Source organism: Brachypodium distachyon, chromosome 4 (assembly GCF_000005505.3).
Source record: "Brachypodium distachyon strain Bd21 chromosome 4, Brachypodium_distachyon_v3.0, whole genome shotgun sequence".
NCBI classification, from domain to species: Eukaryota; Viridiplantae; Streptophyta; class Magnoliopsida; order Poales; family Poaceae; genus Brachypodium; species Brachypodium distachyon.
Genome location: NC_016134.3, coordinates 18,043,953 through 18,113,656, shown reverse-complemented (window position 1 = coordinate 18,113,656; position 69,704 = coordinate 18,043,953). Strand labels below are relative to the sequence as shown.

General features: G+C 46.6%; 6 protein-coding genes, 1 long non-coding RNA gene and 1 other non-coding gene across 10 annotated transcripts; 5 read left to right on the top strand and 3 right to left on the bottom strand.

Moving 5' to 3' along the window:
• Positions 1–25,122: 25,122 nt before the first annotated feature.
• LOC100843387 lies at positions 25,123–27,049 on the top strand. The gene is made up of 3 exons (XM_010240844.1): positions 25,123–25,489; positions 26,018–26,155; positions 26,385–27,049. The coding sequence occupies exons 1-3, from the start codon at positions 25,123–25,125 to the stop codon at positions 27,047–27,049; spliced, it is 1,170 nt and encodes a 389-aa protein (XP_010239146.1).
• Positions 27,050–28,750: 1,701 nt separating this feature from the next.
• LOC106866693 lies at positions 28,751–30,741 on the bottom strand. The gene is made up of 3 exons (XM_014902326.1): positions 30,446–30,741; positions 29,559–30,327; positions 28,751–29,452 (listed from the first exon to the last, which is right to left on the bottom strand). The coding sequence occupies exons 1-3, from the start codon at positions 30,739–30,741 to the stop codon at positions 28,751–28,753; spliced, it is 1,767 nt and encodes a 588-aa protein (XP_014757812.1).
• Positions 30,742–34,577: 3,836 nt separating this feature from the next.
• On the top strand, positions 34,578–43,948 carry LOC100843086. Its single transcript, XM_010240843.1, has 5 exons — positions 34,578–34,647; positions 38,073–38,171; positions 42,456–42,562; positions 42,790–43,638; positions 43,763–43,948. The coding sequence occupies exons 1-5, from the start codon at positions 34,578–34,580 to the stop codon at positions 43,946–43,948; spliced, it is 1,311 nt and encodes a 436-aa protein (XP_010239145.1).
• Positions 43,949–49,213: 5,265 nt separating this feature from the next.
• On the top strand, positions 49,214–49,366 carry MIR9482 (microRNA MIR9482). Its single transcript, NR_127083.1, has one exon. It is a non-coding gene; the product is annotated as a microRNA MIR9482 (primary transcript).
• Positions 49,367–54,244: 4,878 nt separating this feature from the next.
• On the bottom strand, positions 54,245–56,687 carry LOC100842164 (probable protein S-acyltransferase 6). The gene is made up of 4 exons (XM_014902495.2): positions 56,254–56,687; positions 55,975–56,157; positions 55,580–55,891; positions 54,245–55,484 (listed from the first exon to the last, which is right to left on the bottom strand). The coding sequence occupies exons 1-4, from the start codon at positions 56,380–56,382 to the stop codon at positions 54,744–54,746; spliced, it is 1,365 nt and encodes a 454-aa protein (XP_014757981.1). The 5' UTR covers positions 56,383–56,687; the 3' UTR covers positions 54,245–54,743.
• A 1,533-nt stretch (positions 56,688–58,220) lies between these two features.
• LOC112268968 lies at positions 58,221–58,777 on the bottom strand. The gene is made up of 2 exons (XR_002960570.1): positions 58,644–58,777; positions 58,221–58,504 (listed from the first exon to the last, which is right to left on the bottom strand). It is a non-coding gene; the product is annotated as an uncharacterized LOC112268968 (long non-coding RNA).
• On the top strand, positions 58,667–60,789 carry LOC100841872 (extensin). Its single transcript, XM_003575959.4, has 2 exons — positions 58,667–60,482; positions 60,570–60,789. Exon 1 carries the CDS (start codon positions 58,820–58,822, stop codon positions 60,029–60,031), a length of 1,212 nt encoding a protein of 403 aa, XP_003576007.1. The 5' UTR covers positions 58,667–58,819; the 3' UTR covers positions 60,032–60,482; positions 60,570–60,789.
• Positions 60,790–62,361: 1,572 nt separating this feature from the next.
• On the top strand, positions 62,362–69,369 carry LOC106866617. 3 transcript variants are annotated; one of them, XM_014902106.2, is made up of 7 exons: positions 62,362–62,481; positions 62,567–62,671; positions 62,754–62,870; positions 62,952–63,044; positions 68,361–68,534; positions 68,709–68,773; positions 69,169–69,369. In XM_014902106.2, exons 1-5 carry the CDS (start codon positions 62,406–62,408, stop codon positions 68,375–68,377), a joined length of 408 nt encoding a protein of 135 aa, XP_014757592.1. In that variant the 5' UTR covers positions 62,362–62,405; the 3' UTR covers positions 68,378–68,534; positions 68,709–68,773; positions 69,169–69,369. The 3 variants fall into 3 exon arrangements, with proteins under 3 accessions (XP_014757592.1, XP_024318644.1, XP_014757590.1); XM_024462876.1 differs by having other exon boundaries at positions 68,472–68,534; positions 69,169–69,366; XM_014902104.2 differs by lacking the exons at positions 68,361–68,534; positions 68,709–68,773; positions 69,169–69,369 and adding exons at positions 63,375–63,707; positions 63,749–63,897.
• The last annotated feature ends 335 nt before the right edge of the window (positions 69,370–69,704 follow it).

Below are 69,704 nucleotides of genomic sequence, written 5' to 3'. Positions count from 1 at the left end.
GTGAAACTCTGAGATACGCTCTATCTTCGGCTTCGTAGATGACTTCCCTACGTTTAGAATCTGCGTAGCTTTTCTACCTTGACTGGGCTACTTTCAGCCGGTCTCGGATGAGTCTAACCTTTTCTTCGGCATCCTTTATCATATCTGGGCCAAATAGACTACGATCTCCTACACCATCCCATAACAATGGTGTTCTGCACTTCCTTCCATACAAAGCTTCAAACGGTGACATTCCAATGCTGGCTTGGAAGCTGTTGTTGTATGAAAAATTCTGCATACGGTAGACTGTCATCCCAACTGGATCCATAATCTAGAGCGCAGGCTCTCAACATATCTTCAAGGATCTGATTTACTCTCTCGGTCTGTCCATCCGTCTGCGGATGAAAAGCTGTGCTGAACTCTAGTCTCGTTCCTAGAGACTCATGTAGTTGTCCCCAAAATCTTGAGGTAAATTGGGTACCTTTGTCTGAAACTATTTCCTTGGGTACCCCATGTAAACACACTATTCTGCATATGTAGCGTTTCACTAACTGTGCACTGGTGTAGGTGGTCTTTACCGGTATAAAGTGGGCAACCTTGGTCAAACGATCAACCACTACCCAAATAGAATCATATCCTGATCTAGTCCTTGGTAGACCGGTGATAAAATCCATACCAATTTTATCCCATTTCCAATCCGGTATAGGCAATGGTCTCAGCAACCCTGCTGGCTTCTGGTGTTCTGCCTTAACTCTGCTGCACACATCGCACAAGGCAATGAACTCTGCGATGTCACGCTTCAATCCAGACCACCAAAATGTTTCCTTGAGATCCATGTACATCTTTGTGTTTCTAGGGTGGATTGAGTACGGTGAATCGTGGGATTCTTGCAGAATCAACTTTCTGAGTCCTAGATCCTGCGGTACGCAAATGCGTTTTCCGAACCATATGGGACCCTGGTCGTCTTCTCGAAAATCTTTGGCCTTTCCAATAACCATATTTTCTTTTATTTCCTTAATTTCTGAGTCATCCTTCTGTGCTTCTATAATCTTATCCAGCAATGTGGGCTGTACTTCCAAGGTGGCTAAATAACCTTCCGGCATTATTTCCAGTCTGAGGTCCTTGAACTGTTCGCATGACTCTGGTGGTAATTCTCCAGCTGTTAGTGTATTTAAATAGCCCTTGCGGCTCAAAGCATCGGCTACGACGTTAGCCTTGCCTGGATGGTATTGTAAATTCAGGTTGTAATCTTTTATCAGTTCTAACCATCTTCTCTGCCTCAGATTCAACTCCTTCTGAGTGAAAATGTACTTCAGACTCTTGTGGTCAGTTAACAGCTCACAATGCTTTCCCATCAGATAGTGCCTCCAGGTCTTCAAAGCGTGCACTACTGATGCTAACTCCAAGTCATGAGTGGGATAGTTGCCTTCGTGGCTCTTTAGTTGCCGCGAAGCGTACGCTAGAACTCTTCCTCCTTGCATTAACACTCCTCCCAATCCTTGACGTGAGGCATCACAGTATACTTCAAAATCCTCTTGTAGGTCAGGCAAAACAAGGATAGGTGCGGACACTAGTCTTTTCTTCAATTCCTAGAAACTTTCTTCACAGTTCTCATTCCAGGTAAACTTCTTTTCCTTCTTTAAGAGCTCAGTCATGGGTTTCACTATTTTGGAGAAATTCTCAATGAACCTCCAGTAGAAACCAGCAAGTCCAAGGAAACTGCGGACTTTTCCGACATTCTTCGGTGCCTCCCATCCCGTAACTGCTGCAACCTTAGCTGGGTCAACGGCTACTCCGGCTCCTGACACTATGTGTCCAAGAAAGCTGACTTCTGATATCCAAAATTCACACTTGCTGAATTTGGCGTACAACTGGTGCGCTCTCAACTTTTCCAAAATCATGCGCAGATGCTGCTCATGCTCTTTCTTGCTCTTGGAATAGATCAAGATGTCATCTATGAATACTACGACAAACTTGTCCAAGAATTCCATGAACACCTTGTTCATCATGTTCATGAAGTATGCAGGTGCATTGGTCAAACCAAAAGGCATCACGGTGTACTCATACAGTCCATACCTAGTGGTGAATGCTGTCTTGGGTATATCCATCTCCCGAATTTTCAATTGAAAATATCCTGATCGCAGATCGATCTTTGAGAACACTTGAGCTCCCTTCAAATGGTCGAATAAATCATTGATTATGGGCAAGGAATACTTATTCTTTATCGTCACCTCGTTTAGTGAACGATAGTCAATGCACATCCGTTAGCTCTTGTCCTTCTTTTCTACAAACAGGACAGGTGCTCCCCATGGTGATGAACTGGGGAGGATGAAACCTTTCGCTAACTGTTCAGCTAGCTGCTTCTTCAATTCTTTTAACTCATCCACAGCCAACTTATATGGTCTCTTGGCTATGGGTCCACTTCCTGGCATTAACTCAATAAGGAACTCCACATCACGATCTGGTGGCATGCCTGGTAATTCCTCTGGAAATACGTCCGGGTATTCCTTCACTATTGGTACATCGTCCATGCTAACCCCCTTAAGAGCATTAACCTTGGGTCTCTTAAGCTCATTGGTTGACTTGTACCGGATGCGTCTCTTGTCTGGGTAGTGAGTGTGACAGTCCTCTGGGCACAATCTACTAATCCTTCATACAAGGTCAACCAGTCCATTCCCAGGATTAGGTTCAGTCCTCGGGAATCTATAACTATGAGATCAGAGGGAAAAATGTGTCTCCCAATACTTAGGGGTAGCTGGCGATAGTGTCGGGTTGCTAGCATTATTCCACCCGGTGAGTTTACTTTCATAGGTCTACTCATGGTCTCAGAGGGTAATATGCCTCTTTCTACCAATACTCTTGAAATGAATGAATGCGATGCTCCAGTGTCAAACAGAACTAGTACTTCAAAAGCATTAATGTGGAAGGTGCCAAGTATGATACCTGGTTCCTCAGTGATCTCTTCCACATCCACGTGATTCACGTGGCCCTTCTGGAATGGATTGGGCTTGTTCCCAGTGCCATCCTGGTTGTCCAGGCAGTTGGTGGCATAGTGTCCCATCTTGTGACACTTGTAGCACTCCACCTTGCTCATGTCCTTATTGGCATTGTGGTTCTGACCATTGTTGTTCTGGCCATTGCCGTTGTTCCTGCCGTTCCCGTTGCCATTGATGGGCCTTGGGCGAGCGAACTGGTGCTGTTGCTGATGCTGGTGCTGCTGATGGTGCCGGTTCACATTGCCACCCTGATGGTGGTGTCCTTGGTTTCCCTGGCGGTGGTGGTGACTATTTCCCCCACTGCGGTGGCTGTTCTGGTTCCCGTTCCTGCTCAAAGAGGAACTGCTACTTCCATCATAGGAGGTGCGCTGCTTCTGGTGCGGCCCAGTGTGAAAGCCTCCTTGGTGAAGTCTTTTCTTGCAGCTCTCCATTTGAGTGAGCTTCCTTTCCAAAATAATGGCCTTGTCGATCAAGCACTGGTAGGTAGGGGTGTAAGCAACGGCAAGTTGAACTGACAGCTCGTCGTTCAGACCATCCAAGAACTTCTCCCTGCGCTTGGCGTCGGTGTTCACATCGTCCGGTGCATAGCGGGACAGTTGGTTGAAAACCTCTATATATTCTGACACAGAGCGGCTTCCCTGTCGTAGCCTGTGAAATTCTTTCTTCTTCAAGCTGAGCACTCCCGCAGAGATGTGGGCGGTGCGAAAGGCTTCCTGGAACATGTCCCAGGTGACATCTTCGATGGGGGTGGTAATCTGAAAATTCTCCCATCAAGATGCTGCGGGTCCTTCTAGCAGATGAGCTGCAAACCGCACCTTCTCTTCCTCAGTGCAATTGATGGTGACCAAGTTCTTGTTGACTGACCGGAGCCAATCGTCAGCCATAATAGGTTCAGTGGAGCTGGAAAAAGTGGGCGGGCGCAAACGCAGAAATCTGGTCAGCATATCCACTTGGGTTGGGTGGTGTTGCTGGTTGTTGTTGTTGTTGTTGGCCAACTGTTGGGTGATCATCTGGAAGAATTAGGTCTGGGCGGCCAATAACTGTTGCATGGTGGCAGCATTCCCTTCTGCGTTGGCATTGTTAGCCTCGACGTTGTTGGCGGGGTTCCAGCGTCTCGGAGGCATCTGTTTAGGGTAGCATAGATGAGGAAACATATAGAATAGAGCTAAGGATAACTAAACCCCCAAATAGGATATAACTCAAGCATATATCAATCATACACTCATCAATCATAAAAGGTTTTGAAAAAAAACCCATAGCAAAACACACTTGTTTATGGTGGGACATTGCCCATAAAGAATAGAGTACGAGGAGAAAGCAATCGACCTACATTGCCATACACATAGATTGTATGGTCAATGACTAACTCGCAACACTGATAACGAAAAGAAAAGATAAGTCTGGTAGGCATCAACAGATCTAAGGGAGTGTGGCTGTCGGTGTGGTCCCGTTCGCCTTCATCTTGGAGCGGGTGTTGGTTGCAGGAGTGTCCATCTCGTGGACCTCCTGGGGCTCCTCCTCCTCAGTCGGCTCCTCCTCCTGAGGCTCCATCTCCTGATCCTGTGGTGGAGGTGGGACCTGGTCTGGTGCCGGTGCGGCAGCTGGTGCTGCTGTGGCTGCGGCTGCGATGAACGCCTGGAACTGCTCGCAGTAGTAGCGAGCCTGGTCCCTCTCATACTGCAGCTGCTCGATGGCGTCTCCCATGTTGAGGACAGTGTTCTCCAACACGGCCTTGTCCTCCAGCCACTGGGTCTTCTCTCCCAGTAGATTACCAACCTGCTCCTCGGCAAGGTCATCCCTGGTCATCTCGTGCTCGAGGCAAGACTCCAAGTCCACGGTGTTTATCTCCATGTTCTCGAAGTGGGTCGTCACTGGGGTTGCATCCTCGTCGTTGGTCGTAGCCACTGCCGAGCATGCATGATTCCGCCTCCCAAAGAGGAGGAAGGGGGAATCCTCGAGGAACTCGTGCCGATAGTCCCGGCACACCTGTGCGAAGGCACACTGCATGACGAACTCAAGGCCCTGCTCGAATCCTAAGGTTTGGTCTTTGGTCTTGTCTTATCCTAATCCAAACTAGGTTCACGTTCCTACAGGCAACACATTGCTCCGATACCATCTGAAGCAATCCTTCCCCTTACTAGGGTTCGACCTCTATGTTTACTGTGCTAGTCCCTGGATCGACTCACTAGCACACACAGTTTCATGATGAAATATACAGAAACAAAGGTCTAAGTACTTTATTACATCGCATCATCCAGAATTTAAATAGTGCTTACAACCTCGCATGACCTCTTGGGCCAGCATAAAACAAATACTGTTTCATCATCATAAAACAAGGTTTCAAAGCTGCAGCGGAAAAAGGGTAGATCATAAGGGCCACACTACTCCAAGGTGAGAGCATGTTGGAATGTAAGCACATGACCCACGACAAAACGACGAACCTCACTCATCGTCGGATCCACCTGCATTGTTAATTGCAGCCACTACGTGGTCAATACATTTGAATGTATTGGCAAGTTCACCAGAGATATAACAGATCCTATCAAGTATATGTAGTATTTGGCTAGGTGGGGTTTGCCTATTTGCATAAAAGCCTCATTGTTCAATCCTATCATTTTTAAACAAATAGTTTTGAATTCTATATGACATGAGTTTGGTTTATTTTATTTGGGTGATCTACTGATCCAAGGCCTTGAGAATTAAGCACATGCAATTAGGGTTTTTAAGCAAAAACAAAGGCTAGAGCTTAAACCCTAAAATGAGATTTTATTGGCATCAGCCAAATAGATTAATTCAAAATATTTATTTCTCTGTCCCATTGGACAGAGAACAATAAAACAAAATTTTGGGCACTAGTTCCATTCAAAAAGGTGTGAGCATCTTTACATTGATATCTTTTTCTGTTTTTCTATTTAAATACCCTTTTCTTTTTATGTTTTTCTTATTCCTTTGATATCCTTTGATTTTGAACTCCAAATTGGTCCAAATAAATCCCAGAAAATTTGTAAAATCATGTTCTACCATGATACAACTTTTGGAAGTAGTTTCTCTTCAAAATAAAATGTATAAAAATACATTTGCCCTATAAATGCCTTTAGGGCCATATATCTATTTAAATAGAATACTTTTTCAACTCCAAATAATTATCCAAAAATTATGGGATAGCTTATATATGCACTAAACCCTTTTATACATAAAACCTATTGGTTTGAAAATCCAAAACTCAAATGGGTGTAAACCCTAGGGTTCAAAATGAAACAAAGTCTTGTATAGTCCTTTTGAGATTCAAAATTTGAATTCAAATATGCAATTGTGGCATGATGCTCATGGGTGCAATGCATATGTAAAAGTTTGAAATTTTGGGATGTTACACCGTTGCTGGTGTTGCACTTGCTCCGGTCTTTAAATAGCGGAAGCGCTGCCCTTGCCTCCACACGCGCGGGACCACCGGTTGACGCGTGGAGGCACTGGCCCTGTCTCGGTTTCCTACATCAAGCCTCAAAGTAATTGCCATATATGTACAACTTACTCGCAAGATGACGACACCCGTGACCGCCCCATGAGCATCACCGTGTGCCTTCGTCCCCATCTTTACCCTGCAGGTCAGATTCTTGCAGTGTCCAAGGTGTATAGCAAAAAAAATTTCGAAATGCACGAAAAACAGCACAAACTGGATAACCTCCTGCCTCCCAGCCCCCGGGTACAGAAGAGTCGACCTCAGACTTGGGTGTGAGCATTCTCATACTTTCATGGTGGCTTGCCGGCACGTAGCTTGTTGCGGACGGGTCCGGCAACTGCTCGACCTCGTTCCGGGGCGTCCCGGCAACGACCTTGGTTTTCGGGGTTCCGGCAGCCCCCTCTTCACAGCCAAGGATGAGGAGGCAACTCTGTGCACCTAGAGCAGGAGACAGAAGCACACATTAATAGTAAAGCACGGTATTCATTGAAACAACACTTATCTTTATTCAACTTTGTGCCAGTGGATTAAAATCGGGCCTTACCCGGCTACACTAGCTTAAAGAGGCACGTTGCCGCAACGTCACCCGTGGGTAAGGCACCATCGTTTCACGGGTAGAACTTGCGCAGGTGCTCAATGTTCCAACTATTGGGCACCGGCAAGCCTTCTTCGGTTTCCAGCCGGACAGCCTCCGGTCTGGTCACCTGCACTACCCGGAAAAGGCCTTCCCAGATTGGAGTCAACTTGTTCCCGGCCTTCGTTCCTTGTATCCGGCGCAGGACGAGGTCTCCAACCTCGAGCCCCCGGGGACGGACCCTCATGTCATGATGACGACGGAGTCCCTACTGGTAGCCTGCAGCTCGCACAGCAGCCCGGCATCAAATCTCCTCGATGAAGGAAAGGCCATCAATCCTCTGCGCGTGTTGGCTCTTGTCGCCGTACACGCGTACCCGAGGTGATCCATGGTTGAGCTCGAGGGGCAGCACATCTTCTGCCCCGTAGACGAGGGCAAACGGAGTTTCACCCGTCGCCCAACTTGCTGTGGTCCATAGCGACCACAGCACGGGCTGGAGTTCTTCAACCCAGTGTTTCCCGTGGCCCTTGACCTTGTCAAAGGTTCTCGTCTTGAGCCCCCGCAGCACTTCCGCGTTGGCTCGCTCCACTTGCCCGTTGCTCCTCGGATGAGCGACGGAGGCGAAGTGAATCTTAGTGCCCATGTCCTTGCAGTAAGCTTGGAACACCGCACTAGTGAAATGTGTGCCATTATCGGTGATGATGCCGTTAGGCACACCAAACCGGCACACGATGCCCTTGAAAACTTGATGGCCGCCTGCACCATGACGGCTCGGACAGGCTCCACCTCGAACCACTTCGAGAACTTGTCGATGGCCACGAGCAAGTACTTGTAGCCGCTAATTTCCCGACGGTGTCCGGCCCCTAGGCCGCGATCGGCCATGAGGACGGGATGACTTGCAGGGCTTGCGCTGGCTAATTGCTCTTCTTGGCGTGAAACTGGCATGCTTCATAGGTCTTGACTAGTTGTTCAGCGTCAGCTAATGCTGTTGGCCAGTAGAAGCCGTGCCGAAATGCTTTCCCAGCTAGCGCCCTGGAGGCCACATGGTGCGAGCATGTGCCTCGATGAATATCCTCCAGCAACGTGCGCCCTTCTTCCTAGGGCACGCAGAGGAGCATAACTCCGTTAGGACGCCGCCAGTAGAGTTCCCCGTCCACCAGAGCGTACGTTTTGGCTTGCCGGGCTACTCGCTCCGCGGCAACGTCTTTCTCCGGGAGGGTCCCGTCCCTGAGGTAACGAATAAGATCTGCCCCCCATGGTGGCGGTTCCCGGCTCGTGCATGCCACAAGTTTGGTGGCACGGTGCCCCGCAGCTGCACGGTCTCCTTGAGTTGCCGGAGGGGCTTCCCTGGCAACCGTCTTGGGATCGACAGAGGGCTTTGACTGCTTCTGTACGAATACCCCAGGAGGCACCTTGCTGCGTTCCACTGCCCACTTGGACAGTTCATCAGCAACAAAGTTGTCCTTGCGCTTCACGTGCTCAAACCGAAGTCCCTTGAACTTGGACTCCAGTTTTCGCACTTCCTCCACATACGCTGCCATTTGGGGTCAGTCGTAGTCCTTGTTTACCCGGTCGAGGGCAATCGCCGCGCGTAGCCCGGCCAGCAGCCCGTACTCTGCTGTGTTGTTGGTGGAGTTGGCGAAGTCGAGCTGTATCACGAACTTGAGCTGATCTCCAGTGGGCAACTCGATCACCACTCCGGCACTGGCGCCCTGCAGGGAGAAGGCGTCGTCAAAGTACATGACCCAGTACCCTTCGTCCAATCTGCCGGGAAGGCTTGCTTCGGCTCTTCTTCTTCTATGCCTGTCGATGTCCACTCCGTGACGAAGTAGGCGAGAGCGGCGCTCTTGATGCTTTTGGTATTTGCGAAACGCGGCCCGAACTCCGCCAACTCCATTCTCCACTCGGCCACCCTCCCGGTGGCTTCACGGTTGACGAGGGCCCGCTCTAGGCAGAACCCCGACACCACCGTGATGCTGTGCACCTAAAAGTAACGGCACAGTTTCCGTGAAGCGAACAGGATCCCAAGCAGAAGCTTCTGGACCTGCGGGTACCGTACCCGAGCATCGCGCAACACCGTGCTGACGAAGTACACGGGATGCTGCACTAGCCGCTTGCGGGGGGCAGCCTGCGTGGGTTGTCCCTCGGGTCCAGGGGCAGAGGTGGTAGCCGGGGGTTTCTCCGGTTCGCCGGGAGCCCCCGGCCCTCCGGTCTCAGCCCCCGGGACTTGTTCTTCCCTCTAGGCAACGAGCACGGAGCTCACTACCTGGTCCGTCGCTGCCAAGTATAGCAGCAACGGCTCGCCCGGCTTGGGGGTGACGAGGACTGGCGGCGACTTCAGGTACTGCTTCAAGTCCTGGAACGCCACTTCCGCTTCAAGGCGCTGGACGTCTCTGACCTTGCAGGGTGCCTCCATCTTCTCGATCGCCTCGATCTTCTGTGGGTTTGCTTCGATTCCGCGATGAGACACCAGGAAGCCCAGCAAGTGCCCCGAGCCTACGCCGAACGTGCATTTCTCAGGGTTAAGCTGAGCTTGACCTGCGGAGGTTGTTAAATGTCTCTTGCAGGTCGCTGATGAGCGACTCCCTATGCCACGACTTGATGACGATATCGTCCATGTAGACCTCGATATTTTGGCCTAGCTGGGGTCTGAGACACTTGCGCAAGGCGCGTTGAAATGTCGAGCCCGCGTTCTTCAGCCCAAAAGGCATGCACGTATAACAAGAGCAGCCAACTAGGGTGATAAACGTTGTTTTCTCCTCATCTTTGACCGGCATCTTAATCTAATAGTAGCCGGAGAAGGCATCCAGAAAGCACAAAGACTGACAACCTACCGTAGAATCTACTATTTGATCGATTCGAGGTACAGGGAAGGGGTCCTTAGGACATGCACGATTGAGATCAGTGAAATCTACACACATGCGCAATTTCTTTCCAGCCTTAGGGACTAGAACATGATTTGCTAACCAAGTAGGGTACAACACTTCCCTGATGGCCCCGACGTTCTTGAGCTTCTCCACTTCTTGCTGGATGAAGTCCTTGCGTTCCTGTGCTTGCCGGCGAACCTTCTGCTTGACAGTTGCTCGATCACCTTCCTGGGGACTCCGGGAAGATCTGACGGCTCCCAAGCGAACACGTCAGAGTTCTCCCGAAGGAAGGCGATGAGGGCGCTTTCCTATTTGTCGCCGAGGCTCGCACCGACGGAGACGGTGCATGCCTCGTTTCGGCATGCAGGGGCACCTTCTTGACCTTGGTGCCCTCCTCCTTCAGCTTCGCGCCCTTGCTAACGCACGGGCTGGAGCAGGAACTGCCCCCGGTGTCCTATTCGGGAGTGGCTCGTGCCTTCTTCTGTGCGGGTTGTTCACCCGCAAGTGAATCTTCGTTCCCGGCAACGTCGTAGTCGCCGAGATGCGCCCCTGCGGAGGCCTTCACGACCACACCCACGCACCAAGCAGCGTCCTTCAGGTCGCACTTGATGGAGAGTACGTCGTACGTTGACGGTATCTTCATCACGCCGTAGGCGCAACGGGTTGCCGCCATGAACTTGATCAGCGCCGGCCGACCAATAATCCCGTTGTACGGCAACGGGGTGTGAGCTACATCGAAAATGGCGTGCTCGGTCCGAAACGCCTCCCGAGACCCGAAGGTCACCGGGAGCGTGATTCGCCCCATGGGCTGCACCACTCCGGGGTCGATTCCCCAGAACGGGTCGGTGGGCTTCATCTGTTCCAGAGGCAGCTGAAGCTTTTCCACCAGCTTGGCGGACAGGAGGTAAAACTGGCCCCGTTGTCCACCAGAACCTTGGGCACCGTCACATTGTTTATGATCGGTGACACCACGAGGGGGAGTACCACTGATCCACAGGGACGAATCGGGTGATCGTCCGAGTTGAAGATGATCGGCACATGCGACCACCTCAACGGCTGCTGAGCCTCCGCGCTAGGGAGGAGAGCGCAGACTTCACGCGTAAGCCGCTTCACGGCAGCGTGAGACGTGAGAGCGTATGCTCCCCCGTGGATGCAGCTGACGTCGCGGGGCTCCTGGAAGCCGGGCTCGTCGGCATCGTCACTGCAGTCGTCCTCGCGCTGCTCGGCGCGAGGCTTGTAGCGTCCCCGGGGAGGCCGGTCCTTGCTGCCGCGGGCTTGACCGTGACCCCCCGCGGGTTCTCCCTTGTCGCTGCCGGCTGCGCCCCGGCCCGCTCCGTTGAGGGGGTTGCTCGGGCAATCTCGGGAGAGGTGCCCGATATCCCCGCAGTTGAAGTAGGTCCCGGCAGCGCGGCGCTCCTCATGGCGCTGCTCGCGCTTCTCCTTGATGGTCTAGAGAGTGCGGCAGTCCTCGGCGTCGTGGGTGGCGTTGGTGTGGATGGGGCAGCGCGCGGCCGCCGCCGGCTTGCTACCCGATGCTCCCGCCGACGCCGCCTTCTTGGTGACCTTCGGGGAGCCCCCGGTTCCGTGGCAAGCACTTGCTTCCCGCCGCGCTTCCGGGAGCCCTTCTTCCCGTAGCCCTCGGGTGGGTTCGCCGCCGCCTTGGCGGCAAGCTCGGGCGCAAAGCGCCCTTCCTCGGCCATCTCGGCGTAAAGATCCCTTGTGGTCCGGATCCGGTGCGTGTTCAGCTTCTCACGCATCTTCGGGTCACGGACGTTGATGGCATGAGTGTTGATGATGGCGGCCTCTTCTGCCTCTGGGATGGAGTAGGAGAGGTTGGAGAACCTGTTGGTGAAGTCCTGCAACGTCTCCCCCGGTTTCTGCAATACCGTGTGTAGTTCCGTGATGGTTCCCGGGTGCTTGTAGCCGCCCTGGAACGCATTCACAAACTGCTCGTGCAGGTCAGCCCAGGAGGCAATGAACTCGGCAGGCAGGTTGAGCAACCAAGTCCTCGCTGATCCTTTGAGGACCATCAATAACCAGTTGGCCCTAACCTTGTCGTCGGCACCGAAAGCGTGCATGCTCAACATGTAGGTCAGGAGGAAGTCCTTGGGATTCACGGTCCCGTCGTACGTCCTGAGCGTTGGCGCTCAGAACTTGTGGGGCCATGTCACCCGGCGCAGCTCGCGAGTGAACGCGGCGTAGCCATCATCGGCGCCCATGTGAGCGTCTTCCTGCTCCTCTGGACGTTGGTGCTCTGCCTCGCGCCGGCGCCGGCACGGCAAGCGCTGGTGGAGATCCTCTTGCTGGCGGGCGTTCAGGACGCCTCGCGCGTCACCTGGTGTGACGGTCGGTGACGAGTCCGAGTAGTCCTCGGGATCCTCGTCTCCTTGTCCTCCCGATAGGGGAGGGTGCTCTGCATGCCCCGAGACGCGGGGCGCACCTCCCCGTCCTGGGTTCTGTCCCCGGCTCGAACAAGCCGGGCCGCCCTCACCTTGCAGCTGTTGGGCAGCGAGCGTGAGGAGCGCGTCCAGCTCCGCACTCCACACATCATGCGCTGGCGTGCCTTGCGGTGGCTCGTAGCGCACCATGACACGCGCGGCAATGATGGCTTCCGCCAGGGTTTGGGCGGGAGGCTAACGGTTCTCCGACCACCTGCCCTCCGCCCAGTCGCCCGGTGCCCTCAGATGTGAGGGCCGAGACTTCGTTGGCATCGCACGCGACGTGTTGTGGTTGTGGCGTAGCTGTCGCTGCGCGTCCTCAACTCGCGAGTGGGCTCACTGGCTGGCGCGTGCGACGTTGAGGTTGCTCGCGCGGCTGACTCTTGCGCTAGGCGCCGCAGGCCCCCTCGGACGGTTGTCCGTCGACGGCCGACGAGGTGGGGGTGGCAGCTGCAGTTGCTGCTGCTGCCGTGGAGCGGACCCCTGGTCCCCTTGACCTTGCGACACATGTGCGGTGTCGTGGGATCGAGTGCGCATGGCGAGGGTGTCACGCAAGTCGACCCAGGGCTCGTCTGCCTTCTTGGGTGGCATGGCGAGCTAGTCGTGGACAATGTCGCTGATGAAGAAGTCGGTGGTGAAGACGATAATGCCGGCGGTCACCCGAAGCTCTCGGCACGCCCCCTACCCTGCGCGCCAGATGTCGGAGCACGGGTCTCCGGCACCGGGGATGCCGAGCACCCCTTTTTTGGTTCAGTGGAGGGCGAGGCGATTGCTCTGGCGATCACCAGCGTGACGAAAGACACGAAGTGTCGACGCGTGAGTTTACCTAGGTTCGGACCACCCGAAGGTGTAACGTCCTACGTCATGCTTGGAGTTGTATTCACAAATTTGTGTGTGTTTTACAGAGTGTCCCGGGGGGTTCCTAGGGAGATACTTGCTCTCCTTAGAGAGTTTGCTACCTACAGGAGTGATACTCCTTGCTACTACTGTCTATGACTCCCAATAGGACTAGAACAGAACCATTTGACCGGTGGCATTGGTACTCCTTTTATAGACAAGGGGATACCACAGGTGCCGATGCATGCAGCGCGACACGTCTCCTACACGCGTGTCATCGCCACAGATATTACACTACTGTTGATCCACTCTGGTCGCCATGCAGCGCCCAGGCCACTATATACGGTAAAAAAATGTATTATAGGGCAGACGCTCGGCCTTTCCGAGCAAGACTAGCCCTGCCGATATGACTCTTGTCAGTGCATTAAATGCACTACATCCGTTGTCTCGTCATGTCTTCACTGTTCTGCGGGGCTCGCCTGCATGCGCGAGTGCGGGTTGCTGGGGAGCCCCTTCCCAGCTAGCGCACCCGGCCAGTTGCCGGGCCAGCGTTACCAGAGTTCCCGGGTACCCATAGAAGCGGGCGCTTCACCTGTCTCAGCCCTTGTCTTTGTTTTCACCAACGACCATCTCCTTGGGGCGGGCTTCCTAGGCCTATCGTTCCCGGGAGGCCAACCTGGCGGGGCTCTGTCACTAGCGACCCACGCGTCCCGTATCAGTGGGACCCTGTGGGCCACTGGTACGACAGGATCCAACTCCGAACTTCCCTCCACCGCAATCCCAACCGCCTCCGCCGCCACCCACTCCATTTCCGGTGAGTCGCGCAACGAAAATGCGGCCTCCGATCTCCTCCGCCGCCTCCCCCTGCACGCCGAGCCCGCTTGGCTGCTGCTCCTCACGCGCCGCTATTAACGAGGAGGAAGCCCGGCGATGTCGGCGAAGGGTGCCCGCAAGTGGCAGAAGTGGGCCGGCCTCAGCGGCCGCGCGGCCGAGCTCCACCCCGCTACATTGCCTCCGGGGAGGGTAGCTCGAGCGGCGTGCGTCGGTGAGGAGGATGGGCTGCGATTGGCTCAGCTGTCCTCTTCTTCCTCATCGAAGTCATGGGTGGAGCAACACAGTGGCGGAGGAGGAGGGGTTTGACCCTGAGGAGGACGACGGCAAGGTGGAGGGGAACGAGCACCGCAGCGGCGAGGCAGAGGACACGGGGTTCGATCCCGAAGAGATTGAGCGCGCGAAGGAGGCGTCGAAGCTCTCCATCGCTGAAGACGATGCACGCCGGCTCGCCACAGAGGCGAGGATGTTGGCGGAGGTCATCAACCGCTCCTCTGCAGCTTCCTCGCCTCCGGTGAGGGCCGATGCCTCGGAGATGACAAGTAAGCAAGATTCCGACGAGCGGACCGGAAGCAGGCGGGACCGGTGAGGAGCATTTTGTTGTTGGGTGATTGCTTCTCTAAATTAGTTAACTTTTAGTGAATAGTGAACTAGTAGATGTAGTAGGACTACGTATGTGGACGAATGACGAACTGCGATGATGGAATGCGAAAAACCAACCCTCTATTTATGAATTTCGTGCGAAATTTCAATTTTCTCTTTTGTTCGGTTTTGATTTTCAGTATGGGCCCGTTTGGTTTATGGCCAACCCTGGCCTTACCAAATTGTTGGCACGCTCGTAGTATTTGGTTGATGCTTGGATGGCGACCAGCAAATTGGCTAACCCAGCCCAGCCCCACGGGTGCCCGTTGTTTTTCCGCCAACTTGTGAGCGAGTCGATGGCGTTGGAATCCTGCGCCAAATAATTGGCAGCCAACTCCAGCCACAGCTAGGTCAGATTCTCCTGGCTTTGTCAGCGCATCGGCCGGCCGGCCGGCCGACGGAGGTGGTACTGGTGGCCCAAGGCTTGCACGGGGGGACTCGGGTTTCAAAACTCCAAATCAACTGAGGTTGTACTTCATCGGAGATGAGGAGATCTGATTATGTTGGGTGGAGATTAAGAAGAACCTGCAATTCAGGCGATGTGATCAATTGATTTCTGAATCGATCGAGGCGTCTTGTAATGGAGATGTGGAGATGATCCGGTGAGATGGAATTATGCAGATGTGCTTGAACTTGAGTCTACTTTGCTAGATGTGAACTCATTACAAAATTGTTGATTTATTGTGTTTACAGATCACATGCACGCGACTCGATTCTTCAAGTATGATACTAAGCTTGATTGATTATCCAAACAGTAGCCGATGTAAATTTGGCTATAAACCAAATGGAAGCCTATGACTTTTGTCAAAATTTTGGTAGATGCAATGGCTATAATCCAAACAACAACAACTTGCCAATGTTTTGGTTGTGCTCTCGTTTTGGTCATGCCAATATTTTGGTAGTGTAAATGGGAATGGGGCTGAATCCGTAGGCGGTGATGTCTAACCCCAACTCATCCGGAAGGAAGAATTGGTTATTTTGATCGCCGGGATTGTATTGATGATTTGGATTGGCCATGAGATTGAAGTGTGAGGTGAAGGAGAAAGGTGTGGTTTGAGAGTGGTCAAACGAGTGATGTGCAGCTTTATTTGTAGGGCAAAAATGAACCAAATTCAGAGCCCAAACGGGCCAAGAATTCGAAATTTCAAAATTTTCGGGCCATTTCGTGCCTTATGTGCCTGTGTGCCTATTTCCCGTGCCCTGGTACTTTTTCCTGTTTCCATGCCCAGCAACGACCACGAGCTTCTTCGTGCCCGCGCCCGATTGGGCCGGTTTTCTTTTCCTCGTGCGGAACGTTGCGCCTGCTCCCGTTAGATCAGGGCGCGGACCGCGGAATGTTGCGCGTGATTACTCCTCGCGCGGAAGGCTCCTCCCGCACCTGCGCCCGATTGGCCGGTTGCCCCGCGCGATTCAACGCTGCGCGCAATTGGCCCTCGCGCGGACGGCGTGCCTGCCTGGCCGCCAGGTTACTAGCGGCCAGGCACGGACGACCGAAGCCCGATTGGGTCGTGCGGTTGGCCCCGAAGCGGAAAATCAGGATCGTGCTTCTGTGCCGATCGTGCCTCTCGTTCTAAAAACCGTGCTTCGTGCCTCTCGTTACAGTTTTTTCGTGCCATGCCATGCCGGGCGATTTCATGCCAGTCGTGTCGGGCCGGACTCGTTCCCGTGCCGTGCTCGTCCCGCGATTTATCGTGCCGTGCTTGTGCCAGCCCACGGGCCACATCTAAGAAAAAAGCCTGACACGTGATGGGCTTTGTGCCTGGCCCGGCACGATTTGGCCCATGCCGTGCCGTTCTGTGGGCCCTGCTTTTTTTTTCCTCAGGCCGGCCTGAATAAACAAGGCCCGATGGCCAGGATTAGGCTGTCGTAATTAGAAACACAAAATCCGAAGTCTCTTTGGGCCCATTTGGTTTACGGCCAACCCTGGCCTTACCAAAATGTTGGCACGCCCGTAGCATTTGGTTGCTGCTTGGATGGCGACCAGCAAATTGGCTAGCCCAGCCCCACGGGTGCCCGTTGTTTTTCCGCCAACTTGTGGGCGAGTCGATGGCGTCGGAATCCTACGCCAAATAATTGGCAACCAACTCCAGCCACAGCTAGGTCAGATTCTCCCGGCATCGTCAGCGTATCGGCCGGCCGGCGGAGGTGGTACTGGTGGCCCAAGGCTTGCACGGGGGGACTCGGGTTTCAAAACTCCAAATCAACTGAGGTTGTACTTCATCGGAGATGAGGAGATCTGAGTATGTTGGATGGAGATTAAGAAGAACATGCAATTCAGGTGATGTGATCAATTGATTTCTGAATCAATCGAGGCGTCTTGTAATGGAGATGTGGAGATGATCCGGTGAGATGGAATTATGCAGATGTGCTTGAACTTGAGTCTGCTTTGCTAGATGTGAACTCATTACAAAATTGTTGATTTATTGTGTTTACAGATCACATGCACGCGACTCGATTCTTAAGTATGATACTAAGCTTGATTGATTATCCAAACAGTAGCCGAAGTAAATTTGGCTATAAACCAAATGAAAGTCTATTACTTTTGTCAAAATTTTGGTTGATGCAATGGCTATAATCCAAACAACTACAAGTTCCAATTTTTTTGTTTGTGCCCTAAGCTTTGGTCATGCCAATATTTTGGTAGGGTAAACGAGGCTCAATCCAAACAAACCCTTCAAGTCCATCGAATCCTGACCACGCCCCGTGGCCCCTGCGCATGCTCCTCCGCCGCACCTAGCCGTCCTAGGTCGACGCCGCTGGCGAGGCGCTGATCCAAATCCACAGCCGTTCGATTGAATCAGATGGACCAAATGCGTGAGCACCGGGTAATACCAGAGAGTGCGCAGGCAGTTAATAGATTGGATCTGGCTAGGGAGTGTGTGCGCACGATCTGGCGTACGCGGTGCGTTCCGACCAGGTGCCGCCACTACTACAAAACGGTGCATATGTGATGAGACATCAGTGACGGGCCTTGCACGCCCGTCACTGATGACCCACATCAGTGACGGTCGCGTCCACGCCAGTGACCCACATCAGTGACGGTCATGTCCACGCCCGTCACTGATGATGACCCCTCATCAGTGACGAGCAGGATAAACCCGTCACTGATGAAGCCTCATCAGTGACGGGTGTCGTACGCACGTTACTGATGATTGGCGTTACTGATGACCAATCATCAGTAACGGGCCTGGAAGACCCGTCACTAGTGGTTCAATGAGGAAAATAACAAAATTCAGAAAAGCACACATCAGTGGTGGGCTCTATCTAGGCCCGCCGATATCTAGGCCCGACACTGATGGTATTTTTAGTAAAAACCACAATCCACCGGAATCTATTTGCTTGTCTCTGATTGGCTAAGGGCTGGAGGATCGGATCGATGAGGTGGCAATGGGTTGCGGTCCGGTCCTTATCTTTTCTTTTCACCCCCTCTCTCACCCCTCCCTCTCTCTCGTCTGTGACCCAATCCCCTAGCAGCCCTCTCCTTCGCCTCTTTCTCTTCTCCACCGAGCCCTCCTCCTCTCCTCCTCCTCATACACGAGCTCGTCCTCCACCTCCTCTCCCTGCGCCATGGACGGGGCCGGATCCAGCGCCGGTCGCCGGGGATCCGGCCGCCCTCCTCCTCCCCGAGGCAGTCCTCCTCCCCTCCGGTCTCCCTGCTCCATGGACGGGGCCGGTCGCCGCGGATCCGGCCGCCCTCGGGCTCCTCCCCAGCCTCCGCCTCCGCCTCCGCATCTGCGGCTGCCGACCCGGCCGCCCCGTCCTGGTGGGAGTCCGTGTCCCAGGCGTGGTCCCGCATCCTGGTGCTGGCCTCCATCCTCCCGCCGGAGTCCTCCCCGCCCGTGGCGGCGCTGGCGGACACGGACCGCCCGGCGCGCGCGCTCCTCCACCTACGAGGCCCTCCATCGAAGCCGCCGCCGCCGGATCCATCCTCCTCGACCCTACAGACGCTGGTACATGCCCTCTCCCTCTCTCAGTTTGCTCTTCCTCTCTCCCTCTCTCAGTTTGCTCTTCCTCTCTCCCTCTCCCTCTCCCTCTCTCACAGTGGACCAGATCGCCGCAGACATGGAGACGAGGCCGGCGCTGTCATCACTCTCGTCGAAGCGCTGACGAGGGTCGGCCATCGACTTCCTCACGGCGGCAGTGTCCACTGGGCTCATTTTGTGATTTTTTTTTGTGATTTGTTGTATGGAATTCATGTATCAATTTGTGATTTGATATAAATTACCGATTTGCAATTTGTGATATGTTAATTCATCTGATTTGATGTAAATTACCGATTTGTGATTTGCAGGGCCGTGGCCAGCTTTTTTTTTAAATAACGAAAAAATCATCACTGTCGGACGTCCCTACACTGATGGATCAGTAACGGGAAGTTAGTGACCGTTTCTGTAGTAGTGCGCCAGCCACCCCCGAAAAGGAAATACCGCGCGGCCCACCCAAAGAGACCGGGTCCCGGGCGCGCTTTTTCCCCTCCCGCTACCTCGCGCTGCCGCGCGTGCCCGTAACCTAACCAGGGTTCACATAACTGCACACACCAATTTTAAAGCTGACCAGGGTTTCAACAAAAAAAGCAGCGTTCTTCTTCCTTTCTCCTTTCCCCATCGCCGCCACGAACCCTGCAAGCTTTGTTGCGTCCTTTGCCATGGTTGTTCCTCTCGTGTTGGTGTTGGTGCCTATGGGCATTGTCTCCTTGATGGCCGTGTCCATTTCCATGATAGTGTTCATGGTGGCCATTTCCTCCATGGTTGTGGTGGTGGTGGCTTCCATGCTTGATCATTGATGAACTACCACTACCCTCATAAGAGGTGCACGGCTTCTGGTGCGGTCCAGTGTTAGTGCTTCCATGGCGATGCCTTCTCTTACGGTTCTCTATCTGATTTATCTTGTTTTCCAGGATAATGGCTTTGTCTAGCAGGGACTGATAGGTGGGGACGTAAGCAACTGTTAGCTGAACGGCAAGCCTGTTGTTTAGTCCATCCAAAACTTCTCACGACGCTTGGCATCAGTATCAACATCATCAGGTGCATAGCGGGACAGCCTGTTCAATACCTCAATGTATTCCGACACAGTGCGAGTTCCTTGCTTCAGTTGTGGAACTCCTTCGTCTTCAGGCTTAATACTCTCGTAGAGATGTGCGCGGTGCGGAATGCATCATGGAATATCGCCCAAGTAACCTCCTCGATCGGGGTGGTGATCAGGTAATTCTCTCACCATACTGCTGCTGGTCTCTCCAACAAGTGCGCTGCAAACTTAACTTTCTCAGCATCTGTGCAGTCCACAGTCAATAAGTTCTTGTTCACCGAACACAGCTAGTCATCTGCCACTATGGGTTCGGTGGAGCTGGTGAAAGTAGGTGGATACAAGCATAGTTCTGGTTGTTGGTGAAAGTAGGTGGATGCAAACACAGCTGATGAAACCTTGTAAACATATCCACTTGAGGTGGTGGGTTGTGGTGTTGGTTATTCTGATTGATGTTCTGGTTGTTGTTTATCTGCCAGGTAACCAATTGGAAAAATTGAGTCTGAGCTGCCAACAGAGTCTACATGGTCACTGCATTGTTGTTCTCTCCCTCATGGTTGTCACTGTTGTTGGTGGCATGGCTATTGTTGTTGGGGACACGTCTTGAAGACATCTGTTTAGGATAGCATAGATGAGAAATAGATAGATGGGGTCTAAAAGAACCTTAACCCAACAACAAGCAAGCAAGGCATAGCAATCACCAAACAAGTAAGATCCAACAAGCAAATAACTTGGTTCAGGCATCCAAGCCCAAGAAAAGAAGTTCAAAAAGGAAACAAACAAAGTTTTGTTATCTAAAATAATTTACTACTATTATTTGTGGCCATCAATAAAACCAAAAGTGACAATTCACATATTACGTCTACCGCGACTAACTATGATGGTTCCGATGCTTTGAAAAACCTTCAAAACGGATGAGAGAGTGAAAGAAGTGGATGAGGATAGAATATGAGAGTTTTCGAAAATAATTTAGTTGGGCAAATAGATACCTAATAAGGTAATTCCAATCTAAGGGTCACGAACCTACAGGCAACACAATGCTCTGATACCATCTGAAGTGACCGCCCCCGTACACGGGTTCGATCTCTGTGCTTTAGTGCTAGTCCCTGCATCGACTCACTAGCACACACAGTTTCAAGATGTAATATCATAGAACAAAGGTCTCAATATTACAACGTATCATCCAGAATTTAAAAGTACTTACAACTCGCATAACCCCACGGGTTAGATGGAAATAAAACAACTGTTTAGCAACGAAAAGCGAAAGATACAAGGGCACATCAACACCACGGTGAGAGCGTGTTGGAATATAGGCCCGTAACCCAAATGCAAGCAGAACGTACATCTTACTCGTCGTCGGAGCTTCCTACATCATTAAATGATGCAGCCACTAGGGTCAATACATTGAATGTATTGGCAAGATTCACCAGGAGTTATATCAGAACCTACCAAGTATATGCATAATGTGGTAAAGTGGGGTTCAAAGCTATTTGCATAAAAGCTTAGTTGTTTAATCCTATCTTTTAATCAAATGGAATTTTTATCACTATTGGACATGAGGTAGACAAACCCATGCTCCTATTAAACTAAGGACATTGAGTAGACACATCAATGCTCCTAACCCAAGTTCAAACCATTCATTTTATTAAGAAATTAGAATGAGTGAGACTTTCCTTACAGCTCCACATCTAGTTGCTCAAATTGTCCATTGCCAGGGACACGGCTATAGTTTTGACGCTCTCGAGAGTTTGTACACATTCCCCACAAGAAACCGACGGGTTAATCCCTTGCTGTCCTCAGGGTAGAGTAGCAACGGCATCGATTACGAGATTTTCAGAGGTAATTCCCTAAACCACGAGAGAATCACGCTCCCCCGACACATTCTACCTCAGTACAATTTCTCGGGTCTAGGTTCATACAACTTACTCTTGTCTCACCAGAGCCCATATAGCATTGTGGTTGTACTGGAAGCTGCTAAATAGGAAACTAGTCCGGTTTCGGTTATCCCAGGTGGCATTCCACATTTGCAACGCAGGCGCTCCCACAGACATGGGGAGACGACTCATAGAAATTGGACCTATAGAAATGGACCTGACGTCGCATAATTCTCAAAATCCTCAAAGCAGCCCACCCAGGACGGTTCATTGAATTAATTGTTTTCCCTTAATCTAACAAAACATTTCATATCGCCAAAGGCATAACAATTTCATAATATAGTAATGTCCCCCACAATACTACCATAGCCTAGCATTCAACTACAAACGATGGCAATTTGGTAGCAAGGTAATGGCAAGGGTAAACTATACTACCTGCGATTTATAGCTAGCATAGAGGTACGAGTAATATTCCTAATGCATCTAATAAAACAACTAGTGCATAGTAAAAATATTTGGGAAATGATCAAAGTGAACTTGCCTTGTCCAAGGTTGTGGTAGTTCTCGCACTCTTCGCAACAACAAGGTTCACAATCCACACAATCTAAAATCAAAGAAAGCATACACACAATAAACCCAACATTCAATACAAAAACATGCTATGATGCATATGGCATGATGATGCACACTAGGTTGTTTCTAAATGTAACTTGTTTAGTTTCTGTTTTGAAAGGCTTCTCAAAAGATTTGGACAAATTACACAATAACAAAGAGGTAATTATTATGCATGAAACAAGATAGACTTTAATTAAAAGATTATATGGTTTTTGCAAAACATAGAGCAAGATTAAATTTGTGTGGCCACCTCATTTACAAAATAATTTATCCTCTGGTCCTAATGGACAGAGAGCATACTTAAATAATTTTACAGCAAGCTAACATGCTCAGAACTATTTTGGAATAATTCATTTGAAATTTAAACCATATTCAATCATTCTGTAATTTGCTTCTGGCAAAGTTGTTCAAAATTGAAATTGGACTGTGCCAAAATATTCTACAGGTTGTGAGGATTCCAGAAAGGTGTGGATCATAATTTTTGGACAAACGGTTTATGATGGTTTGAATAATCGGTGGCTTTTCTGCAAAATCACAGTTTAATTCGGCCGAAAGAAAAAGATTAAATTTGCTTTGCCATGTGTCAAGATTTCATTGGACGGTACCGGAATTAGGGTTTCGCTATGGCCTTTGGATTGAGATCCAACGGTGGAGATTAGGGGGAGGGGTTCACCGGGCGGCGCGGCTGCCAGCGTTGGAGGAGAAGACGGCGGCGGTGGCTGGCGACGGCGGCATGGGGTCTTCGGGCGGCGGTTCGGCTCGGGGACAGGCGGGCCGGACGCGGCTCAGGGAGGCGGTTCCGGCGGCGGCTTCGGGCTTCGCTTGTGGGAGCTCAAGCGGCTCAGGCGCGCGGAGATAGGCGGACGGCAGCGAGCACGGGGTTTCGCTGCGGCGCCCAAAATCAAAAACAAACCGCGTCACGAGGTGCGCACGGAAGAGAGGAGTGAGGAGAGGAGGTCGGCAACGCGGGGACTTCACCGGAGCAGTTGCAACGGCGCGAAAACGGCGGCGACAGTGAAGAACTCCGACGAGAAATCGTGGTGAAACGAGAGCGAAATCGAGCGGGGAAGTTGGGGGAAAGAGAGGAACTTGGGGGCTTCGATATGACGCGCTCAGTTTCGGATTTGGGGTCGTGGACACGAAGGACTCGGAGTGGAGGCACGGGCGCGTGTGTGCGGGTCGTGGCCAGGAATCTCGCCTGGGGCGGTTGAAGCTTGAGGGAGAAACTGACATGTGGGCCCGGCTCCGGCGCGCGGCGGAACCGGGACGGCTCGGCCCGGTTGGGCCCATTAGGCCGGCCTCGGTTCTTCTTCTTTTTTTTTTCTTCTTTCCTTTTTCTTTTTTCCATTTTCTGTTTTTGAACACCAAAATTGATTCAAAGCTCCAATCACTCCAAATAAAGTGCAACAAAATTTGTAAAATCATATTTTCATGTGATCTAACTTTTGGGACAAGAATTCCCTCAAAATAAAATATTTAAAAATACTTTTGCCTATAAATTAGCCTTTAAGGCCTTTTAAACTATCAAAATAATTTGTTTTTTCAAAACAAACTCAAAAGCCAAATTATGGGATAGTTTTATATATGCATTAACTCCCTTTTTATGCCAAAACCCTTATGGGTTAAAATGCAATTAATCCAAAGCAAAAACAAAGCCCAAATTCAAATAAGGGTACTTTTGTAAAAGGGTTTTCTAGGTTAAGTTTGAGGTTTTAAATGTGATTAAATGCAAGAGTGGCATGATGCTTATGAAATGCAATGCATATGATGATTTTGAAAATTGGGATGTTACATTTGTACTGACAAAGTTCCAAAAATTACAACCTAGATCTACCATGACATCAACTGTGTGTAGGTGTACGATTTCAAAGCAAACTTCTGATCTTCATCCAATAGAAAGTCGTAGGGGCAATTAGGAGGTCACAACTTCATTATAACTACCATTGCAAGTTCTCATCAAAACTTACAGATTTTGAACTCCAAGTAGGCCTTTAGTACAGTCATTGCACATTGATATATACAGCTTCAGATTCTGAACAAAAGGACACTTTACCCCCTGTTAAAAAAAACAAGATATTAGAAACCAGAGCATAACTTGATGTAACTTTTATTAAACATGCAGATATGGATTTGAATCTTCCTCCAGATGGTTTTGATGAAGAACAAGTGGAATTTTGGAAACCAACTAGACCAAGTTTGCAGCAAGAACAGTTAAATATGGCTAATGCAGGTACTGCTAATGCACAACCCAGTGGAGCAATTTTGCATGAAGTTCAGTTGAACATGAAAGCAACGGCTAATGCACAACCAAGAGAAGCAAGTTTGGAAGAAGTTCAGTTAAACATGGAAGCAAATGCCACTGCTAGTGGTACTTCTAATGCACAACCAAGTGGAGGAACTTTGCATAAAGTTCAGTTGAACATGAAAGCTACAACTACTGCACAACCAAGACAAGCAAGTTTGGAAGAAGTTCATTTAAACATGGAAGCTACTGCTACTGCTAATGCACAACCCAGTGGGCCAATTTTGCATGAAGTCCAGATGAACATGGAAGCTACTGCTACTGCACAACCGAGTGGTCCAAGTTTGCATGAAGTTCATTTTAACATGGAAGCTACTGCTAGTGCACAACCAAGTGGTCCAAGTTTGGATGCAGATGGACCAACACACATCAGTAACAACACAAATTCAGTGGCTCAAACAAACTCATGGAAAACAAACTCAAGCAATGAGCCTTCAAGTGATGAGGAAGTGAATTCGACTCCAAGCATCCAGAAATCCCCACAAACTCCTTTCCCTTCAATAAGTTTTGATTCTTGGCAGGAGGCAAAGTTACATTACAACAAGTACGCCAAACATGTTGGGTTCTCAATAAAATGCAGCACTTCTAGGAAATCAACACTGAAAAGATGGAAGAAGCCCCCTTGGTGAAGAAGAGAAACCGCAGTATAACGATACGAACAGATTGCAAGGCCAGGCTATGAGTAAAAAGGATGGGTGCCAAGTGGGAAGTAACTTTCTTTGAAGAACAGCAGACACACGAGCTGATAAAGAAGTTTTCTCTGAAGAAATTCCTGAGGTCACATCGGAACATCTCTAAAGAAGAGAGAGATTTCATTAAGTTTCTCCATGAAGTTAACCTATCTTCTAGAAAAATAATGCATTTCATGGCAGAGATATATGGATCGCAGAAGAATGTGCCATACAAGATTAAAGATGTTTCTAACCTGAAGGCAACATTCAACGAGCTCCAGCAAGTTGGGGATATGGGGCAGCAGCTAACTTACTTTAATGAATTGAGAGAAGAAGATCCAGGCTTTTTCTACAAAATACAACTTGATCATCACCACAGAGTTGAAGGTTTGTTTTGGGTTGACGGTGCAGCTAGAAAAGCCTACAAAGTGTACAATGATTGTTTGTCCTTCGACACCACATACTTAACAAACATGTATAGCATGCCATGTGCACCCTTTATTGGCATCAATAGATATGCGCAATCTATTCAACTAGGCTGTGGATTCCTTCGAAACGAGCGCATTGACAACTTTATTTGGTTGTTCCAAGCGTTCTTGGAAGCAATGGAATTTGTGCAGCCGAAAAACATCATCACAGATCAAGATATAGCTATGAAAAGTGCAATTGCAGAAGTGTTCCCAACAACAGTGCACAGAAACTGTAGATGGCACATCATGAAGAAAGCCCAGGAAAAGTTGGGGAATTTCATGAACAAGAGGGAACAACTTCGTAAAGAATTTAACAATGTTATAAACTGCAGCATGACACCAAATGAATTTGAATAGAGGTGGGCAGAAATGACAGCAAAGTATGATGTTGGAGAAAACACTCATTTGGTGGAACTCTATAATATGAGAGAATGCTTTGTTCCAGCCTACTTCAAAGACCACTTCTTCCCATTCCTCCAAACAACTGCCCGCAGTGAAGGCTTCAATGTTGTTCTTAAGAAGAACGTGAATCCTCACAACAGCATCTTCCAATTCTTTCTTCAGTACAAGAAACTACAGGAAAGTATAGAGGTTGCAGAAGATGAACAAGAATTTGAAACAGAGGATAAGATTCTAAGACCTTGGTCAGACTATCCAATGGAGGAACAAGCTTTGGCTGTGTATACTAGACCCATTTACTTGCGATTCAGAGCAGAGTTGAGGAAAATTACATCCTACAACATGTAGCAAGTAGGTGGATATATGTATGAGGTTGTGCCAATAAGAGGGTATGTTTTTGGGTATGGTGACAGATCATACAGTGGAAGCAAACATGGTTGAGAAGACATACAACTGCGAGTGCTCGAAAATAAAAAGAGACGGGATGCTATGCTACCATGTGTACAAAGTTCTAACGTACATGGGTCAGACGGATGAAATACCAAAACAATACATCCTAGCTAGATGGTGTAACCCAGCAGAAGAGCTAGAACCAATCAAGTTTGAGAAACCAACAAACATAACAGGCAAGTTGTCCAGAAAAGACATGAGACTGATTAGATATGGCAATATGTGTCAAGATTTCACAAAGATAGCAGCAATTGCATCAACTTCAGACAAGATAATAGCTATCGCTAAGAAACACATGGCTGCCATGGAGTTAGATGTAAATGCTGCAAGAAAAGTTGCTGCTACTGCAAGCAAGAAAAAGAAGGAGACACCAAAATCTGCTCCTACAAGTGCTGAAAATCAAGCTGCAGAAGGTGCTGATGAACAACAAACACAAGATGAGAAGGTTCTAGACCCACCAAGCACGGTAACAAAAGGAAGACCAGTTTCAAGAACAAAAAAGTCAGACCTAGGGATAAAACGCACATGCCCTAATGAATGCAACTTGTGTGGTTCAAGAGAACATACTTCAGCAAAGTGCCCACTCAAGCTACTTCAAGAGACAAAGAATCTACCTCATGTTCTCTAGAATGGAAAGGAATTTTAATCATGTGACATGCTTAGTTGTAATTGCTACCTTCAGTTACAGTTACTTAATACGCTGGATATGGTGTTCAAGTTTATGTAGTTCTGTGGAATAATACATGACTTATCGAGATCAAACTTACCTTTTATGCGTTTCTGATCAGCTTGGCATCAGGATTTTCTGCCACTCTATCTCGTTCTCAGGCCACTCTAGCCATTTCTTCATGAAAAGCATCCTTATATTGTATATGTTACCATGGTTGAAATCCAGCATTCGTCTACCGTCCCAGCTTTCGATGTATTTGAGCATAAAGAACCCACAATCATGCCTGTGTTGTTTGAGAAATAAAAATGATGGTACTTAATTAGCTAAATACATAACAGATCCAACATGTTAGCGACAACGAATTGTACAAGAGAGTACTTACAGGTTCCCTTGCTTTGGGGCAGGAACATATTCAATGGATTCTTTGTATTGTTGCCACCAAAGGAACTTAACGGCCGACACTAGTTGTTGTACAGCTTCCATCATCTGCGTATTTTCTTTTTCCCTCAAAGAATCCATGATTTCAAATCTCTCAGCCTTCAGATTGAGGTTAATGAGAAAGTAATGTGCAACCTTGCTTCTTCTATCTTCTGATAAAACTTGTAGTGTAGGGAACATTATCTGTTTAAAAAAGGTTTGTTCAGGGGGATGTAAAAGCAAGGATATATGCAGGGGGATGTAAAAAACAGGAAAGAATGCAACTAACTAAAAAACTGGTTCTTCCTTGTGATCAACATAACTTACATGCTCCGTGTGATCAAGCCGATTAGATGACGAAAAACTGAAAAGTCTTTGGATTTCCTTGTTGAGAAACTGATTCTTCCTTAGATAATACTGCAATTTAAAAATAAAGGAAAGTTATAAGTGCTTGCCAAGTACTTTTTTTTACGAAACCATATTTGTCAAGCCATAATAGTGGTCACAAATTATACAAGGAACCTAGACAGCTAGCTATGATGGATGAAAGTAAATCTGAAAATTACATGTAAGCATAGTAAAAAGTAATTTTAAAATTAAAGTTACTTCTAAATAACTAGAGAAAGTATCTTCTGTAATCAAAATTACATACATGTTTAGGTATAAAGTAACTTTCACCAACAAAACTACATTTAACAAAATGATAATGTAACTCTGAACAAAAGGACTGACACCTTCATGCAAGAAACAAAACAGAACTGTAATTTGCAGCATTAAAAGCCATAATCCACAATTAACTAAGAACTAGAGTTTCTTTGCTCCAACAGAAAAACAGAAAATTGAAAGCAAGTAGAGTACTTACGGAGACACGCAATGGGAAGACAAGTTTCTTCTCCGACAACATTTCTTTTGCAAGTATCTGAAGTGCTATCTCACAAACTGAGTTGCTTAACTCATGCATGGGCCTTATAGAGTCAGCAAGATCATAAAGATAGATGAAGTTGTTATCAATCTCAATAATTTTCACTTCTTCTGGTTTCTTGCCTTTTTTGAACCATGCTTGAACAGCTTGCTGTACACTGCTATAGTGGCCCTGGGCAAAATAAACCGCTTTTCATTTTCTAAATCTGTAAACGGCGTTCTCTTAGCTTTGGCAGCCCTCAAAACTCTTTTTTGATGGGCTAAAGGGACTGGGGTTATACTTTGTACTTTGAATCTTTCCGCATCATTCCGATGAACTTGCTATTCTGAAATGACATCAACAGGAACTTGAACAGCAACCTCATGTTCATTACTTGATATAACAACTACTTCTATTTCCTTGGCATCAGAAGTACTAGCTTCCACTAATTCTGTTTCCTTGGCCTCTATAAGACATGAAGCAACCGGGGCCACATTTTGGAGAATGATGTTGTCATTAATTTCATCTATCCCTAAGTCAAACGAAGGAGCAGAAGGTGCACAATCAAGCACTGCTTTCCTATTTCTGGCCATGTGACTTGATTCAGCATTGTCAAAGTTCAGCTCCCTGCACATGCTGTTCTTCAAAATTGAATCAGCTAGTTTGTCATCAACAATACAAGGATCAGTGAAAGTACCATGAATGGATCTGTTACGTGCAGTCTCTGGAGCATTGGTAGGTGTCGCCTCTTGAATGTTTCTGATTGGAATGAATGGCTTAGTGACAGAAACTACACCTTCTTTCTCCTTAAGCACACTATCCAATTCATCCTTCAAATGCTTGTCGTCAGTTTCAGATGCAACATTATTTGACTTCAGTACAAATGCTTGCTGCTCTTTAACATCAAGATTAACAACTGATCTTGCTTCAGCAAGATCATTGCTTGCCTTTGAAACTTCCTTCTTCTTTGATTCAGAAGGAGCTTCCAGGATGATTTGTGCATCCTTCTTAGCAATAGCATTTTCAGTAGCACCAGATGCTTCCTGTTTGGCAACAGACACTATGGTTGACCCCAAAACAGATTGCTTATTTTCCTTGGGGACAAAATCAGGTTTAAATGCAGAAGATTTCTTCTTTGCCCACACACGCCGGATCCAACACTGCTTGAGGTCCTTCCTTGTGCTCCAAATCAGCAGATTTGTGGACATCAATAGGCACACTGTTCGAAACATCTCCTGTATGAAGAGATTCAGCATTCTTGAAATCACCACTACATGCAGAATCGGTGTCATAAATGCACAAATTTCCTAATGCAGAACTAATCAATTTTGGCGCTTCTCCATTGACTTTGCTAGTAACTTCCAAATCTGGATCACAAGTTGATTGCAAAAATTCATTAGTGCCCAATTGGGTTGCTAATACATCACCCTGTGGTACAAAATCCTTCTTCAAACGATCAATTATGTCCGGAAGCGCTACCCTTGATGACTTTCCACGGGGTCTCCTCAAAAGGTTTTCATTAGGTCCTGAAAACATGTGACAATCATTGACAGCAACATATACAATCTGATCAAAGCAAACCTTACTAGATCCTGCAACACTCTCTTTGAGATCCATTGAATTCTCTCTACTTGTAACATTAGTTGTCTCTTTATTTGCAGCTTGCTTTCTCTTAGATTTAACTTGCTCATCAACATCCAACTCTAAATCAACAACAGTTTGCTGGCACTCAACAATCTTCCTCTTTTTGGATTCACTATCTGACACTTTGCTTGCGTTCTTCAGATCCAAAGCTTTAGCAGTCTGCTTGGCCTCAACATTCTTCTGCTTCTTTGCTTCCTTAACTAGCACTTTTTTTTCCTTGTTCAATTCCAAAGGTTGCTTGGCCTGGACAGTCTTCTTCTTTCTTATTTGCTTCCTTAACTAATACTTCCTTTTCCAAGTTCAATTCCAAAGGTTGCTTGGCCTCAACAACCTTCTGCTTCTTCGTATCCTTAACTGACTGTTTCCTTACCTTGTTCATTCCCAAAGGTTACTTGGCCTGAACAATCTTCCTCTTTTTGGATTCACTATCTGACAATTTGCTTGCGTTCTTTAGATCCAAAGCTTTAGCAGTCTGCTTGGCCTCAACATTCTTCTGCTTCTTTGCTTCCTTAATTGGCACTTCTTTTTCCTCGTTCAATTCCAAAGGTTGCTTGGCCTGGACAGTCTTCTTCTTATTTGCTTCCTTAACTGCAACTTCCTTTTCCAAGTTCAATTCCAAAGGTTGCTTGTCCTCAACAACCTTCTGCTTCTTCATATCCTTAACTGACTGTTTCCTTACCTTGTTCATTCCCAAAGGTTGCTTGGCCTGAACAATCTTTTCCTTCTTTGCTTCCTTTACAGAAATTTGCTTGCCCTTCAACCGTTCTGAAATTCCTTGCCAGAACTAGTCTTCTTATTAATTTCCTTGGAATTTCTCCTCTTGTTTGCTTCAGGAGCTCTGTCCATGAAGTCATCTTCATCATCAACGTCAGTCCAATCATTTTCACCAACAAGATCATTGCCACGATCAGAACCCGACAAGTCAGAATCAACAGCTTCAGCAGCATAGTCCTCATCTGACGCATCTTCTGCAGAATCAGAATCTTCTGGAGAAGCAATATACTTCCCCTTAAGAGCTGCACCCTTCTTGTTCCCTCTAGTACGACGTGCACGAGATGCTTCTGGTTTTGAATATGACACATCATTGACTTTCTGGCCTTTGTTAGAAAATGTATCCAAAACCTTCCCAAGTGACTTCTCAAAATCTTTGATCATCTCATGTGCTGCTACTCTGTACCTTGACCTTTCCTACAAATTATACAGTGAAACAAAAATTAAAACACATTCGGTTCACTTAAGATTAAACAGTTAAGAACTATAACATTATGACAACTGATATAGAAAATAAAAGGACAACATCTACTAGCAAAAACGTACTAGGCTATCAGATTCATGGAAGTAACAAAAACACACTAGGCTATCAGAATTAGTAACTATAGATATAGTAACTACATCTAGAAACAAGAGAATGTAACTATAGATATAGTAACCTACATCTAAAAACAAGAGAATGTAACTATACATATAGTAACTACATCTAGAAACAAGAGAATGTAACTCCCAACATAATATTTACTTTACTTTTACATTGGATGTAACTGTAAGATACTTGGGTTCTTCAGTTTGCAGATACAGAACAGGAAATAAGTCCTTACTTGACTATTGCAATCTGGTGGTGTGTGAGCTGCTAAAAAAACTTCAAGTCTCGTTGGGTCAACAAAATAAAAACCACTAGATGTAGATGCACTTGCTGTCACATTAGACCGAGTCCTGAACATTGGTTTGAACTGCAAGATATAGAGATGTCAGCATCTGTAAAAGTGAAAAACTGAGAAGGCTAAATATATCGTACACAAGAAAAAAAGAACATACAGGTAATTTTCCAAAGGTGCCATCACTGTTTGTATCTTGAGAAATTGCTGCCCTAACCATTTGGTTAGTCCACACACAAATTCGAGGACCCTCTGCTTCAACATGTATGCCTTTGGTAACCAAAGAATCCACATACTTGAGCTAAGAAGAAAGAAAACGAAAGGGATGTATACGTCCCCGGACGTATAAGTTACTATTAGCAAGCACGAAATAGAAACTTCATGAAAAGAAATAGAAATTAAATAACCTCGGGCTATTACCATTAACAATGGCATGCATGCCTTAAAACAGTTCTTATTCTTGGCCTTTGCAGTCTGAATAAGGATGTTGATTGTAAAGCGACACCAATCCAACTTGTTGATTTGAGATACATTGACCAGTGATGGATAGCACTTCGGACTAACTCTAACACCAGTTGTTGGAGCAAGAAAACAAACTACGTATAGCATCCAGAGCAAAAGAAAAGGGTCTTCAGCAGTACCCATTTTTGTCAATCGGGTCTCAATATCTGATATTTTCGGCTGTCTACCATCTTCCACTTCAAGCAAGTCAAGAACATATTTAACTGAAACACTGTCATACTGATAAATGACAGGTAAAGCCCCTTTAGGTATACCAAGCACCTCAAAAACTGTATCCACAGTAATGGGAAGGATTCCCCTTTCATCTTCAGGAAACTCAAGTGCAGAAGTATCCGGATTGAAGTGATCCATCAGATACTTGCACAATTCTAAGAATAACTTTGAACACTTGATGTCCAGAAAACTTCCAAAACCAGCCTTCATTATCTTCTTCCGCTGTTTCCAATCCAAGAGCTTGCACACCTTGATAACCTTCATCGGGGATGCCCTATTGAAAAGTATCTGCAGCACGAAGATACAAATGTAGTTACTACAAGAAGATTAAGATTATGCAAACACCATGGAAAATGAGAAAAGTACAGTTTATAACCTGTTTTTAGCTTCAACATTGTTTGCATACTCAACATCCTCCTGTACTTCATTCTCCATTACATTCTGTGTTTTTTAGCACCTGACTTCAAAGCAGATCTTGGAGAACGCATTTATCCTAAAAATGGAAACAAAGAACAATGGCAGTGCAACAAAATTAGGAAACTAATTAGGAACAACATTAAGAACATGCAAGAAGCAAACTAAGAGCACACTGCATCAAATATGCATGATGTAGGAAACTAGCAATATACCAAGGATACGATATACCAAACTGGATCAAATATCTACTAGAAGGAAATTAAAATAGCCCAGCAGAATATATGAACCTAAACAACATAACACTTAAGAACGAAGCTTAAGATGAATTTAAACATCCTCTTGTACATAAAACAGAGTTACATTTACGCCAACCTGAGTTAAACATGGTTACAAATAAAAAGGCACGGCACATGAATTTGTAACTAGTTTAGTGTTCTTGCATACTCTGGTTACAAATAACTGAACAATAGCCTCAAATCACACTGCATAGGCCGCAAATTGCTACTGAACTACTACATAATGAACCATGGGCACAAATCCACAACTTATAGAACAGAACCATACATCAATGACACTTGATCTGGCGATCTCCAATGCATGACAATTTCAAGGGGGCGCAAGTACAAACAACTAACCTGACGCTATCAGATCCAATGGAACGTGAGGAGGACAGCGTCAGAATCCGGGAAGTAGGAGCAGCACCTCGATCCTGCAAAAGATTCTACAACCTCAAAAATGGGAACACATACACATGCACAGCGATTTGGGAAGGGATGGGGGTGGAATCGACGGGCAGGACATACCTCACAGCACGCAAGCGTGAGCAACACCGGAAGGGCCGGAATCCATTTCCTAGGTTTTGCCGCCGGTAGGGGACAGGCGACGATGACCACGACGGTCCTAGGTTACGAATCGCCGACGCGGTAGGGGAGAGGCGTCGACGACAACGACGGAGAAATGGAGAAGGCAACAGCGATTTTGGGGCAAGGGAGGAAGAAGAAGAGGTCAAGAGGAGGGAGGAAGGTGCGGCCGGAGTGAGTCGCCGACGAAGCAACGGCTCCGACAGCGGCGATTTGGGGGTTCAGCGCTCGGGGAGGAGGAGAAAGCGGTGGCGAAATTGGGGGAGAAGCGACGGCGATTTGGGGGAAAGGGGCGAAGAAGAAGAGGTCGAGACGACGGAGGAAGGTGCGGCCGGACAGCGGCCGGAGTGAGTCGCCGACGATGGCGACGAGAGCGGTGATTTGGGGATTCGGCGGTCCGGGAGGAGGAGAGAGCGGTGAGAAATTTTGGGGTGTGTTTTTTTTCAGACCGCGCGACTCCCGAAATTCAAAATATCAGACATGAGCCACACCTCAAACAGAAACGCACAAACGCAGCTGTCAAGGAGGGGGGATACACGATGAATCGGACGCACGAGGGGAGTGCGCACCGCGCGCGACAAGGGAGGGCGCGCACGAAAGAGAAAGCACGTAATAGATTTAGCGTTTTTAAGATCCAAGGCACCGGCCCCATGACCTCCAATGCCCATGAAGAGAACTGTTCGATTTCGAGACGGTGACGGGCTCCTCTCGGAAGAGGAAAAAGGAACGGAAGAGGCTGCAAAAGTAGGAAAAAGATGCTCCTCGTACCACACATCTTGCTATCCCTTTTCAGAATTCGGTGAGAGGAATCAGTGAAAAAATAGGCGGACGGAGCCGTCGATTTTGGCGGCTCCGCGACCATGGAGATGCTGGACCTGAGGAAGGTGCCGTCCATGAAGGGCCAGCCGCCCCGGTTCAACCGGAAAACACGTATGTCTCCTACCCGACTTGGTACTTGTTGGAATTTTGGGTTAGGCCCAAGGCCCAATCTGAAATTAATTCCCGGAAAAAATCAAAAGCCCATTCATGTAGTGGGATGAGGAAGTGGGAATAGTCCCACATTGCTAGTTTAGGGGGAGTTGGACCAATATATAAGGTATGTTGGTTCTCACCTCTTGAGCAAGTGAGCAAGGGAAATCCCTACGCGCGCTCCTCCTCCGCTCGCCGCGCCGCGCCGCGCCGCGCCACGGAATCCGTTGCGGACGCGTAACAAATCCCGATAATTGCGGAGTCGGTTTTGGTTTCCTAAACCGAACCGAACCCTAGCCGTCACGCCCACGATCCAATCTCGTTGTTCACTGCCAATTGCTACTCCATCCCGTCGACTGCGTGCACAGATTGCCGGGAGAGCAGGCCTCCGGAACCCCGACCTTCGAGATCCTGCCCGGGAGACGGTCGATAAGGTTTTTGGGGAGCGTTCTCACGCGACTGCTCGCTTCTTCACGTCTCTGTTTCGTCGGCATCTTCATCACCAATGGCCGACGACCTCGGAGATCCCGCGGCTCAGACTGCCGCTCTAGCCCAGCAGCAGCAGGCTGCACAACTCCAAGCATAGCAGCACGCTGCCCAACTCCAAGCCCAGGCAACTGCTGCTGCACAGGCGCAAGCGCAGGCACTGGCCGCTGCTCAGGAGGTAGTCAAGGCTGCAGCTGCTGCCGGCGTGAACATCGACGCCACCGGACTCGTCACCGACCTCAACAAACAAACACAAGAAAAGAGCACAGCACCGTACGTAATCTGCTCTTTCTTGTTGATTTTGATTAGTAGTTCTATTATTCATGCAGTGAAATTAGATGAGTTTTATTGATGTGCGTTGCTATTTAATTTGTCTAGTTTGCATGATATAATGTGCTACATGTTTTACACACTGTCCTTCTGGATTAAATATTCATCGAAATTACCTAATTATTCAACAATCCAAATACCTTATGCGTGTAGGCAATTTTCGATGTCTCAATTTGCTGTCGCATTGAAACCACCTATGTTTACTGGACTGCACTTTAAGAGGTGGCAGTATAAATGTCATATGTGGCTCGTGGCTATGGGCGCATGGTGGGCGGTACAACACGGGAAGACTCAAACAATTGCTTCTCAGCAGTTGTATGTTGAGGCTTGTGTTGTAGTCGTCGGTGCGATCTGTAGTGTGCTGGGAGATAAGCTCGTTGATGCTTATCTGCACTATCAGGATGCCAAAGAGTTGTGAGATGCGCTCGATGCCAAGTTTGGCGCATCTGACGCTGGCAGTGAGCTGTACGTCATGGAGCAGTTCTTTGACTATAAGATGGTTGCAAACCGATCTGTAGTGGAACAAGCTCATGAGTTACTGACTATGGCTAAGAAACTTGAGCAATTCAAGTGTCCACTACCCGACAAGTTTGTCGCCGGGGGCATCATCGCCAAGCTTCCTCCCTCGTGGAGGAACTTTGCTACTTCACTAAAACACAAGAGACAAGAAATCTCTGTGGAGAACCTGACTGGGACTCTTGATGTTGAGGAGAATGCGAGAGCAAAAGATGCTGGCCCCAAAGGCAACACACAAGAGGGTACGTCCACTGCCAACATGGTTCAGAGGAACAACCACAACAACAGTAATAACAAGGGAAAGGGAAAGGCATTCAATAATGCTGGTCCAAAGAACACTACCACTTTCAAGAAGAAAAAGAAAGGAGGCAACAAGGACAAGGATCCTTGCTTTGTGTGCAGAGGACTTGGCCATTGGGCGAGTAACTGCAAGGAGCGCAAAGGAGGACAGATTCGGCAAAAGTTTGCTAATTTGACCATTGGCAACAATGAAGATACAGGCAGGTGTGGTAATTTATTTACTGTATTTTCTGTATGTCAGTCCACCGATTGGTGGGTCGATACAGGCGCAACTATTCATGTGTGTGCTGATATTTCCTTGTTTTCTTCATATCAAGCCATAAGCTCCTCAGTGATAATGGGGAACGGCGCCCATGCTTCTGTTCATGGTGTTGGCACGGTGGATCTGAAGTTTACTTCGGGAAAGATCGTGCAGCTGAGGAACGTGCAGCATGTGCCCTCCATTCAGAAGAATCTTGTTAGTGGATCCCTCCTTTGCAAGGACGGATTTAAGTTAGTGTTTGAGTCCAATAAAGTTATCGTGTCTAAGTGTGGACAATTTATTAGTAAAGGTTATGAGTGCGGAGGTTTGTTCCGCTTATCCTTTTCGGATTTTTGTAATAAGGTCGTGAACAGCGTCAATTCTATTAATAATGAGTCTAATGTTTGGCATTCACGACTTTGTCACATTAATTTTGGTTGCATGACGCGATTAGCAAATCTGAGTTTAATACCTAAAATCATTGTGGCTAAAAGTTCGAAGTGCCAAGCTTGTGTGCAAGCGAAGCAGCCTTGCAAGCCTCACAAGACTGCTGAGGAGAGGAACCTAGCACCGTTAGAGCTCATACATTCTGATCTTTGTGAGATGAACGGTGTATTAACCAAAGGTGGAAAACGTTACTTTATGTCTTTCATTGATGATGCGACTAGATTCTGTTATGTGTATTTATTAAAATCAAAAGATGAAGCATTGCATTATTTTAAGATCTATAAAGCTAAAGTAGAGAATCAACTTGAGAAGAAAATTAAACGTTTGCGGTCTGACCGCGGTGGAGAATATTTCTCCAGTGAGTTTAATTCATTTTGTGAGGAACATGGCATAGTCCATGAGAGGACGCCTCCCTATTCGCCCCAGTCAAACGGGGTTGCTGAGAGGAAAAACCGCACGCTGACTGACTTGGTCAACGCCATCTTAGACACTGCTGATTTAGCCAAGGCATTGTGGGGGGAGGCGCTATTGACTTCGTGTCATGTCCTAAATCGTGTTCCCACAAAAGATAAAGAAGTCACCTCATACGAGCTATGGGAAAAGAAGAGACTCACACTTTCTTACTTACGGACTTGGGGCTGTTTGGCGAAAGTCAATGTGCCAATCACCAAGAAACGTAAACTTGGACCAAAGACGGTTAATTGTGTCTTTCTTGGCTACGCATTTCGAAGTGTTGGCTATAGATTCTTGATTGTAAATTCTGGAGTACCTGACATGAGCGTCGGTACAATTATGGAGTCCGGAGATACTACATTTTTTGAGGACATATTTCCCATGAGAGATATGCATAGCACATCTAGAGAGGATCATGATGTACCTACTGAACCCGTCAGTTCAGAGGAACATCAGGATCATGGTGTAGCTCCTGAACCCGCCATCCCAGTGGAAAATCTTGAACAAACACGTGATGAGATTCCTGAGGAGTATGACAATGAAGCCCCTATTAGGGGTAAGCGACAAAGGATTATTAAATCCTTTGGTGATGATTTCATTGTGTATCTTGTAGATGACACCCCTAAAATCATTGATGAGGCCTTTGCATCTCCGGATGCAGACTATTGGAAGGAAGCCATTCGTAGTGAAATGGATTCTATCATGGCTAATGGTACGTGGGAGGTCGCTGACCGTCCGTACGGGTGCAAACCTGTAGGATGCAACTGGATATTCAAGAAAAAGCTTAGGCCTGATGGTACTATTGAGAAGTACAAGGCGCACCTTGTGGCCAAGGGTTTTACCCAGAAAGAAGGTGAAGATTTCTTTGATACTTACTCACCTGTAGCTCGATTGACCACAATCAGAGTATTACTATCACTGGCTGCCTCATATGGTCTGATCGTCCATCAAATGGACGTTAAGACAGCTTTCCTTAACGGAGAGTTGGACGAGGAAATTTACATGAACCAGCCAGATGGATTTGTAATAAAGGGTCATGAAGGCAAAGTGTGTAAGTTATTAAAGTCTCTGTATGGCCTGAAACAAGCTCCTAAGCAATGGCATAAGAAGTTTGACAAAACTTTAACATCTGCCGGCTTTGTTGTAAACGAAGCTGACAAATGTGTATACTACCGCCATGGTGGGGGTGAGGGAGTTATACTTTGCTTGTATGTCGATGACATACTAATATTTGGGACTAACCTCAAAGTGATTGAAGAGGTTAAGACTTTCTTGTCGAAGTGCTTTGACATGAAAGACCTTGGTGTAGCTGATATTATTCTGAACATCAAGCTCGTGAGAGGCGACAATGGTGAGATCACATTGGTGCAATCTCACTATGTGGAGAAGATCTTGAGTCGTTTCGGCTATGCTGATTGTAAACCTTCTCCAACTCCTTATGATCCAAGCGTTCTGCTTCGAAAGAATCACAGAATTAGAAGATACCAACTGAGATATTCTCAGATTATTGGTTCACTCATGTATTTGGCTAGCGCAACTAGACCTGACATCTCTTTTGCTGTGAGCAAACTGAGTCGGTTCAATAAGAATCCGGGAGATGATCATTGGAGTGCACTCGAGAGGGTCATGCGCTATCTAAAGGGCACAATGGGCTATGGTATACACTATACTGGGTACCCCAAGGTACTTGAGGGTTATAGTGATTCAAACTGGATATCTAATGTTGACGAGCTAAAGGCCACGAGTGGATATGTGTTCACACTCGGAGGGGGCGCTGTTTCATGGAAGTCTTGCAAGCAAACGATCTTAACCAGATCAACAATGGAAGCAGAACTTTCAGCATTAGATACATCCACAGTTGAAGCCGACTGGCTTCGTGAGCTCTTGATGGACTTGCCGATTGTTGAAAAACCAATACCGGCGATTCTTATGAACTGTGACAATCAAACTGTGATAGTCAAAGTGAACAGTTCTAAAGATAACATGAAGTCATCAAGACACGTCAGGAGACGTCTGAAATCTGTCAGAGCAATGAGAAACTCCGGAATAATAGCATTGGGATATATCCCAACGGCTAAAAATCTAGATCCTTTTACAAAGGGTCTATCAAGGAATGTGATAGAATCTGCATCAAGGAAGATGGGATTGCGACCCACGTGAGTTACCATGGCGGTAAACCAATATATGTGATCGGAGATCCCGTGAATTAGGACCTGGGAAACAAGTCATTGGATAACTGAGGAGAGTGTACATTCTTGATCCCACTTCGTTGACGATGCATTACTCTCGTGTATTGTATGGTAGGTTGTTTAACTTAATGTGTTCTAACGCGTTGCATTAATTTGCAAGGGAGATACTGTCCTACAGAATAGTCTCTAAATAACACACCTATATGAGCCTGATTGTTGGTCGCAGTCTATGAGATTTGGGTGGTCTCTAGTAAGCTCATGAAAAGGCCTGGAGAATGACTTATATGCTCCACACCGCGGGGTAGCATTCAGCAGCCCAGTACCAGACAACAATTTAGTGAAGCTCTAACACAGAAAACTGACAATTCAAGGTTTGTCCATTGTTCAGTTGTGCGTGAGTGAAGCAATTTGTTTAGGTGGATGTTCAACCTTAACCGGTCTCCACTGAAACGCTGGTATATCAAAAACAGAGTTTTGGATCAACGGCAATTTTATGTGCTTATGAGATATTGTGGGGGATTGTTGAAATTTTGGGTTAGGCCCAAGGCCCAATCTGAAATTAATTCCCGGAAAATCTCAAAAGCCCATTCATGTAGTGGGATGAGGAAGTGGGAATAGTCCCACATTGATAGTTTAGGGGGAGTTGGACCAATATATAAGGTATGTTGGTTTTTACCTCTTAAGCAAGTGAGCAAGGGAAATCCCTACGCGCGCTCCTCCTCCTCCTCCTCCTCTGCTCGCCCCGCCCCGCCCCGCCCCGCCACGACACGCGCGCCGCGTTTCGTGGATCGAGTTCGAGCCGTGTCGGGTCGTGCTTATCTTTTTGGCAGTCGAAATCCGTTGCGGACGCGTAACAAATCCCGATAATTGCGGAGTCGGTTTTGGTTTCCTAAACCGAACCGAAGTATAATAAGACTACCCCGGCCTCCGGACGGACGACGCCAAAACCCTAGCCGTCACGCTCACGATCCAATCTCGTTGTTCGCCGCCAACTGCTACTCCATCCCGTCGACTGCGTGCACAGATCGCCAGGAGAGCATGCCTCCGGAACCCCGACCTTCGAGATCCTGCCCGGGAGACGGTCGATAAGGTTTTTGGGGAGCGTTCTCACGCGACTGCTCGCTTCTTCACGTCTCTGTTTCGTCGGCATCTTCATCACCAATGGCCGACGACCTCGGAGATCCCGCGGCTCAGACTGCCGCTCTAGCCCAGCAGCAGCAGGCTGCACAACTCCAAGCACAGCAGCAGGCTGCCCAACTCCAAGCCCAGGCAACTGCTGCTGTACAGGCGCAAGTGCAGGCACTGGCCGCTGCTCAGGAGGTAGTCAAGGCTGCAGCTGCTGCCGGCGTGAACATCGACACCACCGGACTCGTCACCGACCTCAACAAACAAACACAAGAAAAGAGCACAACACCGTACGCAATCTGCTCTTTCTTGTTGATTTTGATTAGTAGTTCTATTATTCATGCCGTGAAATTAGATGAGTTTTATTGCTGTGCGTTGCTATTTAATTTGTCTAGTTTGCATGATATAATGTGTTACATGTTTTACACACTGTCCTTCTGGATTAAATATTCATCGAAATTACCTAATTATTCAACAGTACTTCGTGTTTTACGAGATCTACTCTGGAACTTTCTGATTTACTCTGATTTGTTCATGGCTAACTCACATCATGTGCATATAGAGTTTTTTGTGACCAAACTGGACGCATGAAGCAAATTTATCTGCCTCCCTCCTATGCTGATCCTGCACATAACGTTTTTTTTTTATCTATAAGTGAGTTTGGGCATAAAGTACTGATCTTGGGGTTTCCTTCGGCTAAGTTGTTTGATGTTCTGCTGGCCACCGTTGCCCATGGTAAAGCAGCTCGGCTTGTCTAATTGTGCCTATTTTTCAGGATTTCTGTTCATGAGGGCTTCATTTAGGCTGCGTTTGGCATTGCGGTGGATTCTTGTAATCCCGTTTTTCTTACCCGCTTTTCACTATTTTCGTGTTAACAAACTTTTTTCCTACTTTTGTGTGTATTTTTTAAAGCAGATTATAAAATAAGTCTAGCGCAGCACAGTTCAGCAATGCCAAACTGAACCTTAGGCGGTGAAGGTTTGCATAAAAGATAGATTTTGCTTCGATTTTTTGCGCAAAGGATTGATATAGCGTTTTTGTACCGGGCTGGTTTTGCATATAAGTCTTAATTTTGGGATGACTCTGTTCAAGGACTAGGCTTATGGGTAGATGAATTTAAATTTTTGAGAAACTATGGAGCTTTCATTCATTCAGGGCCGAGTTAAAAAGGTATCCTTGGAGAAACATAGGTGCCTCAGAACGCCACGTGCACCCCTGCAAGGAACCAGACATTTGTTTCGCACACATGTGTGCATCAAATTGGTCCCTCTATTAGCCTGTTTGATTTTGTTCAGTCCGTAGGGAATGGGAATACTCTCTCCCCGGTCAGAGTTGATTTTGTTCCAGCAGTCCACCACTGCTTGGCAATCAGTCTCCAAAATAAGCCTTTGAATACCAACTCAATTGCCAGCAAAGTCGCATCCTGGCATGCCTAATTGTGTGAAAGGATACTCTCTTCCCTATTCTTTTTTTTCTTTGTTTTTGCGAGCAATTTGTGGTTACTGAAAACACTTAGTGCCTGTTTTGGCAAAGCGATATCTGTTCTTAAGAAAAGATGAATGATTTGAACTATTTTGATCTTTGGTGTGTGCAAATATGCCCCAGAAGATTTTGGTACTTTTATGACATTATTCTCCTGCATAATGAGTTTATGAATTCTGACCATACTAGCAAAATTGTAGATGATGGACCTACTTCTTTGGCCCCCCAAATAAATGGTTCACCCTGTGAAGAAGATGAAGATTCTCAATGTGCTGAAGCAATGGGGTCATGGGTCCAGCTTCCAGTGGTATGAATGTATGATATCCTGATAAACAGTTCAACTGTAAGCAAAAAAATAAAATTGAACATCCTCACAGCAAGCACTGGATGCATTCAGACAGTATGAATCAGTGGTGCATCTATACAATCTTTTATTAACCAATTAGATGTTAATTTGCCATACTGTTCATATCATGGAAGCATTATTGCTGCAATTATTATCTAATGTTTTTTCCTTCGATGCTTGTTTTGCAGGACATCCTTCATCAGATACATGCTCACATGCTTTTGCAAGATGCTGCTCGTGCTGCTTGTGTATCTCGTGGTTTTCTGAATTCTTGGAGATGCTATCCCAAACTTGTCCTTAATGTTAGTACACTAGGAATAAACGAAGATGCATCTAAAGGTGTAATGACAAGGGAATTTATCAGTAGAGTTGACAACATTATGCACAATCGCACTTGCCAAGGTTTGAAGATATTTAAACTTTCAACCTATCCTTGTTCGAATCTACACCCTAGTTATGTTGACCGCTGGCTTCAAGTTGCTATTAGAACCGGAGTTAAAAAATTGGCACTACAAATGACCCGAGGCGACAAGTTTGAGTACAACTTCCCATGTTCCCTTTTATCTAGCGAGACCGGAAGCTCAATTCAGTCTATTTTCCTTGGGGGTTGTTCCTTTCACTCGGTGGTGCAAGTTGGTTCCATGAGTAGTAGCTTGACAAGGGTGGATTTGAATTCAGTTCACATTACTGGGGAGGAACTATCTTGTTTCATGTCCAACTCTTGTTCTTTGGAGCAATTGTGCCTTTCGGGTTGTGATGATATGATTTTCTTGAAGGCACCCTGTCTGCTTTTGCGGCTTAATCTCCTGGACGTGATGAGTTGCATGATGCTAGAGGTGATTGACATCAATGCACCAAATCTCTCAACTTTCAACTTTAATGGGCGTGCAATACATATCTCACTTGGAGCTTCGTTGCAAGTGAGAGAAATACAAATTGGTTCTTTCAGTGAGTCTGGTATGTTATACCATGCCATTACGAGGGTTCCATCCATTGCACCAAATATCCAAACCCTGTATCTGTCAACTCGTGACGAGGTTAGTCTGAGCCTTCCATATTGACTTGTTGTTTTTATACTTGAGAAGTGCCATATAGTAATTCTATTCTTGTATGATTCACTCATTGGTGCTCGTTATTTTCTGGGGACATCTCTTTCTACAGACGGTTAATACACCAATGGTGCTTCGTAGATTCCTCCAGCTCAAGTACTTGGAGATAGAGCTTTTTACACCAAATTATTCCCCGGACTATGATTTTTATTCTCTGGTTTCCTTTCTTGATGCTTCTCCTGCCCTAGAGACTTTTATCTTGCGTGTAAGTACTCATTTATCCCTGTATAAGCTATGATGGACACATTGTGTCAGCAAATAAAAATTGTTTTTCCACATCAGGAAATTGCTTGCAGTGAAGTATCACTCATATTCTTATTCTTTATAAAATCATTTTTTTTACTCTCTGTATTCTGCAAAATTGTTGCGATTGATTATTTCACAAGAATAAGATGCTTTGCCTGGTGAACTCTTTCCAGAAACAATTTACTTGTTCTTGGTGTTGACATCACTATGTTTTTCATTATGAATGGCATCTGTTGGAATTCTTTCAGCCAGTGGATTTGCTATAATAGTTAAGGATATGCGAAGGTGGTTAATATAACTGATTTAGTCTGAAAACCTTGTTCTGTTTGTGTTGGGCAGGTCTCTCTGCCTGCAATAAGGCACGATTCGATCCTTGATGATTCGAATGGTGATTCACTGCATGCACGATGTCTTTCAAATTACCATCATGACAAGCTCAAGTACGTGATGGTAACTGGTTTTTGCTCGGCAAAAAGCATGGTTGAGCTTACGAGACATATCATCGAGAAAACATCGTCACTGGAGTGTCTTACATTGGACACTACCCGTGGCCATGACAAGAGGTTTGTCAAGTCTAAAAAATGTTTGTCAATGAATAAGGAGGCTCTCATGGAAGCTGAAAAGGCTTGCCTCGCTATTAGAACATATGTTGAGGGAATGGTGCCCTCAACTGTTAATTTGAAGATTGTCGAGCCATGCCACAAGTGCCACACCAAAACCCTAGATGTTTGTCAATGAGTAATGAGGCTCCCATGGAAGCTGAAAAGGCTTTGCCTTGCTATCTGAAGATATGTCGAGGGAATATTCCCTCAACTACTATTGAGCAATGCAGCAAGTGGCGCACAATAAACCCCAGATGTTCTCAAGTTATAATATAGCTTTCCTGTGTACAATCATGTATGTCATGTAGTACCAAACTCTGCACCTTATCTCTGTCAGACGGCAGTATATACCCTCCAAAATCTCAAGTATTCGTATCTCTACAATGTTTTTTTTATATTCAGATGTCATTTTGGCACTGAAAAAAGTTGTGACATAGTTTGGGGAGAATTTATGGATGGACATCACATGTGCCGTTCCAATGTTTGGTGAATAAATATGGATGGTTTGTTTTCCTTCAAATCTTTTGAAGTTACAACCCCCATTTAAAGTTTTTGGAGGTCTCAGTTCACAATAAAATGCAAATCACTAATGTGATTATACACCTTCCATCTAGTTTTAATTTAGAGGGTGTGCGTGTAGGTTTAACTTTGATTATCAATTAGGGTTACATGGCACAAAACTATCTCTGTTCGGGCTGAGGCTGATTTAGGGGCCAGCTTGCCTCACCACCTTGTGTTGACAGGAGTTTTCTGTGTATTCGTGGCGTAGTCTCTCTCGGCTAGGGTGCTCCAAATTGGTTGGCGACGCTTTTGTCGGTTCAGATTCGAGAAGGTGGCGTTCAAGCGGACCCCTGACGAAATCATCCCTGTTTCTCGCACTGGTATGTGAAACCCTTCGCTTCCTCCACCACGATGTCTTGCTCGGAATCGTCAATGTCGTTGAAGATACTTCTTGGTATCTTTCGACTTTGATGAATGGTTCAAGTTACGGATTTTAGCCACAAGGGGCAATCGAATTTGAAGACACTTCTTGGTCTCATTCGACTTTGATTTTTTTTTCCTACAAGGGAAATATTTTTTTTCTACAAGGGAAGTAAGAAAATAACTTGAAGCCTACTGTGCAGTATCAAGCTGAACTTGTTGCACAACTTCCTCACAATTCATGATTTGCATGCATCATATTGATTACTTATCATAGCAGTTAATGACAAATAATATATTAACACAACCACTGGACAAGCACAGCTACAAAGTATAAGGGCATACATTCTTTTCTGTAGAATATAACAGCTAAAAAGGAGAAACCCTTAAATTTTGGTTAACTTCAGCCGTTTGCAATTTGGCCGGTTAGTTAATAAGCATTCCAAATCATAGGCTAGCTGAAATAGTAAAATTATCAAAGTGTGCTAAAAGCGGAGAGAAAACCAAAAAGATGATGACTGCAGATTCCCCGACCGTGATCTACATAACGAGCACATATATTCGTCTAGCCATGCTGCAAGCAAACATATTTTGCCCTGGTAAAAAAATTATCTGGGCAGACAAACCCTCACTGTAATAAACAGCACCCAAAAAATAGACTTGAGAATTTCGTCAGTAAAATGATTTTCAGTCAGCTGTACAGCTTCGTCAACCTCAGGGTGAAACACAAATCTGGCAAATGATGATTATTTCTCTCAAATGTCAACAGAAATTTATATTAGTATAAGAACTCCAATTGATTCAAACCAAATGTTCATGGAAAGAACCAAAGAATGTTTCTAGATCGGCATGTAATAGAACTATAGAAGTCAAGACTGACATAGAACTCTTGAGTGGTGCCGCAGCTCATGGTGTCGTGTGCTGCATCATCCGCAGCCATGTAGATAATTTTTCACCAGTGCCAAAGTATTCATAAAGAGAACAAACTAAAGTATGCTACAACAAAGAAGTTAAGACCCCGAATCTACATGCCCAAATATGTCGATAACTTGTCATCAGTGCCAACAAAAGGGATGGTGTGCACTTGAGATTGGCCCGCGTCGTACAGAGGCTTGACATCAAAACTGGATGCAGACTTCCCATGAGACAGCATTTGTAGCCTTTTCGCGGTCAGAAAACAAAGCCATTAAAAGAGGCAGGAATACATGAATAAATGTGAAAAGCCAAAAGGCAGGGAGCCAAAAGTAATACGGAAATCAACACTGAAAAATGAGGAATTCTGGGAAGTTGCACAGGGAGAGAATAACAGAAAACAGAACATTCTGAATGGAAAAAAAGGGAACATAGAAGCCATGTAATCAGAACAGCTTCTTTGGTGCACTGCACCTTGCCAATCAGAAAATCATAGAAGGAAGGCTCCCTATTAGCAGATTAATATCCAAGGGACCAAGCAAACTAAGATGATCTACAGAATTACAAACATGCATAATGGACAGCACTATATTCCTAAAAAGAGAAAACAATACTGAAGTAGTACAACTGCTCATCGACCAAAACCTCAAGCCCTTGAATAAATTATGTAAATGCTCTAACCCAGTAATAATTCAGAATCCAATTGAAGTAGTGCATGCAAATTTGAAATTGTGCGTGACAATAATTTCACAATACTACTGTCAGCAGTGGCACCAATCAAACTACTAACATATAGAAGTACAGCAGTGGCATCATCGGGGACCATTACAGAGATGGAGCATTTGCCGATGAAGAGCGTTGGTGGCAAGAGTGTGGCACAGGAATGAGAATGAGTGCCCATTTCACTAATTAATTAGGTATATTGTGATCCTCTAAAGTAAATTGACATTGCTCAGATTCCACCGCTTGTAACACTTAGCTCTATGGGGGGAATTGTGTTGAAACGGTGGCTGAATATTTCAGACAAATTGGAAATTGCTAGTGTAGATGGGTACTGTAATCAGTCATAGCCATTGTCTTGTTGAATTGGCCAATGGAGACTAATGTGGAGCAAGGTCCTTGTTGTGGATCATCCACCAACCACAGTGCACTGTTGTTCTTTACAGTCTGGCATTTGGTAGCCCTGTATAGTTCTGTTATGAAATATTTACTTCGCAGCATTCTTGTTTATTCCCTTTCCCCCATGTGATTGCCGAATGGTTTTGAACATAGAAAGATATTCATAATTTCAGGTCTTATGTGGCCAATGCTAGGTTCCTAGATTTGATATCGATAGCTTTACATAACTCAATCATAATGACACACTAGGACTATCCAAAAAAGTGCAGTTGATTTGTAGAAGCGTTGACAAGAAACATATTCAGTCCTATCATGATACTCAGCATTTTTTTTCTGACTCTACGATACTCAGCATTTTGTTTAGCTCTACACTTAACAAGTGGAAAAGAATATATCTACTAAGAGGTAATCCTAGGCTTGCATGATTCATCTTTGTATATCTTATTTTATATTTATTTATAATCAATGGCAGGTTGCAAAAAATATAGTTTTTTTATTTTGCAGTTTGGCTTGAGACATTATCCTTGAATTTTGCAAATGGAGACACGTTTGTTATGTAATAGATGTTGTTTCTTTTATGTCCTGTAAAACTCAACTGCGTAGTTGTCTCTCAGTTCAAAATGACAAATCCAGTTAATAACTTTTTTTCATCCCCAGCAGATCGGTTAAGAATGTGTCAGTTTCTTATTATTGCCCACGCTATTTTGCTGTAAGTTGTGCTTAATTTGCTCCAAGATCTGTTGCAGACTTCTCAGAGATATGGTGAGGGGAAAAGAAGTCCTCACAAGATACTGACACTGACGAGTAACCACCTATCCTAGCAATTGTGTTACAAATCTAGTACTTTATGGATCTTTCACTTAGTGCTTCTTTGTATTGGTGCACCAGCATTTGCCTTCTCTTGGAACCAAAGGGTAACTTGTACCTGTATTGTGATGTTTGATCGACCACCAAGTTAGATTTTTTTAGTTAACTTGATGTATTTGTTTACCGGATACCATTGTCAGTTCTGTATGATCTGTATCACTTTCTTCATCTATAACATTTCGTGTGATTACTCCATTAAACCTTTATACAATTTAGGCAACATTTTAGTTAGACCTCTAACAAACACACTTTGTTTAAAATGAATGGGATATCTATCCTTAGCAATTCTTCTTAATTTATCATTAGACTAAGTGCTTACACACTCATATGAAGTTTACCTTCTATGACTAAAAACAGATGAACACACAGAAATATAGGTACCGCTGTATCTTGTTATAAATATGATCACTGGTGTGTGGCTCTGTTAGGTGACAACCCCTAATTTGCATAGCTGCTAATGGCTAAAGTTACAAGTGGGAATCAATTGCTGTAACCATGAGTTGGACATATTATTGGCACAGTCAGATACCATTGGCTAAAAGCTCACAGAAAAGGGACGACAGTCCTATATGCAAGTTTTCTACAACTAATGGAGGGAAAGCTTTACTCTCCTCATGGCCTTATGTCTCTTTCTACTTGTAGGCAGTTGAGTGACTCTACATTTAACTACTTTATCAGTCCACAATCCAATCATATATATACATTCAGTATCCTGTTGTTCCTTTTTGTTTTGGTCACATTTGTTTAATGCATGTACAGTTATAATACCTTTATGAACACTATATATACTGCCACAACCTTGCCTTCCATTTCCATGGGTACCACTCTAAAATGACAATCAACGGCACAGCTTTCTTGGATCCCTCTCTCCCTTGAAGGCTATTTTTTGGACAGGTTTTCATGTGCAGTTGTGCATCATTGTTTGCCTATGAACACAAGAGAGCCTTTGGGGAAGAAGGGAAACCAAGCAAGCCAGTGTCCATGTTTGTATGTAGCATGCATATGTAACCAAGGTGCATGGGTACTTCGCACAGGCTGTTGTTTATGCAATAATAACTTGGTCATTTAGATTATCTATTTGCTTTTATCATATGATTTGCACAGGCTGACAGGTGTTCAATGCCTACGGAAGGATGGTGATGTATGAGGTGCATACTCTTTTTGGATGCAAATCTGAAAACTTCAAATCAGAGCCACTAGATTGCTGACGGACGGATCTAACAAGAGGTGAGACTACCCTCCTTCCACTTAAATGTGTGTTCCGAAAATCCCCTCTCTTCTCATAACAATTTCACCGAAACATCCTTTTGTCCTTCATCTCCTTCATTTGGATCCTGTCTCAGTATCAAAAAGCAAAATAGGAACTCCGCTACACTCGACCATCCATGTAGGTTATGTGTTTGCCCCCCGCCGTAACTCAACCACATGTACCTCCTACATTGCTAAAAAAGAAAAATTCAAAGATTACTTCATTGTTGCGGACACCCATATGACGCCTCATACGATTACGGCATCGATTGCCATGCGCGGCGAAGGGGCAGTCTGGTCCCTCACGACTGTCTACGGCCCCCAAAGTGTTTCGAAGAAACTCCTCTTCATCGAGGAGCTCAAGCTTCTCCAACCGGTGGTTAAGCCCGAGTGGGTCCTGCTTGGCGATTTCAACCTCATCACTTGGGCTTCGGATAAGAACAACTCGAACATCAACCGCCGCCTTTTTGGCAAATTCCGGGGCGCCCTTGACTTCCTGCACCTCCAAGAGATCAACCTCGGGGGACGTCGCTTCACTTGGTCCAACGAGCAGGAGAACCCTGTCCTTACGAAGATCGACCACGTCTTTTGTTCTGACGATTGGGACATGATGTTTCCGAACGCCCTCCTTTTGGCGGTCCCCACGCTCTGCTCCGACCATGCCCCACTCTTCTTGCAAGGAGCACCGCCTCGGACCCGCAAGATCTCCTTCAAATTTGAGGAATTCTGGCTGCAGGCACCAGGGTTCCATGAGACGGTTGCACATGCTTGGAACAAGCCGGTGTTTTCCACTGATGCCCTGCGTAGAATCCACATCAAGCTTAGTCGTGCGGCTAAGGCCCTCAAGAAGTGGCAAAAAGAAAAATTTGGGAACCTCGACTGCCAGTTGGCGATCATCAAAGAAGTCATGTGGTGCCTGGACCTCACCGAGGAAGACCGGCCGCTCTCGGCTGAGGAGAGGGATCTTCGCCGTCACCTTAAGAGTTGCTACCTTGGACACCTCACTGTCCAGAAGATCAAAATGCGTCAGCGATCGAGGCTTATTTGGATCAAAACTGCTGATGCAAACACCAAGCTCTTCCACATCCGGGTCAACGATAGACGTAGGAGAAACTACATCCAACAGCTGCAAACTCAGGCGGGTTTGGCAATCACTCGGGCTGACAAAGAAAAAGAGCTCCTTGAGCATTTTCATGGTCATCTTGGTGTGGCAGCTGCGGGCACTCGGGCTATTGATTGGGCTGCTTTTGGAGGTCAGGCCAGGGACTTATCCCACCTTGATGCTGACTTCACTGAGACGGAGATCAAAGAGGCTATGTTCTCCATCTCCTCCGTCACGGCCCCAGGCCCGGATGGCTTCATCGGCGCCTTCTTCAAATCCTGCTAGGAGATCATCAAGAGCGATGTGGTCGCCGCTATCCTTTGGATGGCCGACCTACGGGGCGGTAACATGCACCTCCTCAATTCTGCCAACATTGTCTTGCTAGCAAAGAAGGCGGACGCCATTCGAGTTGCTGACTACCGCCCCATCAGCCTCATCCATAGCATGTCCAAGATCTTCTCCAAACTCTTGGCCTTGAGCTGGCCCCGGAATTGGGTACCCTTGTGTCCACCTGTCAAAGCGCCTTTATCAAAACGCGATGCATCCATGATAACTTCCTCTTCGTTCAGAATTCCATCAAGGCGCTTCACTGCTCCCACACACCTAGTCTTTTCCTTAAGTTGGACATCTCCAAGGCTTTTGATTCGGTCGACTGGACGTACCTCATTGAGGTGCTCGCGCACCTCAGTTTTGGACAATGGTGGCGGGACTGGATTTGCCTCTCCCTCGCCTCGGCTTCTTCGCGTGTCCTTCTCAACGGTTGCCCCGGGTCTCCTTTCCTGCACCGGCGGGGACTTCGTCAGGGGGATCCCATTTCCCCCATGCTTTTCATCTTGGCCATTGACCCCCTCCAGGTCATCCTTAGTCAGGCCGAGGCGTGCGGCCTCCTGCAGCCGGTGGATACCCGTTCGGTCCGCTGCAGGATCTCCCTTTACGCGAACGATGCTAGTATTTTCGTCAACCCTTTGAAGGAGGAGATCGACTCCATTTCTGCCATCCTGCATCACTTTGGGGAGGCTAGCGGCCTCCTTACAAATGTTTCCAAATCTGAAGTCTTCCCGATTCGCTGTGAGGAGATTGATTCGGACGCCATCCTCATGGACTTCCCGGCTAAGATTGCGTCCTTCCCTGGTAAATACCTTGGTCTGCCCCTACACTATCGAAGATTGCGTAAGGTTGATTTCCAACCTCTTATTGACAAGGTCGGGGGCCGCCTAAAGGGTTGGAAGGGCAAAAATCTCTCGCGCGCTGGCCGCGTCACGCTCGCCAAGGCGGTCCTCACCTCCACGGCCACTTACCACCTCTCTGTCATCAACCTCCCGAAATGGGTCCGTGTTAAGCTTGATCGAATCTCCAGAGGATTCATTTGGAAGGGTGACGATAGTGAGACTGCGGGCGGCGGCCATGCCTTAGTCAACTGGAAGACAGTGTGCAGACCAAAGGCTCTGGGTGGACTTGGGATCGCTGACCTAGATCGCTTTGGGAGAGCCCTCAGACTACGTTGGCCTTGGCTTAGATGGACTAAGCCCGACAGGCCTTGGGTGGGATCTCACCTTCCCTGCGATAGCTCGGACATGGCCTTATTCCGAGCCTCCACCAGGATCTCCGTGGGGGATGGTAACACTACTCAGTTTTGGCTCGACGATTGGTCAGGCGCTGGGGCCTTCTGCCATCGCGCCCCGGAACTCTTTAAGATCGCTTCCCGCAAGAACAGATCAGTTTGCAAAGAGATGACTGACGGAAACTGGATCAGAGCGGTTGGTCGGATCTCCTCCTTCACCCAGCTTCATGAGTTCGTCGACCTTGCCAGAATAATCAAAACCACGGTCCTCGACCCCGAACGCAAAGACTCCATCACTTGGATTTGGACTTCGGACGGTGCTTACTCCTGCCGATCGGCCTACCGGGCTCAGTTCGCGGGCTCACATCCTCGCTTCTCGGCCTCCAAGATTTGGGAGGCGCACGCCGAGCCTAAGTGCAAATTTTCTCCTGGCTACTCCTGCATAGTCGCATTCTCACTGCCGATCGGCTTGCCTTCCGCGGTTGGCCCCACGACCCAACTTGCCAGCTCTGCTTGGGGGCCCAAGAGACGGCCAACCATTTATGCAAAGACTGCCCGTTCACCACGGAGGTCCGGCGGCTTGTGTGCCACTGGACGGGGGTGGCCGCGGCCCCATCGGCGCCCTTTGGCTCCCTTGACGAGTGGTGGGACGCATCTCTTCCCAGGGCGGACAAGGTTTCTAGGAGGAGAACGAGTGGTAATCTGATTTATGTCTGGTGGAACGTGTGGAAAGAGCGCAATCGCCGTATCTTCACCTTCGCGCGCCTCACCTACGTCGAGGTCGCCCATTTAGCTTTCGAGGAAATTAACCAGTGTAGCTTGGCTTTCAGCACCTCAGCCGTCGGTTTTGCCCTTGAGCCCGACTAGGTTGTTTTGTCCTGTGCGGCCCTGGGTTTTTATGTGTTTCCCCGGGTATAGAAAAAAAAACACATTGCCCCTGTAAATACGTCTTTCCGCTACTGCCCCGTCCCCCGTCCCCCCCCCCCCCCCCCCCCAAAAAAAAGATCATTTAGAGAGCTGAATTCTGTTGCTGTAGAGAATCTGGTGCAAACATGGCACTTTGTCTGATATAAACTGTTGATGCTTGTTGTTATGAAATATTATCACACAACCTGAATTGTTGATTCAGTTTATTTTGGCTCTTATGAAATTCAGAATTTGGAGTAACTAAAACCTTGATAGTTATCCTGGTGCAGCAACACTTAAATGAGGTTCACCGTTCACAACAACAAAGCTTCTGAACAAATATAAAATCTGGACTAAAACAAAAAAGATTCTCCGATTGCAAAGACAATATTCATAGTTCAGGCATGTCCAGATACATAAACCATTCGAGTTCTTTCACTTAGAAAAAAATAAAGAAACTAGTAGACATATCAATAATGCTGAAGCTACAAACAACTAACAACACCAAGAAAAAAAATTGACAGTTCTTTCAGTGCAGAACCAGCAACTATGATAATTTTTCTCTAAGCTGCTACAGAACACAAGCGAAATGGTCTTAAACATAAAATTTGAACATATCATCTCTTCCCTGAGTTCTCAACCTTTTGTCCTCTCTTCCCAGCAACCCCATCTCCTATCTGCCCCCTTTATAGTGCCAGATCGCTTCTACAATCAGAACACTCTGGAATCCGAGCTTGTTTCCCTTAAATCCACCAACTCCCCAAAAGTCATTTGCTGAGGGGTATTTCTTTAGGTTACTCTGCATGTTCTTTCTCTCTTTCTTTTTCATTACTTTTTGGCTAATCTAAATTGTACTACAATTCTCGCAAAAAAAAATTGTATTAGTACTACAATTTTCCTTGTCTTAATGAATCGCGGTGAATCCTGCTTGCCCGCAAAAAAAACATGCCTTGGTCAATCGCTTACACATGAGTACGTGCCATAATTAAGTATCATGCGCACTACGCAGTGCTTCCGAACCGTACATCATCCTAACGCAGCTGGGGCAACAACTCCGAAACAACGAAAATCTTGAATTGGCCAAATCGATCCATATTATGACATCAGAGATCATCCTACTGTACATGCTTAATCAAAGAGGAGGATCCAGCAGCCAGCATCAGCCGTACATGTTTTTCTAGCAAGCACCGGCTAAGTTTTAGTCCGGCCTCCAGTACCAGTGACTGTGAGGCACTGATCCTACACACAACATCCATCAAATTCCAGACACCAAAACTCAACTCATGTGTGCATGGGTAATTTATACATCACCTTGGCTAGCTACAGTTAATGCAGCAGCTAGCTGGATAACTACGAAAACCTCCATATATCCCTTTTCGCAAACCCGGGACCGGGAGGAGCTGAGGAACCTGATCATCAAGCTACCGTGCAACACGAGGAAGGGGTCAAGGGGATCGACCAAAATTTTGCAAACTCGCGCGCCGCACTGGGTTATCTCCCAAAGTCCCAACCCATGATCGAACTTCACGATCACATCACATCGCCTCTGTCAGTCACACGGCCTCGAACTCCCTCCCCCGAGGCCGGCACCCCTTGTCTCGAGATCAACCGTCGTGGCCGACTCCGCGTCGTCCGCCGCCGCCTTCTTGCTCTCCGCATCGCCAAAAATGGAGTGGCGCGGCTGCTGCACCGTGGCACCCTCTCCACCAGTGCCACCATATATGTCCCCAAAGTCAGAGGAGCCAATGCTGGTCCTCTTCCCGCTGGCGGGGTACCCTCCGAGATCGAAGCTCGCCTGCTTCGTCATGTCAAAGCTGAGGCTCCCCTGCGTGTTAAAGCTCTTCTTGGACGACGACAGCAAACCAAACGAGTACGAGTAAGCCATGGACGGCGGGCCGTAGAAGAGCGCGTTGGGGTCGACGACGACCTTCTGCCGGAAATCGTTCTTGCTGGCGGGGATCGGGGACAGGAAGATCTCGATGAGGTTCCGTGCCACGCCCCGGTTGTAAGGGTTGGACTTCCCTTCGTACCTGTACCTGAAGTTCTCGTAGGTGGTCTGGTTCGTGGAGGCCAGGTAGGAGTGGAACGCCGTGAGCCCGCCCACGAACCAGGACGTGATGAAGGTGTACCCGATGAGGAGACACGAGACCGGGGACGAAACCATGGCTCCCCCCAGGCCGCACTGCTCGTGCCGCGCGATCAGGATCAGGTTCACCCAGCAGAACACGAACACGTACAGGCACAGGAACGTCGTCGAGGATATGAACATGTAGAAGAACCTGTAGTTCCTCTGCACACACACACACACACACACACACACAGGAGACCGATCAAATGATATGCTCTGCTTTGTTATGCATGCAATTCCTCTGCTTTGTATATTACTTTGCCGATGCACTGGCCGACCCAGGGGCAGTGGTGGTCGAAGCGCTCGACGCAGTTGTTGCAGACGGAGCAGTGGGAGCAGCGTGGGGGACGGTAGAGCATGCAGGTATGGCAGTACTTGACCTTGACCACGATGCCGTTCACGTACACGTCGCGGGTCGGCGGGAGCACCCCGGACGGCGGCGGGGCTCCGGCTCCGGCCATGGGGGACGACATGCCGTCCAGCAGCAGGTCTTCGGGGTCCGGGGGGCGCTTGTTCCTGGGGATGATCCCGGGGTCCCGACCCGACGTCAGCACCAGCACGATGACATCCTGCACCATATATCGATCGATCCGAATGAGAAGCCTGCAGGGTGTGTTTGATTTGGGTCAGGGGATTCGACGGATGGACTCACGAATGCGCCGACGGCCATGGCCGTGGTGGGCACGAAGGGGCCGAGCGGCTTCCCCATGAGCTCGGCCAGGCGGAAGGAGACGAAGGCCACGAAGAGCACCAGCGGCGTCATGATGAGGGAGATGGAGAGCACGATGGAGTTGGCGTCCGGGCCGAAGATGAGCCGCCCGCCACACAGGAATTTCTGCTAATTGATCAGCTGAGCAGTTTAATTAACCGGATCGACGAGGCCTGGATTTTGTTTCAAGCAGGCGTGATATATATATGATGATGGACGTACATTCCTTCCCCTCCAGACTTGGTACAGGCGGTGGGTGGTGGCGGCGCCGGCCGAGCTGCTGCTGGAGGCGTCGGAGGCGTGGCTGGTGCTGGGAAGGGGGCTCTTGAAAGGCGTCCTCCCCTTCATCATCTCCGGTGCGCCGCGTGGTCGTCGTCACCTCGGCCGCAGCATGGGTCCTCTCCGAGGGAAAGGGCCAGAATTGGGGCGAGGTGAGAGGAGGAAGGTCACCCAGCGAGGAAACATTGTGCTATCCATAGGTGGAGGAGCTATAGCACATTGTGGTTGTTATTAGGGTGCAGGAAAAAGAGAAATGAGCATGGCTAAAAATAGGATAAAATTGATGCAAAGGGGGCTGCAAATTTACATTAGAACTGTTCTCCAGTTGGTCGCCATTGAATTTTTCTTGCTTACTGATCTTTTAAAACAGAAAAAAAAAGCCAACATATAATTTAATTACAAATTAACAAAATATCTATGTGAGAAACAAGACATGTATATCATGATGAACAATGAGTCAATGATCCGCCTTTAGGGTGAAACTAGGGTGTACAGATTTTTAAATGGTTGCACCCCAGTTGGATTAGTCTCATTTCATTATGCTGCAAGAAAGTGAAAGGAGCCAAATCAACAATGATAATATATTAAAAAAGGCCCCCACGTCGTTCCTATGGGCGACACAGGCCCATTCTTGTCCGCCTCATTTCTTGGTGCCATCGGAGGAGACCGGGCAAAACCGCCACCGGCGGATGGTAGAGGTGAGGTTTCGGGCCGCATTTGTCGATGGGGCCCTTGCGATGAGCGGCGGTGGGGGTTGCCCGGGTAGGAGATGGCATGAATCTTCGGGGCCAACCTTAGCAGCATGCCATCGCGCCATGTATTGAGTCGCGGAGGGCCGTGTGAGCGTCGCTTAATGGGCAGTGTCCCTCTAGCTACTGTGTGCAGTCTGGATTGTTGGCCCGTCCTGGATCCGGGACTGAGTTGTTGGGCATGCTAGTTTGGTGGACCTCTGTCAAGGGTGGCGACATGGCACGGTGGTGCCCAGGTGCTTCTACGAGAGTCCGGGCATGGTGGACCCATCAATTCTAGCTTGATGAGCCTTTTCGGCACTGCTTTTCCAGCCTGATTGGTCTCACTGCTAGGTGGGCGTGCGGCGGCCGAGGGTGAAAACCTAGGATCGTTTTCTTGGTATCTGTCGTCGGACGTTTCTCCCTTCTCGAAGGCGTTGTCGCCCTTTGTGGTCGAGGTTTCTTCAAGTGAAAGCCCATATTCAGTTTGTCATGATCGAGCAATGAAGACGTGGCCTTAGAAGACCTTGACTGACGGCAGAGGCTAGCTTGTTGTGGTGAGGCCGATTTGGGTTTGGCCAAGTGTTGCAGCTTTGATCATAGCGGGCTCCCTAGTGCACAAACTACACACGTCTGGGCAATCATATTTTCCTCGGTTACCGGAGAGAGCCGATTCTGCCCACCTCCTTCTAACCTATGTACGTGTTTCCTCTTTGGCATTGTTGGTTTTGCTTTTGATATTGTTGTTTGTTCGTCCAATGATGAGGGGTCCCCATCTTGTTTAGGTAACTTGCTCGTTGTTTTGGTTTTCATATAGCTTGAGTGAACTCTTTTCTTCTATTCGAATTGAGGTACGCCCCGTTCCAAGGAGGATCTCAAATAAAAAGAAAATAACCATTTCAAGAAGTGGCAATCATTGTTTTTTTATTGCCGCTGTATATAGGTGTGGATAGCATAAAAAAAAGGAATGTATGTGCATGGCATGGTTGCGTAAGATGCTGCAGCATGCCAAATGTTTGTAGCCCTATTCCTTGAGATCTTTTCCTATAGTATTTTTTTTAGGAACTATAGTAGTTTTCTTTAAGTTAGTTTTTCGTCACAAGACACACCCAATATGTTTCTTCTCCACTGTATATCATTTCTTAGATTCTAGCTGATCAAATACCAAAGTTTATGCATCAAAACAAACTTTTCATTTCGTGCTGAGAAAATGTTGTTCTGCATAATATGTTGACTGTGAGAGTCCTATTCACAACACACGTGTACAATCTGCGTAAGGAGTGTATAAATGAAACACGTAGAAAAATAAGAGAAGAAAATGAGGAAGGAGTGTGTGTTTTTGTGACTCGGTATCCAGTAAAAGACAACAATTCGACACTAGTGGCTTGCAATCAGGATGGACAGAGCTTCCTTGTGTACTTAAGCCAATTCAAGGATTAGGCTTCCAAATGATCTCCACTCTCCCTCTTGCAAAATAAAATAAAATTAAAAATCATTAATAAAAGTCAGAATTGCAGATGACCAAACAACCAAATAGAAATGTAGAAGTTTCTCTTTGCCTGAAATGAATTAGCAGCAGATGATACAAGCTACTAGGTGGCGTACCAACTAGAGAAAAGCCGAGTCACTGACACCACGGGGCTTGCGAATGATTCCTGTACGATCTAAACAAACAAGGAACACCAAGTCAGATCCATCAGCCGCAACAGCCCACAGATTGCTAAGCTCCAATCTCGCAACAGAAGTTTGGTACTATTCCGTATTTCTCTAGGAAATCGGCCATGGCAGACGCCGGCGGCGGAGCAGGCCGGCGCATCACCGTGAGGTCCGTTTCCTGCCGAGGGGTCAAGTCCTTCGTCCCCTTCCAGAAGCCGCCGCTCTACGCGGCCGTCTCCCACGGGGGGCGCCGGGAGAAGACGCCGGCCGACCCCGACGGCGGAGAGAACGCGGACTGGGACGGCGCCGTCTTCGCGTTCGACCTCGACGGCCGCGACGACGACGGCCTCCTGCGGTTCGAGGTGAAGGCGCAGGTGCCGCTCCTCGGCACCAAGCTCGTTGGCTCGGCCTGCGTGCCGGTGGCCGACCTCGCGGGCGCCGGGGCGCCGCGGCGGGCGAGCTACCAGCTGCTCGCCCCCGACGGGAAGCCCAACGGCAGCCTCAGCTTCGTCTGCAGCGTCACCGACGCCCCCGCAGTCGGGTATCAGCAGCAGCCGCAGATCTACGCGGCGCGGCCGGAGCAAGATCTCAACAACTCCTGCTGCGCGCCTCCGCCACCGCCCCCGTCGTCATGGGCGCCGTATCCTGCTCCGGGGATGCCAAACGCTGCGCCACACGGCAGCGGCTACCCGCCGTCGGCGCCGCCAGCGTCGGCTCCCCTGTATCCACCGCTACAGGACTTCCTGCCGAGCAGCTACCCTCCTCCTCCGCCACGGCCCACGACGGACCCACTGTTTCCGGCGCCGAATTTCGGATCACACAGCAGCTACCCGCGGCCGCCCACTGTATATCCGCCTCCACCGGCTTCGTGTACAGCCTGTCCGGCTCCCCCGGCGCAATACATCAGCAGCAGCTACCCGCCGCCACCGCCAAGCTATTACCCGCCTCCACCGCCGAGCGGCTACCCACCGCCGGCGCGGATGAACCCAGAGTACCCGGCTTCAACTTTCCCCCCTACGGCCTGTAGCTATCCTCCTCCGGCGCCGCAGCCGCAGCCGGAATTCTGCTCAGAATGTCCACCTTCGCCGGCGCCAAGATCAGTGGATCGTGCGCTGCACTACATGGCGCCGTCGTCGCAGGGCTCTGCGATCACCCACCCGGAACTGGCCGTGCCGCAGCTGCCTTCCGGTGGCTCTTACTACCCTCCGCCGGGGACACGGCACCGGGAAGAAGAGGCGAGACCGCCATACTACTACCCTCCGCCGGGGACACGGCACCGGGAAGAAGAAGCGAAACCGCCATACTACTACCCTCCTCCTGGCACTCGCTACTCGTAGGACTTCTTGCAAATTTAACGAGTTTGTAATCGCGGTGTTGCAAGACGGAACATACGACAATACAGATGATACATATGAGAAAATGAGTGATGGAAGGTGAATTTCCTTGGAAATCTGTTGGCAAAGATGGCAAGAACGTTCTTGACCATCCCAGCTAGCTTGGCCTCCTCATAGTCTATTTTTAACACCGGTTGGAGGGTTCTCGATGAATAACCGGTCATGGTTGACAGGTTGAGGATTCGGCGTGTGAAAAAAATATCAAGAGTGTTCACAAATACTAATACTTGAATGTGATGTTATGGTTTCAGTATAAGTTGTCTTTTCTCTTACATAGTTTAACATTTTCAAAATCTCATGAATAACTTGCACAAATGTATGAGATGGAGGAAGATGAGGAATAGCATGTGGAGAAAATCAAACTTCCTTACAGTGTGATGGCTAACAATTACTAGTAAGTAAAACAAGAGTTAATGTTTTTACTACAAATTGCATTTACTTGGTGCTTGTACTTACAATCTTTCATGAATGTGTATTATAGATTCCAGTTGTGCTTGGAGCCTTGGAGTGGAGGGCAAAAAAGTATGGAATGAGGATTGAAAGACCTTTAAGAACTGTTTTGTGTTTGTGCTTTGCTTATGATTAATGGGGTTGTGCTTTCTGTAGTTCTTGACTCATGGTATCCTGGTGGATGAACCTGTAGTGGAATATCTTTTGTTTGTGCTTATGGACTTCGATCGTATCTAAGATTCTTTTTTATCTGGGTTGTATCTGGGTTGCTAACTCAATGGTAGAGTACTCGGCTTTTAAGTGCGACTATGTTCTTTTACACATTTGGATGAAGCAACAAATTCGTCCAGACTCTTGGTAGAGTCTAGAAGACCACGACTGATCCTCAAGGGTAATGAATGGAAAAAAAAGCATGTCGTAATAAAATTCATTTCTTTTTATTTTTATTTTTGGAATGGAATAGAAAATTTACTATTTTCTAGGTCTAGTGAATAAATGAATAGAGCCTGGCTCTAATCTGGTAAAATAAAAAACAACGAGCTTTACTTCTTAATTGGAATAATTCCCCAATTGGAATAATTCCCCGCTCTAATTAGACGTTAAAATGGATTAGTGCTGGATGCGGGAAAAGTAGGGTTTTCCTATGAGTGGGCCCTTTATTTTTTTATTTTTTTAGAAATTCTTAATATTCTTGATTATGGGTTAATTGTCGATGAATTAGTTCATTGCTGCTGTCTGCTGCTGCTGTTCTGCTTCTGCCAGGGAGTGGGAGCTGTCGCTATAGCTGGCTGGCCTGCTGGTACTTGCTGGGCCGCCTTCTGCTGCTGGTTGCTGGTTGGGCGCGTGGGCCGCCTGCTACTGCTTCTTGCGGGCTGGGCCAGCTCGAGACCCAGCACGAGCTGGGCTCTGGCCTGAGTGAGCTCCCTTTGGCAGCTCATGTTAGTAGATAGTAGTACTCCTGTGCAAGATTAATGCAGACACAAGGATATGTGCATTAAATAGATATACATCGCAACAATTGTACTTTTGCCTCGATAAGTACTTTTTACTCACGATCAGCAAGTACTACTCTCTCCATTCCATAATACGAGGAACGCACGACATAACTAGATCGTCAATTTAGCTAAGTAAATATAAATTAAATAATTAAATAATTATATCATTAGAAAGTTTTTTCGATAATCAATCTAATGGTGTACTTTTAGTTAAGAAACATACATATTTAATTAATCAAACTGAGGATTTAGGAATGCGTGCGTGCCTCATATTATGGGACGGAGGGAGTATCATCAGAGAACATAAAATATTTTCCATCACATTCATTTGCTGGCATAATTTTTTGGTTCAATATGAATCACAAAGATACACTGCAGCATTTCTACTCGTGACATTTTTGTCCTCACGCTGAAAGATAGTAGGAGCATTCAAAGAAGGACAGGTAATATATTTTATACTCATGTTAATTTGAAGGCAGGGATTACATGGCTTTTGAACTGAATAGATAAATCACACCATTTAGAAGCCATAATACATGTAGATTAGTTTCTCCATCTAAGTATCTAACACTTACCCTTCAACTAACTTCCTAGTTGCTCATACATTGCTACATAAATTTTTTCTTTTTACTATATGAGTTGTTTAAACAGTTGTGGCATTGTGGTCTTTAACTTCGTGCAAAAAAAAATCATCTCAATCAAACCATCTAACCAAAATACTGTGAGACATGTTATAGTAGTAGAACAATGCTCGAGTTACGGGGTGTTGATACTGGATGGTTTACATTTTAGCGGACTTTTGACTTCCTTTGATAAGTGCCTAAGCAAGCTACAGAAATAAGAGAGACACCGTATGCGTTGAATCCATTGCAATGCGATGCCCTAAACTAGGTGCTTCATCAATAGCCGACCCATCATTGAGCACACCGGCATCCACGATTACAAAAGGTACTAAAGATTCCTTCTGGACCTTTTTGTTCAAATATTTGTTCCACTAACTACTTACCTACTCAACCAACCATATATGATCCAGCAACCTTCGTTGAGGATATCATGGATGAGGACACCATTCCTGAGCTAGGTGGTTCATCAATAGCCGACCCATCATTGAGCACACCAGCATCCACGATTGCAGAAGGTGCTAAAGATTCCTTCTGAACCTTTATGTTCCTTTTTTTTTGTTCCACTAACTAACTACTTATCTACTCAACCAACTGCAGATGATATGTCAACCTTCCTTGAGGATATCATGGATGAGGACACCATTCCTGAGCTAGGTACTTTGCCACCAGCCCAAACATCAACGACCATGCCTGAATTCATCATTGGAACTGATGGTAAATATTTCATCAATGTTCATATTTTTCAGTCAGAAGATATGATAAGTTTATTTATTCACCTGCAAAACTGAATGGCAGATGATGTTCAAAACTTCATTAATGAAATCATGGATGAGGACACCATTCCCGAAGAGGATATGGATGAGGAGTATTATCTTTTTGCCAGTGAAGGTAACTTTAATATCACAATGTTCATGTTAAAGATGAAACAACTGTGCATAAAGCATAATTTTTCAAATCTCCAGATTAGTCTCCATAGGTCATCACGTTCGTACTTTGCAGAATCAGCTAAAACATCTTCTACTTGTGCAAGGTAGATAGGACACACTAAAAGGATCATACTCTGCAATAAAGATAACCAATAGTACATATGTTGTCATATGGCTAAATTTTATACCAAGAATCTATAAAGAAAAAAAATAACGTGTAGTTGCTGGTACGACTTTTTCATTTTAAATAACGTGCTAACCCTGGTATGAATTCTTCGTTTTATTTAAATAGTAGGTGGGCATAATAACGAGGTGGTCAACCCTGATGAATCAGTGGAAACCTCTGCTGCTGTAAATAGTGCCCCAGATCCGTACGATTATGTCTACTCAGACATCCCAAAAAAAACGCACGTATTAAAGCCTGTGCCAGACTGTGAATACTGTGGTGCAAAGAAATTCGAATATGAGGTGAAGTCATTCTGTTGTCGCGAGGGAAAAGTCAGATTAGTAAACCCAGAACCGCCCCTAGAACTCCGAAGGCTTTGGTCAAGCGAAGATACTGATGCAAAGCATTTCAGGGATAACATTAGGTTCTTCGATGGACATTTCTCCTTTACTACCCTTGGTGTTAACCTTGATAACAAGTATACAAACATGAGGTCAGGGGTGTATACATTTCGGGCACATGGTCAAATATACCACAACATACACTCATTTGGTTCAACTGATTCAAGTCCCAGTCATCTGCAATTGTACTTCTATGACAATGACCAAAGTCTGCATCATCAGTTTCGGCACTCCCCTAATCTCGACCAGGAGGTCATTAGAAAGTTGTGGACATCCTAAAGGCCAAGCTGAGAACCTATTGGAATATCGTATCACTCTGAACACCGATTATAGGATGGACCAACGGACATATAATGTGCCATTATCTTCGGAGGTGGCTGCAGTGTGGGTCGAGGGTAATGATCTGATCAAAAGATTTAAACGCAGTATTATTCTCTATGGGAACAATAATGTGAAACATCATATAGAACCGTTTTATGGATGTTATGACCCGCTGTCCTACCCTCTCTTTTTTCCAAGAGGGGAGCTCGGTTGGCATCCCCATATCCCAAAGTACGGCGTGTCCTTGGAGGAGGTACTTCGGTACCATGACAATAATTCAAATGACAATCCAGGTTAGCCTTTTGGTATACTATACTGTACTGTAGATATCTTGCATCTTCCTTCCTTTCGGTAACCATGATTCTGTAGACTACAGGTTTAGAGAAGCAACCATTTGGATCTATAGCTGATGCTACAAAAATAGTACAAACACATGTGCTGCTTCAGGAATGAGACGATAGTTTTGACATCATTGTGTTAGCTAAATGTTTTTAGACAGATTTTTCCTATATAAAATAAGAATTATGTACTAATTTTCACTAGCTTGTCGACTTGTTTGTTATTTCCATCTTAGCTATTTACATAGTAGCTAACTTTGTGTCCTCATTACTTCTTCTAGATATGAATAATCGATTGTGCGTCTCTGTGAGGGACTACTATTGCCACAAGTTTCAGAAGCGTCCTGGGATATTCAATGCCGTACTATATGGCAAGCGCCTACTCCAACAGTATGCAGTCGACATGTATATGAAGATTGAGGGTACAAGGCTTGACTACTATAGGAATCATCAGAAGGAGCTACGTGCTGATCTATACAAAGGCATTGTCGACAGCTTACAGGCTGGAGAGAGTCGTGCAGATGCGGTAGGCAAAAGGATTATACTCCCATCAACATTCATTGGGGGTAACAGAGATATGAAGCGAAGGTTCATGTATGCTATGGCCTTGGTCCAAAAGTACGGAAAGCCAGATATTTTCCTAACGATGACATGCAACCCCAAATGGGAAGAGATAACCAATGGACTAGAACCTGGTCAGACACCCCAAGATCGCCCTGATCTCATTGTTCGGGTATTTAAAGCCAAGCTAGAGGTATTGAAGATACAACTATTCAAGAACCACATACTTGGCAAGGTGATTGCTTATGTTTATGTCATTGAATTCCAAAAACGGGGCCTTCCGCATGCTCACTTTCTGTTGATCATGGAGTCAGATTACAAGCTCTTAGTGCCAGAGCAGTATGATCATATCATCTCTGCCGAGCTCCCAGACAAGCAAAAGTATCCAGAACTATATGCAATGGTTGTGAATCACATGATGCATGGTCCATGTGGGGTCTTAAATCCCAAGAATGTGCGCATGCAGAATCGAGCCTGCAAGAACCACTACCCACGTCCATTCCACCCCACCACACTCCAAGGAAAGGATGCATATCCTGTGTAACGAAGACGTGACAATGGCCGTCGTGCTCAGGTTCGAGGACATATGCTGGACAATAGGTGGGTTGTGCCATATAACCCTTACCTTTTGAGGATGTTCAATTGTCATATTAACGTCGAGGTGTGCTCAAGCATCAAGGCTGTGAAGTACTTATTCAAATATATCTACAAGGGCCACGACCGAGCTTTGATGTCTCTAGATGAACCTGATAGCAATGGCAACATTGACGAGATCAAGCAGTACAGGGATGCAAGGTGGGTTACGCCACCAAAGGCACTATGGAGGATCTATAGTTTTGACCTGAGCGAGATGAGACCATCTGTGAAGCAAGTACAACTTCATCTCCCAGAGATGCACATGGTCTCTTTTGAGGCTGGACAAGATCTTAATGACGTAGTCACTCGTCATGGTGCCTCGAGGACAATGCTTACCGAGTATTTTGAGGCTAACAAGAAATTTCCAAAGGCTCGACAATTGTTGTACAAGGATTTTCCATCAGCATTTGTATGGGAACCAGGTCGTAAGATATGGAAAGAGAGAGTACAACGTTTTCAGGTTGGAAGAATTGTGTCTGTCCATCCAAATGAGGGGGAGCGGTACTATCTTAGGGTGCTCCTAAACCATGTTAGAGGTGCAACCTCCTTTAAGGACCTAATGACAGTTGGTAATCATGTTTGTTCAAGTTTTTGTGAAGCCGCCGAAAGGAGGGGTCTTATTAACTCTGACAATACTATCGATGACTGCCTTAAGGAAGCTGAGTCGTTCCAAATGCCATCCTCCCTTCGGAGGCTCTTTGCAATTATTTTGGTCTATTGTGAGCCTAAAGATGTGCGTGGGCTATGGGATAGGCACCTAGAGGCGATGTCGGATGACTACCGGCGTTCCCATGAGTGCCCACATGTGGTGGAGCAGAAGGTGCTGCAAGACATCAGGGATATGCTGCAATCGATGGGAAAAGATATAGCATCATTCCCTCTTCCAGAGATTGATGAATTGCATGGCACCCTTAGTGGTGAGGATAGGGAGATCATGGAGGAATCCACAAATGAGTTACGTGATGATTCTGCTTCTCTAGCGTCCTCCCTAAACATTGAGCAAAAATATGCCTATGATGAAATATTGTCTGCTATCGATAGCGGCAATGGAGGTGTTTTCTTTATTGATGGCCCAGGAGGTACGGGGAAGACTTTCCTGTACAAGGCTCTGCTTTCAAAAGTTCGCTCCCAGGGCAAGATAGCTGTGGCAACCGCAACATCAGGTGTAGCTGCCACCATCATGCCTGGAGGTAGGACTGCCCACTCAAGGTTCAAGATTCCCCTTAGCACTGAAGAAGGTGTTTTATGTAGCTTTACGATGGAAAGTGGAACTGCCAAGCTCCTCCAGATGGCGTCTCTTATTATATGGGATGAAGCCACCATGACAAAGCGTCAGGCAGTTGAAGCGCTTGACAATAGCATGCGTGACATCATAGGACAACAGGATCTGCCGTTTGGGGGAAAGACTGTTGTGTTTGGAGGTGACTTTAGGCAAGTGCTTCCCGTTGTGCGGAAGGGAACAAGACCACAGATAATTGACGCCACATTGCGTAACTCTTACTTATGGAGTAACATGCGGCAATTCAGGCTTATCCATAACATGAGGGCACAAAGTGATCCGTGGTTTGCTGATTTCCTACTGCGCATTGGGAATGGTACTGAAGAAACCGACAATGATGGTAATGTACGGCTTCCAGAAGATATATGTGTGCCATATACCGGGAAGGACAGTGATCTTGATAGGCTGATCGAACATGTCTTCCCTGACCTAGACAAGAACCTCACTAATCCGAATTACATTACCTCTCGGGCGATCTTGACAACCAGGAATGATAATGTTGACAGGATAAATATGAAGATGGTCGAACGTTTTCCAGGTGAGGAGGTGATATATTATAGTTTTGATCGTGCGGAGGACGATCCCCACAACTACTACCCCTCTGACTTTCTGAACTCACTCACTCCAAATGGGCTTCCTCCACATGTTCTCAAGTTAAAGATTAACTGTCCTATTATACTGCTACGGAACATAGATCCTGCAAATGGACTATGCAACGGTACGAGACTGGTGGTCCGTGGGTTGCAGAAAAATGCTATCGACGCTGAAATAATAGTAGGACAATATTCTGGAAGGAGGGTGTTCCTGCCTCGGATACCCTTGTGTCCCTCAGATGATGAGATGTTCCCTTTCCGTTTTAAAAGGAAGCAATTCCCTGTCAGGCTCAGCTTCGCCATGACAATCAACAAGGCACAAGGACAGACAATTCCTAATGTCGGTGTATATTTACCCGATCCTGTATTCTCTCATGGTCAGCTATATGTTGCATTGTCTAGAGCTACCTCAAGAAGGAACATTAAGATCCTTGCCATCCCTGACAAGGACAAGAGTGGCCGGACCAAATCTGCCAAGCCTCCTAGGACGAGCACGCCAAACATTGTCTACAAGGAAGTCCTTACCTCTTAGATATTTGAGACGTCATTTTGTTATATGAGAATTGGATATGAGGATGAAGATATTGATGTACCTACTTTGAGAAATGTACCATGGTCAAGGGAGTACAGGCTTTGCTTGTTTCTGTATCTCAACATTTTCTGTTGTCTTTCTTATTTTTTAATATAAGTTCTATGCCTCCATCGCTATGCCACAATTTTGGTTGAGCATGCTACTTCTTTGTGCTACAAGCAAGTTCTTATTTTTCATCCACACTAGCAGCTCAAGTTGTTTCAGTAGTACAAGTTGTGGGGTACGTACAGGTGTATATATTCATGATAGATGATTAGTCGAGTTGTTATCCATTAAGTATTACTGTACTGAATTTCTTGGATTCTGCACATGAGCTAGTAAAACTTTTCTATTATAGCTGAACAACATGTAATTACATTTAAATGACACTGGCTTATTAAAATGGATACAGATCCCTTTGGCTTTTAAACTGTTGTCATTCATATGGATTACGAGTTCATTCATATGTATTCACTGCTTTGGCATGGAAATGACACTTATGACATCATCTATGGAAGGGCAGGAACTAAGTAATGACGCCAAGCGACTTGATCTGGACAGGGGACTACAAAATGATGATGGACAGGTTGGTGATTACCACATCATCAGTTGGCATATCTTCCCATTGCTATTATTTCATCCCGTTCTCGCACCATCTTATTGCAAAATTGTTATTTGTACTTGGTCTATATTTTCTACACATAATTTTTGATTCATTACAACTGAACATAATAAGTACATTTCACATGCAACATTGCAGGGGATTGTCCTATGTTTGCATCGGAGGTTTCAAAGATTGATGACATCCACTGACAAACAATTGGAGTAAGGGCATTGTCTTTCCCTTCTTAGAAATAATATATAGTGAATCTCAGGCTACATGTCGTAGCAATGTTTGTAGCAGTCATCTTCACATGCAACGAAGATTAGTAATTATTTTTGAATGAAGTCTGAACTGTGCAGCCAACTGAGATCGCAATTCACATATTCAGGGAAATTCTTTTGCCAAACTTTTTTCGAGAAAGTCTCTTTTGCCAAACTTCACATACTGTTTGCTTAGAATTGTTCTTTTTAAAAAGGTTTAGAATTGGGAGAAGATATTCATTTTTGAACTGGTTCCCTATCGATTCAACCGCTTGCCTAATATACTTTTCTCGCTTCCAGATGTTTTACCTTCCTAATTATCTTATGCAACGGTTTTCGTATGTATGTTGTTTCAGGTGCTGATGTCCAGCGAGGAGAATTTGTTGGGCCGTGGATGAATTCTTCCTACAGGTCAATTTAGAGACCATTATGCACTTTGGATTTGTTGCCGTCAATCTTAAGAAACAATAGCGAACAACATGCAAGTTAGAAGTGAGGGGAATATGTTAGAGCAAAGAAAGACATGATGTAAGTTCCACTATATAGTCAAGTATGGACCAGATCCTTTTGAATTGTTCTGTTACTAGCATATCTAAATCCCTTTTCAACTAATTAGTAGAATCCATCCTCATGTGAGTTCGAATTTTCATTAGTATAATAATGTCAAATCAATTTTCTTTGATATAATTATCGATGTTTCGTAGGGGAGCACGGGCAGTATGCTATAAATACTAAAGAGGAAGTGAAGGGGAGCGCATACGTGTCGGGTGATGAATGGTTCACTAATTAGGAGCCCATTTAAAAACTAGTCAGGCTATGCACAGCCGCAGGATGGTAGCCACCGTCTGCTCTTCTACAGCCACCCGGATGGCCGGATATATCAGTGGTCGCC

Bases quoted from the DNA above. Each gene is read 5' to 3' on its own strand.
- LOC100843086 (XM_010240843.1), top strand. From the start codon at position 34,578: ATGGAGATGCTGGACCTGAGGAAGGTGCCGTCCATGAAGGGCCAGCCG. The intron at 38,172-42,455 runs GTACGTGGGAGG...GCAAAATTGTAG, and splicing joins GGATTCTATCATGGCTAATG to ATGATGGACCTACTTCTTTG. The intron at 42,563-42,789 runs GTATGAATGTAT...CTTGTTTTGCAG, and splicing joins CATGGGTCCAGCTTCCAGTG to GACATCCTTCATCAGATACA.
- LOC106866693 (XM_014902326.1), bottom strand. From the start codon at position 30,741: ATGAACAAGGTAAGGAAACAGTCAGTTAAGGATATGAAGAAGCAGAAG. The intron at 30,328-30,445 runs GTAACCTTTGGG...GTATTAGTTAAG, and splicing joins AGGAAGATTGTTCAGGCCAA to GAAGCAAATAAGAAAGAAGA. The intron at 29,453-29,558 runs GCGTGTGTGGGC...GTTGCCAAACAG, and splicing joins CTCAAGCAGTGTTGGATCCG to GAAGCATCTGGTGCTACTGA.
- LOC100842164 (XM_014902495.2), bottom strand. From the start codon at position 56,382: ATGATGAAGGGGAGGACGCCTTTCAAGAGCCCCCTTCCCAGCACCAGC. The intron at 55,892-55,974 runs GTGAGTCCATCC...TATATGGTGCAG, and splicing joins CCATGGCCGTCGGCGCATTC to GATGTCATCGTGCTGGTGCT. The intron at 55,485-55,579 runs GTAATATACAAA...GTGTGTGTGCAG, and splicing joins TCGGCCAGTGCATCGGCAAA to AGGAACTACAGGTTCTTCTA.
- LOC100843387 (XM_010240844.1), top strand. From the start codon at position 25,123: ATGGGTGCCAAGTGGGAAGTAACTTTCTTTGAAGAACAGCAGACACAC. The intron at 25,490-26,017 runs GTTTGTTTTGGG...GCTTTGTTCCAG, and splicing joins TCATCACCACAGAGTTGAAG to CCTACTTCAAAGACCACTTC. The intron at 26,156-26,384 runs GTATAGAGGTTG...GTATGGTGACAG, and splicing joins GTACAAGAAACTACAGGAAA to ATCATACAGTGGAAGCAAAC.
- LOC106866617 (XM_014902104.2), top strand. From the start codon at position 62,406: ATGCGATGCCCTAAACTAGGTGCTTCATCAATAGCCGACCCATCATTG. The intron at 62,482-62,566 runs GTACTAAAGATT...TATATGATCCAG, and splicing joins GGCATCCACGATTACAAAAG to CAACCTTCGTTGAGGATATC. The intron at 63,045-63,374 runs GTAACTTTAATA...TTATTTAAATAG, and splicing joins TTATCTTTTTGCCAGTGAAG to TAGGTGGGCATAATAACGAG.
- LOC100841872 (XM_003575959.4), top strand. From the start codon at position 58,820: ATGGCAGACGCCGGCGGCGGAGCAGGCCGGCGCATCACCGTGAGGTCC.